The following is a 72,089-nucleotide window of genomic DNA, read 5'->3' as shown; positions in this document are numbered from 1 at the left end:
CTAACTGCGAGGCCGCCGTGGGAAAGCTAGTATGGCTGGTGCCCAGGAGGAAGAGGAAGTGAGCGTGGTAAACATCCAGGGCCTTTGCCGCAGCTTCTTGTCAATATTAGACGACTGGTGTCGATGCACAAGGTGCCCCTTGTCAAGCAACAGAATTTGGAGTTTTAGATAGGTGGGTGGCTATGTGTCTGTCTGTGGGGGGCTTGGTGATATGACATTTCTGCTCAATTTTTTGAAATATTAAAAAGAGTTGGGGACTTATTTTCTCATTCCCCTAGATCCTTAGGTTTTCCCTTCTTGCCAAAGCACGGGGAAGCTCCATACCCTGTTGCTGGTGCCTGGTACCAAGGACCCAAAGACCCTACGCTACTTTCTGGGCTCTAGGGACCCGGAAGGGAAGACTTGAGCCCCCCCTAGAGGCCAGCAAGGTCCCTTCCATTTCTGATATTCTGACATTCTGGCATTCTCTTGCGGTTGGCTTCTGCACAGCACCTAATCCCAGTTGATATGAGGCTTAAAGACAGTGGTCCCTTCCCCACCTCAAGAGCTAAAGCATTTCTCTCTGGCCAAGAGGAGTGCTGTGCATCTTCCCAGTTCTCGTGCGCGTTTCTGCCAGATTTTCTTCACCGTTGTTGATTTTTTTCTCTTATGATTACTGTTTTGTTAATTTTCTTTCACAGCACATCTAATTTTTAGAAGACAATGAGTATTTTAGGGGCATCTGGGTGGCTCAGTCGGTTAAGCGTACGACTCTCAGTTTCAGCTCAGGTCATGATCTCACAGCCCGCGAGTTCGAGCCCTGCATCGGGCTCTGTGCCGACAGCTCGGAGCCTGGAGCCTGCTTCAGATTCTGTGTCTCCTTCTCTCTCTCTGCCCCTCCCTCACTCATGCACTGCCTCTCTCTCTCTCTCTCTCTCTCTCTCTCTCTCTCCAACATAAACATTTAAAATTTTTTAAATAAAATAAAATAAAAATCCTATTGTATATAAAAAGAAAACAGTGAGTATTTCAAAATCAAAAATAATACACGAATTTCTCAAGATTCCTATCAATTGCAAAGGAAAACCTAGGTACCAAGACAATAATATCACATGCAAATGTGTTCACCATTTTTAGGGTAAAGAATTTTTATAAAAGTTAAAGGAAAATGGTAGAAGACTGAAGCTTCTTTCATATTTGGAATATTTTCCTTTTTTTCCTATAACTTTCACAGTACAGAGTTTTGAGGGCCTCGGAAGCAGCGTACTATAGGGAATTGGGATCCCCTCGTGGGGACACCCGCATTCTGCTCTGGGCCCCCATGTTCTTATGCATAAAATGACAACAGTAGCACTTGGTTACAGATTCTGCATGGACTTTTTTTTTGAAGGTCAGGTGAAGGAAATTATAAAGCATTTTGCGAAAGCATCTGGCACATGGTAGTTGCCTCCTCCAGGATGGCTTCCTCGCCCTTCTTATGTGGTAGGGGGAATTGCAAAGCCCAAACCGGCTGCTCCTCTGCCTTCAAAGGTTCTTCAGTCTCCAGTAGAGGACCCAGAGGCAGGAACCTCAGTCCCATTGGGCAGTGTTCTCAGTCATATTAATGAAGTACCATTTGCCCAACTCACGTGCTTTTGAAAAGAGTGGTCAGAAAGCATTCACTGAGTATCTTCTATATGCAGATGCCTTCCCTGCTTGCTCTGCCAAAATAGAAAATAAATTGAGGACATGGTACCTGACCTTCAGAGGCTTGAAGGGCATTGACAGGTGAAGAGTGTTTGAGAAAATTCCCAGGTAATTTACAAATTGAACTTGAAGAGCTGGATGGGGCTAGGAGACGTGGGCAGAGCAGGTGGTGATGCCCGCATGGGATAAACCTCCCTGGATGGAACGAGACTCGCTCCAGGCTCGGAGGGTGAGAGATGTCAATTAGTGACACCGAAAGAAAGCTGTTAGGAAAATTGCTCATGCTACCTTTCAGCAAAGCGGTTTGGCAGTGTGTGTCTAGGGACTTTATTACTTTTCTTTTAATGTTTATTCATTTTTGAACTAGAAAGGGCGTGAGTGGGGAGGGGCAGAGAGAGAGACTGAAGGTCTGAAGCGGGCTCTGTACTGACAGCAGAGAGCCCGATGTGGGGCTCAAACTCACGAACCACAAGATCGTGACCTGAGCCGGTCAGACGCTTAACTGACTGAGCCACTCAGGAGCCCCTGTCTAGAGTCTTTAAAGTGGAAATCTCCTGTGAGAGGAATCCTAAAAATGGAAAAAACTCCACTGCTGGTGGGATTATAAAATGGGCCAGGGGCAGCTGGGTGGCTCAGTCAGTTAAGCACCCAACTCTTGATTTCAGCTCAGGTCGTGATCTCACGGTTCGTGAGATCGAGCCCCATATCAGACTCTGTGCTGACAGTGCGGAGCCTGTTTGGGATTCTCTCTCTCTCCCTCTTTCTCTGCCCCTCCCCTGCTTGCACACTTCCTCTCCCTCTCAGAATATAAATAAATAAACTTAAAAAAAATAAGAGCAAAGATTTGTTTTAAAAAAATAGAAAATAGAATGGGCCAGCCACTTTAGAACATACTTTGACGGTCCCTCAAAATGTTGGCTGTGTTGTGATCGTGTAGCCCAGCCTTTCCACTCACAGACGTACTCGGAAGTAAAGGGAAACATGCCCACGCCGAAATTTGTGCACAAAGGTCCATACTGGCATTATTCACAATAGCCCCAAAATGGAAGCACGTGGCTGTTTCCATCAGTTGATGAATGGATACATCACGCGTGGTATTTGCATATGGTGGAATATTATTTGACCATAAAAAGGAATGGAGTACTCTAACATGGACAACCTTGAAAACACCGTTAAGTAAAAGAAGCCGGTCACAAAAGATCACATGGTATAGGATTCCATTCATATCAGATGTCCACAGAGACAGAAAATAGATGAGTGTCTGCTCGCGGGTGAGGGAATGGGCGGGGGGATGGAGAGTGTCTGCTAATGGGGAAGGGGTTTCTCTGGGGGATGATAAAAATGTTTCCAAATTTGATAGTGGTGATTGTCAGACAACTCTGTGACTGTACTGAAAACCTCTGAATTGTATACTTTACAAGGGTGAATTTTATGGTATGTGAATTATACTGTTATAAAAACAAAGAGGAAGTTTTATGCACAAAGACAAAATCGTGCCCTTTTTTCCCCCTAAGAATAAAAAATTGGAAGCAATCTAAATGTCAGCCACAAGTGAAAGAAGAAAATGATGTGGCCCCGGGACGGACTCTTAGCCATCCATTTAAACAATTTTTAACTCAATGCAAGAGTCCCTTCCGGCTTTAGTGCTGGAGACAGTCCCCTTCACAGTGACCCCATCTCTTTCTGAGCACCTCTCCAGTCGCTCACTTGGACGCTTCTTGGGTTTTGCTTTGTTTGGTTTGTTTTGACTCTGGTTTCCCTCCCTTGGTGCCTGAGACCAAGGTTCAGGTTCAGTGGGCTGGGCCTTCCATAACCATAACCATTCCATCTATGGGAGAAGAGATACCTATGTAATATTGGCCCCCCAAAATAACCTAGAACCTTCCCTTAATTCTCCAGTATGGTCTATTCGTTTTCTGGGGCTGCTGGGACAATTGGAGCTTAAACAACAGGAATTTCTTGTGTCACAGTCTGGAGGCTGGAAGTCCAAGATCAAAGTAGGGCAGGGAGGGTTTCTTGAGGCCTCTGTCCTTGGCTTGTGGGTGGCCATCTTCTCCCTGTGTCCTTGTTCCCACATGTCTTTCCTCTGTGTGTCTCCGTGTCCTCTCTTTACAAAGACACTACTCATGGTAGGTCCGGGCTTTCCCTAATGACCTCGTTTTGCCTTAATCACCTCTTTAAAGACCCCGACTCCAAATACAGTCTCTTGTACTAGGGGTGACATCTCCAATGTGTGAATTTTGGGAGAACGCCATTCAGCCCATAACCAGCGGAGGCAGAAATCATGCTTTAAAAAAAGATAATTTATTAAGATAGAGAGGAAATGGGAAGAAAGTACTATAAAAAATATGATTTGTCCCTCCCACCCTGGGCCACACCAGTCCTAGTTGGTTTAGGCTACAGCTCCTGCCTGACTTCTGTTTTGCCTTCATGAGGGTTTATCTGGGGTGGGGTGGGGGGTGGGGGTGGTGGTTGGGGAGGTGTGGAGCGTGTACAGTTATCTCTAAGGTGTTCAGATCTTTCCGTGCTTGAGAATAAAGCCCCAACTGACTCCCAGAACCCAAGAGAGAAAGAAGGGTTTCCCCCATCTTCCTAGCCCAGAATCTGCCACTTGAGTCTTCCTCTTCTGCACGAGGACTGACCTCTAAGGAAGACAACCTAGAAGAGATGGTCTCCTCCCCTCCCCCGCCACAAGGGCATGGCTGCCGCCATTTCATTTCCCCCTTGTAGGTTCCTTGATGCCCTTGGAGGCCAATAGACCAGAGAAACACCACACGAGCTTCATCTAGCCCCCTTTCAGGCATTTTCATCAAGGGCTCAACAGTTTGAGGTTAGCCCCACCCACCGTCATATTTGATAATGAGCAAGTATTAACACAAGGTAATGTTACTGAATTAATGTGAAACAAAATAAGCGATCACATATCAACAGCAGAAATGAACTAATCTGTAGAGGGGGGAATGTCTGAATTAAAAACAAAGGCTGTCAGATAATACCTTTTTTTTTTTTTTTTTTTTGTCTTGCATTGTTTTTCTCATGAGTAGGTCCTGGGTGGGAGCCTCTTTAAGGTTCATTTTGAGGGGAGAGCGGGGGTAGGGGGGAAGGTGGATGGGATATGTTGGAGGAGAGCGGGAGACTCATTGACTCTCAGGAGTTGTTCTTTCTCCTAAAGTGGAAAGTGGGTGCAGGAGAGAGAAGAAACACAGAGGACAATGTCAATGAATCTCGGGACTGTTCTGGGCTGAAGGGCCAGTGTATTTTCCCATTAACATGATTGTTAGTGTCTGTGGAGCCAGCGAGGCCCGGAGAGCCCCTGAGTCCCAACTGCTTGGGAAACTAATTGCACAGAGCTCTGACCTTTTGCTTTAAATCATCTGCAAGTCCCAGGAAATCGTTTCAGGCATCCAGTGGTCCTTGGCCTCTTTCATTTCCAAATCCACGTTGAGAACTCGGTTTGCAGAAACTCTTCTCTGAATATCTTTAATTTAGGGATGCCCTTTTCCTGGCAGTCGGCAAGAATGCTCTGTTACGGTGCCATATAAATCACCCACGGACGTGCCAGAGCAAATGGCTATAGAATGGATTGGTGTAATCAGTATAATAAGTCAAGCAGATAATCCACTCAGCAAACATTTGTCAAGTACCTACTAAGTGTGAGGCCACGGGAATGTGAAGATGAGTACCACGCCCCCGGCTTCCTACCACCGTCCTGGTTGCTCACGAATCGTGGGAGACCACACACTGTTTAGGGTCCGTGAGACCATCAGCGATGAGGCCCGGAAGCCTGGATGAGAACCCAGCCATTCATATACGAGGCTGTGGGAATAGATTCTGCCTCAATGAGTTGTTGTTGTTGTTTCTCCCCCAATTTATAAAGTTGGATCTCGAGCTCATTAATTTTTGGCCTTTCTTCTTTTCTAACACGCAACGTTAGGGCTCTACGTTTCTTTCTTTTTTTTTTAATTTTTTTTTTTAACATTTATTTATTTTTGAGACAGAGAGAGACAGAGCATGAACGGGGGGAGGGGCAGAGAGAGAGGGAGACACAGAATCGGAAGCAGGCTCCAGGCTCTGAGCCATCAGCCCAGAGCCCGACGCGGGGCTCGAACTCCCGGACCGCGAGATCGTGACCTGGCTGAAGTCGGACGCTCAACCGACTGAGCCACCCAGGCGCCCTGCTACGTTTCTTTCTTTAGCAGCCTCCACATTTTTAAAAAAATAATATTTTGGCAGCTTGATTGAGAGGGAATTCACATACCATACAGTGAACCCATTTGAAGCAGACAATCCGGTGGTGGGCAGGTGTATTCACAGAGTGGTGCAGCCATCCCCACACTCAATATAACACCTGCCTCAAAGGGTCCTTTTGAGGACCAACTGAAATACTGTATATAAAGCACCAGACTTCCGTGGGGGACACCTCGTAGACATTTTTCTGCCGGCCGTTATTCTTGCTGCTGCGTTGGGGGCTGGGGGCAGGGTAGATGGAGCCACACTCGAGGGGACCTAAGGAGCACAGGGGCCCTGCTGCCTGGGTATCCTTACCAGATGGCAGTGACAGACTGTCCTCCTTCACAGCGAGGTGGGTGATTTTCCGGCCCCAATTTCAAGCCAAGTAACATGACTTGACAGGAGCCATTTGGGACTGATTTGGGTGGGTTAAACTCAAAACGGCATATTATTAGGCCTGGCCATTTCGCAACAACATGTTAACAAACCAACAAGCAATAACACACATCTGAGAGGAGCGATCGTTAAGCTAAATTTAGCTCCTCTTAGCCCTTATGGCTGGAGCCCACGAGAGAGGCCAGACATCCCTCTGGATGCTTCTCATTTGCTAAAGCACTCCAGCTGGCCCACGAGGGTGACGGCCAAGTGCACCAGGCGCCTTTCCTACTGCATGGATGCTCCCAACTACTGCGATCCTAGAGGGGAAAGGATAGGGGATCTGGACTCTTCCAATTTCCGTGTTGTTGTTAGAGTGTTTGTGTGCGTCTGAATCCCCAGGACAAACACCGCCCTGGTGTTCGTTACCCTGGGCACAGCAACAATGTATAATCAAGGCTGGCCATTGTCTTTCCAATGGCCAACGAGCTCTTGACACCATTGCTCCTGTGTGCAGCCAGGTAGGTGAGGGCTCTGGGATTCTGGTGGCTTTCGTGTTGGATGAAAACTTTGGCTGTGATTTCATAGATTCTCTTGGAATTTCAAATTAATGATTCTCCTTTTCCCAGCGCTAAATTGCCGTACTCTGTGTTCTCCAATTGAAAAAAAAAATTGGGTGGGGGGTGCCTAGGTGGCTCAGGCGGTTGAGCATCCGACTTGGGCTCAGGTCATGATCTCACAGTCCGTGAGTTTGAGCCTGCGTTGGGCTCTGTGCTGACAGCTCAGAGTCTAGAGCCTGTCTTCGGATTCTGTGTCTCCCTCTCTTTCTCTGTCCCTCCCATGCTCCCTCTCTCTCTCTTTCTCAAAAATAAATAAAACATAAACAAAATTGAAAAAAAATTTTTTTAACGAAGCCAAAACCTCCCTATTTTCAGTAAATCATGCTTTTGTTTCCCGCTTCAATACAGCAATCGATCATATGCTTTAATGGACAAAGACAAGCAGAGATAATACCTTGTCTCTAGTTTTGGCAACATAGCAATTTTTAATCACTCTTGCTTCCCGTCCCACCACCCAGAAGTCTTTGAGGAGGCTGGGTCACATGGTGTCATTTTCTCTGTGTCCTTGCTGCCAGCTCTGTGAGCACCCAGAGCTCGGGAACCTGAAGTCTGAAAAGGGAGCTAGGGAATTTGCATTGAGGATTCTTTTCCTGGTGGTGAGTGTAAGTCGGGGGGGGGGGGGGGGGCGCGGTTCTGTAGACCACTTGAGGGTGTTTTTGCCCCCTACAGGATATTTGCCTGGAGGTGGGTGGGCGTTACAGGCACCTGGTGGGTGGAGGGCAGGGGTGTGGCCAATCATGGTTCACACCAGCAGCGCCCCTCGCCCTCCAACAAAAAATTCGCGGGCCCCAGATGTCGCAGGTGCTTGAGGCTGAGGCTGGAGGGGACAGTGGTGGAGATCTGGGCCAGCTTGCCGTCCTGTGTGTCGGAGCCTCACCCGATGAGACTCAGACTTACAGACAGGCAGCATGGCCCCCGGTCAGCGTGTGAGCTGCAGACGGGAGAGGCCTGAGCCCGAGAGCAAGAGGCAAGGCTTGGATCCTAGTAATCTCTTCGCACAAACTGAATCAGCACAGAAAGGAAATGAGGGCTGGGGAGACAGGAAATGTCCGGGCAAGGACAGCCCCCGGGGAACCTGGGACCTCCGGTGCCCATGGGGGCACCTCTGTGGTTAGACAAGGGGGCCCGTGCTTCCCCGTGAGTGCACACACCCTCCCGATAGACGCGGTCGGCACAGGGTGCACGGGATAGAGGCAGGACGCCGGCCCTACCCTCTGATTTCACCTGGCAGGCCAACACGAGGGGGCCCTGCCTGGTTTTTCTTTCTACTCCTCGTGGGGACGCAGGAGGGGTGATGACGGTCCGCCCGAGATGAGACCTCTACTCCCCGAGACCCCACTGCCACTGCCAGGGCTCGCTTCATCGGCACCCACAAACGTCCCTCTCTGGGGTCTCAGAATTCTCTCCGGGTCACGTTCTGCTGTGTCCGTCCATGCCTAGACCGGGCTACGGGATCTCCTTTGACTGGAGCCAGCTTTGTGGGGTTCAGGGACGCTCCCTTTCTGTTGACTGAGGAGCAGGCTGGCGCTGGGCTACCACGGACCCACACTTCACGAGTCCACGTCCCTGTTCCACCAAGACCGAGGGTATGACCTACAGAAATAAAAAAAAAAAAACCTTGTAACTTCTCTGAGCCTTCACCGTCTCGTCTGTAAAGCAGGGATCACAGTGGCACCTTCCTCATCGAGTGGGTGGGGAAGTTGGGTGAAATCATAAACGTCAGGGGTTTAGCCAGGGTCCCGGCTGGGTGGAGGAGGCTTCAAAAGACACAGCGCGAGGGCCTGTCAAAGTCTCCATCTGGTTGACGCCCCGGCAACCCCGGGCCGCGTGGTCTCTTGTCCCCCTCATTTGGCACCTGCAGAAAGCAACGCCCAGAGAGGTCACTGGTCTAGGAAGTGAAGAACCGGGACCAGAGCCCAAGCTTCCGGTTTCCGTCACACTGTGGCCTCTGCTATGCAGCCTGGCCGTGTCTACACAGGTGCAAATGCCGTATGACCCAGCACTCCCACCCCTGGGCATACATCCAAAAGACTTGAAATCAGGAGCTCGAAGAGACATCCGCACTCCCATCTTCCTTACCGTATTATTTACAATAGCGAAGGTACAGTAACAACCTGTGTGCATCACCAGATGAACGGATACAGAAAGCACGGTGCATACATATGATGGGATGTTATTCTGCCTTAAGAAGAAGGAAATCCCGCCATTTGAGACAACATGGATGATCCTGAAGGACGTTATGCTAAAGTGAAATAAGCGAAGCACAGAAGGGCAAACCCTGTGTAACTTCACCTATAGGAGGTATCCTAAAATAGCCACACTTGCACAAGCAGAGAACCCAACGGTGGTTGCCAGGGGCTGGGAGAGGAGGAAATGGGGAGTTTGGTTCCATGAATATGAAGTCTCAGTTATACAAGGTAACTAAGTTCTAGAGCTCAGCTGTGCAACACAGAGCCTAGGGTGGACAGCTATATAGCGCACTTCAGAATTTAAGAGGGTAGACCTCACGTTAAGTGTTCTTGCCACAAAACAACAACAACAACAGAACAAAGCAAAAAGCTAAAAGGGACGCAAGAAAGCTCTGGGAGGTGTTGGATAGGTCTCTTACCTTGACTGTGATGGTGGCATCATGGGTGTCTGCATACTCATGGACTCACGGGTGCCCAGACTCATCACGTGTGCACGTGAAATATGTACAGCTCTTTGTGTATCAGTCATGCCTCAGTAAAGCTGCTAAAAATAGAGTGATGAGGTGGCTACCCCCTACCCTTGGCCTCAAGGGCACCGGGAGCCCTGGCTGCCTCCCCAGCCTCTCTCAGCAGCGAGAATCTCTCCTGCTGGCCCTGAAAAGTCCATGTCGTCTCTTCTGGGTTGTACCGCGGAAGGCAGCCCGTAAATGCACATTGTATCCGGAAGACAGGAGCCGATGCAGATTACTAGGAGGGGCGCCTGGGTGGCCCAGTCGGTTAAGCATCTGACTCTTGATTTTGGCCCAAGTCACATTCTAACGGAGAGTTTGAGTCCCGCGTGGGGCTCCATGGTGCAGGTGCGGAAACTGCTTGGGATTCTCTCTCTCTCCCTCTCTCTCAAAATAACTCAATAAACTGAAAAGAACTAATAATAAATGTTGTTGTGAAAAGTGGTTAGCCCTCATTTCTTCACCGAGTAGTTCTTGCCTGTCTGCTGTGAGCCAGCGTCTGGGCTCCCCCTTCCAGTGCTCCGACTCAAGGAATCCTTCCTCCCCGTGTGTGTGCATATGTGTGTGTTTGGGGGTGGGTGGGGTGGGAATGGGCATCCTTCCCATTCTACAGATGAAGAAAGAGAGGCTCAGACACAGACTTGGTCAAGGTCGTAGTGGATGGGGGAGGTGCTCTAGAAGCAGGAAGGGAGTCAAGTGGGCCGTGAGAGAAACTTTGAACTCCCGGCAAGAGTCAGAAGACAGAAGAACTTGCTTTTCCTAACACCTGTCTTTGAGAGGGAGTCCAACTTTTTGAAAGCATCGCATGATATCGCTTTTATTATCTATCTCCTCCTGTCCCCCCTGCCTCCAAAGTGCACAGACCTTCCTGACCTGTAGATGATGGTTGCGATTCTTACACGGAGCAGCTGCTGGGAGGCCCCGAGATCGTTTGCACAAGTCATTTGTCTAATTGGACTCTGCCCTGTTTTCTGACCTGTTGCTGCCCGAAATACCATCTTAACGAGGCTTTCCAGAAAGGGTGGCCTGCATCCACGTTTTCCTTTGGCCACAAACACTCGGATTTTCCCTGAAGATACGTCACAGGCCTACACTTAAAATTTATCATAAGTAGTAGGGAAGGAAACGAATCCAAAGAGTGTAAGCTTTCCAACCAAGAAGAGAATCACACAGATGAACAGATCGTGTCTCAGTGTATAGGGGCCAGTTGTGAAAAATGGTTAATGGATGGAAAATACACGGAAACCACCACGTGAAGCAAGAGAGCGAAGTCAGGTTGTCCGAAGCTTGCTTTCTTGTAAGAAAGAACTTCCACGAGAACTGCCTTCCAGCATATGTGATCACCATTTTCAAGGAAGGAGTAAAAAAAAAAAAAAAAAAAAAAAAAAAACTGAAAATAATTATGTATTTATTCGAACAACAAATATTTACCGAGTGCTCACTTTGTGCCAGCTGGGATTAGAGCGCTGAACAAAGTAGACAAAGTCCCTGCTCTTGTGGGGCTTGTATTTGGGTGGGGAAATGAGGGAACAGAAGGCTAGAAACTAAAGCATGCTATTTCAAGGGCGATTGGAGCTAAGAGCACAAACTAGCAACGGGCAGGGCTGTGTGTGATGGAGACCAGGTACAGGGGAAGCGCAGAGCTGGCTTGAACTTTGAGCTCGTGCTAGCTCACGTTGTCCCCAGCCCCCGCTGTCTCTGATTTCTGGAACCAGCTTCCTCTGGCATCTCACACCACACATCCTTTCTCTACCAGAACCTGCCCGGCGTAGAACACAAGCCCTCTCTCTCCATCTCCCAAAACAAATACGCAAAAAACCAACCCCACAAACAAAGAAGCCAAATAAAACGGGAAGAATGCCTCACCTAAGACATTTGTATATGGCAGACATTTCTGAGGCGCTCAAGTGACAATGGAGATCCCTTGACAGCAGCAGGGGGTCCACAGCCCCACGGTGGACATCAGTCACGAGTCCTACCAGCACCCGCCCCCCACCCTGTGGACCTCCTGCCTCATTGCTCAGAACACGCCCTTCCCAGGCGCCCCACCCCCATTGCCACCATACACACACCCTGTGTTTTGTTTTCTGTCTGGTTCTCCTTTGTTTGAAACTGTATCTCTTCTTGACCTCTCTCCAGAAATTCAGCCCCATTGCCTTTTTTTTTTTTTTTTGAGAGCAAACTCCTCCTTTCCTCTCGCTTCACCTGCACACAGCTGAAGCGTCAGTAAGGTGCTCGGCTGACCTTCGGATGCCTGAGCAAGCCCTGCCCCTTCCCACAGGCAGAAGGTAAATTTTCCTTCATGTATCTTTCCCTCCAGTCTCTGGGAGGAGGAGGAGGAGGAGAAGAGAATGGAGTGATTCGTTGTAACACCGACAAAAAACAAACACACAAAAAAAACAACTTATACTCCATTGAGATCACAATGGCAGCTCCTCTGGGTTCTGGTCCCACATGGCTCTGCTCCTTGACACAGTAGCTCTCCGGATGAAGTTGGGAGAGAAGGAAGCCTCTAGTGCTGTGCTGGGAATTTGCACGTAGTCAACATACTGTATTGTGCGCTTCGAAATTTGTTAGGAGGACTACCCTACGACCCAGCCATTGCACTACTAGGCATTTATCCAAGGGATCCAGGTGTGCTGTTTTGAAGGGACACGTGTACCTCAATGTTTATAGCAGCACTATCGACAATAGCCAAAGGATGGAAAGAGCCCAAATGTCCATCGATGGACGAATGGATAAAGAAGACCTGGTATATATACACAACGGAGTATTACTCGGCAATCAAAAAGAATGAAATCCTGCCATTTGCAACTACGTGGATGGAAATGGAGGCTATTATGCTAAGTGAAATTAGTCAGCCAGAGAAAGACAGAAATCGTATGACTTCACTCACATGAGGACTTTAAGAGACACAACAGATGAACATAAGGGAAGGGAAACAAAAAGAATACGAAAACAGGGAGGGAGACAAAACAGAAGAGACTCATAAATATGGAGAACAAACTGAGGGTTCCTGGAGGGGTTGTGGGAAGGGGGATGTGCTAAATGGGAAGGGGCATTAAGGAATCTACTCCTGAAATCATTGTTGCCCTATATGCTAATTTGGATATAAATTTTAAAAAATAAAAAATAAAATTTAAAAAAAATTAAAAAGAAGAAATTTGTTAGGAGGGTAGATCTCATGTTACCTGTTCTTACAACAATAAGGATAAACAAAGAAATAAATGAAAGAATTGGCCAGCTCTCCGGGCCGGTTTGTAAAGGGGAGTCTGCACTTGTCCCTAGGGTCAACCCTACTTATCTCTGTGCAAACTTAAGATAAGGTCTGAGCTCCTCGAGAAGGGAAAGGAGTCCCCAGTGTCCGTCTGGGAAGAATGGGGAAAACCGTGTAAATGGGCATGTTCTGCGCCACGTCGGATGCGGAGCCCTGACGTCCCGATGTGACAGAAGGCAGATGCGGCTAGCCCGTGATCACGAACCCGCATGGCCACACACTGCCCAGGAGTCAGTCCGAGATGGACGTGTGGAGTCACGCGTCCCAGATTTGCCCAGTCAGTCCGTGCTCGTTGTTAAAATAATGCGAACGGTCATTAAACAGAGAAAAAGTATGATAAGAACTCCCCTGTGATGTGGCCGCTGTAAGAAACAGTATAACCTCCTGGGGGTGTGCACCCTCCTTTCATTCCTTGGGCACTTCCTCTGGCCTTGAGACACTTGAGCTGCCTGTTCCCTCTGCCTGGAACGTCTTTCCTCTGGGTCTGTGGGTACCCGGCTTCTGCCCCTCATTCAGGCCTTGCTCGAGTGATGCTTCATCAGGAAAGCCACCTCTGGCCAACTTCTTTTAAAGAAGCAACCCGCCTGCCTGGCCCCACAGGGACTCTAATCTATTCGGTTTACTTCATTGTACATCTCCCTGTCTGAAATTACGTTCTTCAGCGACTTACTCATGCAGATAACTTTTTGTTGAAGGCTTATTATGTGCCAGGCACTATTTATTCTAGGTTCTGGCGATACAGCGGGGAACAAAACAGACCAAATGCCTGTCTTCATGGAACTGACATTCTCATGGGAGGTGGCAGACAGTAAGGAAAGTGACTGGGTTCTATGGCATATAGAGAGGGTGAGAGGTGCGTGGGGGAAAGGGAAGCCAGACAGGGAGGAGGGAGCGCTGGTGTGGAGTGGTTGCAGCTTTAAGCAGGGAGATCAGGGGAGGTCTCACTGAAAAGGCAGGTTGGGGCTAGGAAGAGCATTCAAGGCAGAGAGCAGAGCGAATGCAAAGGCCCTGAGGCAGGAGTATAAGAAAATCAAGAAGCCGGAGTGCCTGGGGCAGGGTGAGCAGGTAGGGAGGGGGTGATGTCAGATAAGCAGGGGGAGAAGAGGGTGAGTGCAGATGAGGTAAAGCCTTGTAAGGCATTGGAGATCTTGACGTTTATTTTGAGCGAGAAGGGGGCCATTGGAGCCTTTGAACAGAGGTGTAAGTTGATCAGCCAGAATCTGTGTTTCTGGCTGCTGTGTTGAGAATGGGCTGTGAGAAGGCAAGGAAGGGCTGGAGAATGTTGAGGAGGCTCTGGCCTATACCCGGGCAGGAGTATACGTGTCCACATTCACATGCACATACATGCATACTTTTGCAATAGCACAAACCTGTGTGCATATAACCTGTTATTTTTTTTTTTAGATTTTTTTTTAATGTTTATTTATTTTTGAGAGAAAGGGAGACAGAACGTGAGTGGGGGAGGGGCAGAGAGAGAGGGAGACACAGAATCTGAAACAGGCTCCAGGCTCCCAGCCATGAGCACAGAGCCCAGCGCGGGGCTCGAACCCACGAACCGCGAGATCGTGACCTGAGCCGAAGTCGGACGTTGAACCGACTGAGCCACCCAGGCGCCCCTCATTCACCTGTTCTATTACAGTGCCCCTTACTTAATATGTCATCCACATCTTTCCGTATCAATGAATGTGGAGCTGTATAAAATTTCAGTGTGTCCGTAGTACCCCCTTGCACGGACATACCATAATTTACCTAGCCAGTTTTGAGTTAAACACCTTGGCATTCCACATTTTTCACTGTGAAAAGCAGTCCTGCAGGGAACGTTCTTGAACACACATCCCTGAGCACTCATTTATCCAAGGATTTCTCCGAGATGGAGTCCTAGAAATAATTGTCAGGTCAAAGGCTGTAAGTAGTTGAAGGCTTTGGACGCACGTTCCCAGATTGCCTGGAAGAAAAGGTATGTACCAGGCAAGGCGCATTCCCTCCAGCTGTGTCTCCCAGCCCGGTCCAAGTTTAGTGTTATCCTGTTTTTATTCTTTGCTAATCCGGTAGATCACACTGCGGTATTTCTGTTGTTATTTATTACCATTTCGTGGCTTTGCCCCTATATTATTTGGGCTGTTGGTCTTTTCTAAAATTAACATTAAGAGCATTTCATATCTTAAAGGCATTGTCAAAAATGTTGCAGAGTTTTAAGGATTTTTTTCATATAACCTTTTACTTTTTTTAGAAATTATAAAATATTGGAGCACCTGGGTGGCTCAGTCGGTTGGGCCTCCGACTTCGGCTCAGATCATGATCTCAGGGTTCGTGGGTTCGAGCCCCACATCGGGCTGTGTGCTGACAGCTCGGAGCCTGGAGCCTGCTTGGGATTCAATGTCTCCCTCTCTCTCCGCCCCTCCCCCGCTCACGCTCTGTCTCTCTCTGTCTCTCTCTCTAATATAAACATTAAAAAAATTAAAGAAATTATTAAATATGGTATACTTATAAAATACGTGACACACTTATGAAAAGTATAAAGAATAAAATAAAGCAAACTCTTGTGTCCCCATCGCCCAGTTTAAGGAATGGAACTTTTCTGGTCCCATGTTTGCACCCCCCCTCCCTCCCGCAAGCCAAACTAATCCCTCTCCCGAATTTGATGTTGTTGATTCTCTGGCCATTCCTTATAGTTTTAGCAAACGCATAGGACCTGCTAAACAATGCAGTTTGATTTTTGCCAGGTTGTGTGCTTTGTGTAAATAAAATCATATGGCGTGCATCATTGATGCCCTGTTATTTTCAACCACTGTTATGTGTGAGTTTCCTCCATACTGAAGCTGAACTGTGGTTCACCTGTCCTCCTGGTACGAAAAGGATCAGTCACGCCCTTGACCTGTGTATCCTTTTGCTGCCGTACTTGGGGGCCGCTGCTCTAAGTATCGTTGCTTAGCCTTCCCAGTGCACCTGTGCAGAAGTTTCTCTAGATGTGGGATTTCTAAGTCCCAAGGAATGCATATCTGAAAATATATTAGCTTAGGCTGAATCTTTTTCCAGAGTGTTTTGGTTTTTTTTTACAAATATTTATTTTGGTAGGCAGTGTATGAGATTCCTGATTTGTCCACATCCTTGCCAAGATAGACTTATTTTTCCCTAATCTAGTGCACATGAAATGGGAAAAGACAAGGAACATTTTTTATTTAAAAAAAAAAAATACACACTCTTAGAAGAGGTAGCCAGATAAAGAAAATCTTGTGGATTTAAAAAAATATTGATTTGTTTGTTTGTTGTAATGTTCTCGGAATACTAAGAAAGCAAGCTAACAACACTTCCTTTTCATTAAGCTGAAAATGATCAGAACTTTTGTTAGAAATGGAGGTAATTTTAAGGCCAGAAAAAACAAGCTATCTAGGAGACAATTTGCAGGAAGAGATGGTTACGCTGTTAATAAGCTGAATACTCTCCTCTTTGGAGTTGTGGATAAGATCGGTGTTAAAAGGCGCTACCAGAAAGGTAAAAGAAATCCCCAAACTAATTTCTTCTGGACCTGTTTTAAAAACATTCAATTTGCCTTGGTACAAAAAGGGAATGGGTAGATCAATAGGTAAAGGAATTGTGTTATCTCGTGCTCTAGGAAGTACTTGCTGATAAATACCTATGAAATGGAACCATGTGAGGGGCGCCTGGCTGGCTCAGTTGGTTGAGCGTCCGACTTCAGCTCAGGTCATGATCTCACAGTTTGTGAGTTCGAGCTCCGTGTCGGGCTCTGTGCTGACAGCTCAGAGCCTGGAGCCTGCTTCATGTTCTGTGTCTCCCTCTCTCTCTCTCTCTGCCCCTCCCCTGCTCTCTCTCTCTCTCTCTCTCTCTCTCTCTCTCAAAAATAAATAAATAAACATGAAAAAAAAGAAACGGAGCCACGTGAGTACTGTGTACCGTCTAGATTTAGTTTAGATTCTTCGTATGCGGATTTCTTTGTAGCACAGTTTTACTTTGCACGTGTGACAGGGTCATGAAAAGTGAAAATCGTTCAGAATGTTCTAAGGCATTTCAGCACAACCGCTCACCTTTCTGTTTGTTTTGTTTTTTGTTTTTTGTTTTTTCCTGGCGATAACTCTTCTGCCTATTGGCCTGCCAAACATCTGGCCCACGTGTGCGGGGCACCAGCGTGCTTGTAACACACATTTCAGCTGGGAGGTACAGGGCCTGCTGGCAAAATGCATAAGCTAATTAGGCTTGAACTCCAACGCAATCGGTTCTTGTTTCTGCAAATGTAAAATGCCACTCTCAATCTATTGTGTTTTCTTCCCAGGTCGAAAAGCGTTCACGGATTAGTGGGTCTCGAAAGCCAGTGATTGCACTGGCAGAGGTTGACCGCACCCATCCTCCCGGGCTCATGGCTGCCATACGCAACCCTTTCTGATCGCCCTTGGGACTTTATGTTGGGAGCAACATGTTGGCATAGGGAGAGTAACATGGGAGTTGTGGACAGAAGACATGGGTTCTAGACTCTTACAAATGAGTTGCATGACTCTGAACGGTCTCCTTCTCTTTCTAGGCTGGTGTTTTCTCATTTGTAAAGTGAGGGTGCTGGGCATTTTCACTGAATACATTTTTTAGCATCTTCTATGTGACAGGAGCCAAAGTAAAAATGGATAATAATGATAATAATAATAGTAATGATGATAATAAAAAACAAATAAAAGAAAGCATGGTCTGTGCTCATTAGGACGTCTGCGATTTGGAAACAAACGACGAAGATGAATGAGGCAGTTGCAACGTGGCGAGATGACCAGAGGGTGTGAATACGGCAGAGCAACACGAGGCCCAGCCCAGTTCAGAAGAAGTCGGGGAATGCTTCTTCAGGGGGTAGCATGTTACAGAACCTTGCAGAATAAAGAAAAAGTCAACTGGAAAGACTAGGACGGGGGGAGAATATCACCTGACCGGAGAATATCTGCCAAGACTGGAAGCGTGAGAAAAAATTGCTACATGCATGGTACCCTTACAACATGGCGCCCGATGCTTTGACACTGTCCCTTCCCGTGAATCTGGGAAGGCATATACATGTGGTGTAAGCAGTGCTATATGAAGCTAGATCATGATTATTCTATCTTGTTCACTGGGACATCTGCTCTTGGAGCCTTGAGGACGTGTGAGAAATCCAGCTAGCCCAAGGCCTTCATGCTGTGAAGAAGCCCAAGCTAGCCATACAGAGAGGCCATCGGTAGGCATTCTGTTCGGAAGTCCCAGCTGAGCCCAGCTTTTGTGTGCATAGTGCCTAGGCACTAGACGTATATAAGCAAAGAAATCTGTACAGGACTCCAACCTCACATGAGTCACGCCTTGCCTGTGGAAGCCTACGAAATCACGAAGTACCGACAAACCACCCCACACTGTGATGTCTCTGAACTCCTAACCCACAACATCCATGAGCGTCCAATAGTTGTTGCTTTACGTCGTTAGGTTTTGGGGTGGTTTGCTATGCAGAGAGAACAGGAACAGCTCTAAATAGCTCTAAAGTTGCGTTATTCTGTAAAACCCAAATATATCCTCCTGTTCTTCAAAAAGTAAGCTCTAAATACGCAGACCTTTGGTTTGAAGAAAAATGGTTGTAGCAGCATTGAGAAAGATGCTAAATTGGTTTAATCACAAAAATAATCTATGGGTTTGCACAATGGGGAAGGTCAAGGTATGGATCCAGCACCCAAGGACCCAGGTTCTCAGGTGATGATTGGAATCTAATTCTCCCCGATTCTGCATCCTGCTTTGTTCTGTGTGGTCCTCATTTCCAGGCAGGTACTCCCCAGGTAAGGGTGTGATGGCCGTGACCAGCCCCTACCCACAAAAAGAGACCATCTCTTCCCCGGGCATTTCAGCCCATCTCTCAAGGTTGACTGATACTCACTGGCCTTGACTGGACCCCAGCTCAGATTCTATACCTGCCTTTCACCCATGACTACGGCCATGAGAAAGCAGTACCCTGGTTGGCCCTGGGCCACATTCCTACCTTTGGAGCCAGAAGATGTTTATGACTTCCTAACAGGGGAAGAAATGAAGTTGCTACTTCTTGTATTCTCAGAAGGAGAAATAGATACTCAGAAAACAGAGATCCCCCGAGGGAGACATTTCTTGTTCCCTTTTGGGATGACCTGACATGACTCGGGCTTCTTAGACCTCATCCCTGTTACAGGTTTTGTAAACACCAAAGTAACAGTTATGCCTCCAAGTCCTAGACTTACTCAGTGTTGGGGATTCTTGACCCCCATTCCTTTTGTTACTCTCTTTTTAGTCATTGTTAATTAACAAACATTCCTGAATCTTAATGATGGGTTCTTTGATGCATGCTTTTATTCAGCACTAAAAATTGAAACGCCACGTCCAAATTTCCTTCCAGAAAATAGTCTGTTATTAAAGAGAAAATATTTCGTTTCCAAATAAACTATCCCGACCATTCTGTTTTACTCAAACAATGCAACATAAAGCCCCAGGCTCTGTATACATGGGCCTTTTCCACATGTTCTTTTCCTGGCAGAGTCTCCATGTTCAAGCTTATCATCAACTTCAGGATTCCAGAACATGTGTGCATAAGATCTAGGACTTTTCCTTGGGGCCAATCAATAAAGTGGAACAAAAAAGCCACCTGGTGTCAACAAGGCATTCAAAAGATACCTTATACATAATGGATAAAAGATGCAGAAGAAACACAGAGATCTAAGGAGGGAAAGAGACAGCTCACATCATGGAAAGCATAGCGTGAGAATTAGAAGCAAATAAAAGCACGTCTTCCCTTCTAGCATGCTCCATGCCGCATCATGAACGTAAGATAGCAAGCGAGGAAGCTCCTGGCCCTGGTATTAAATCTCATCTACGTGAGCTATGTCTGTGTGATTCCTCGGCACATAAATCTGGTATCTTCCTCACTGCAGAGATCCCAGGATTTTACCAACAGAAGTCACAACACTGGCAGGGCTCCTGGGGGGGCTCCGTTGGTCAAGCGGCCGGCTCTTGACCTCAGCTCAGATCCTGGTCTCGCGGTTCGTGGGGTCGAGCTCCGCGTTGGGTCCTGTGCTGACAGCACAGAGGAGCCTGCTTGGGATTCTGTCTCTCCCTCTCTCTGCGCCTCGCCCCCCTTCAAAATAAATAAATAAACTTAAAAAAATAAAAAAGCAAGAAGTCCCACAACGCTGGCATTACTGTTGATCTGTTGTGACCGCCGTCACTTGTGTCCCATGGAGCAGAGACTCGGGCTCTCGTTTTAGATGATAAGCCTGATTGAGATAAAAGTACCTCAATCTTAGAAAGCTCTCAGGCGTTCTCCTCCCCCGGGATCACCTTATTCTTGCCATCGCCTCCGGGCAGGCAGTGTATCTTCCCTCTCTCGTTGGGTGGTCCCTTCTCTGTCCTGTTGGAAAGAGGGAGAGGGTCAGAAGCTGCCGTCAGGTTGGCTCAGACTCCATATCCGACATTCTGGCAGGGAGGGAAGGGAGTCTGCTCTGCCTTTCTAGGAATCCTCTTCAGCCGGGTCTGGGAAGACTCAGAAGGCCAGCTTGACCTTGGGGTGCGTCCAGGGACATCCAGGCCCAGCCTGGATTTCTAGGGCTCTCACGAAGGGGAAGTTCCAGTTACTCCAACGGCTAGACAGCCTCCAGGAAGGGAGGATAGCCCAGCTTGGCCAGAGGAGCCAGGACCTCCACACAGGGGCGGTGGTGAGAGGGAATTGAGCGGCCCCTTCCTTGTGTTTATATTGTATGTTTGTATCTGTGTTGCCCAGTATGATTTTATCTAAAAATGTGTTTTTCAAGCTAGGAACTATTTTCTAAGGCTCCAGATGGTCCTAAGGGGTGTCTGCTCCGTCTGGTTTCCATCTCAGTCGCAGAGGTGGACACGGTAGCCCTCATGTTATTTGCAGATCTCTTACCTCAATAGTAACAAGCTGATGGGTAAATGTGGAGTTCATGCTGCCAATATGGTTTGTCTACAACCGAATCTCATTACCTTGGCCTTAATTACAGGCCAAAATGTGAGTGACGGTGCAGTTTTCCTGCATCTTTTTTTCAGAAAAACAAGTAACAAGGAACTTTAACTTCTACCACTGCCCTCTTAATTACACTGACCTCCTGTCTGTTTCTCAGACACGCCAAAGCCTTTCCGACCCCAGGGCCTTTGCTCACATTGTTCGCTCCACCTGGAACACGCCTTTCCCTGGGGAACTCATGCTCACCCTTCAAGCGTTAGTTCAAGGGTCACCTACTCTGTCTGGTCTGTCTGTCGGTGTAAGCCCCAACCCATCCCACTTATTCTCGCTCACATGCTCCGTGTATCTTCTTCGTAACATGCAACAGGTAGTGTAACTATCTTGTTGGTTGGTTTGCTTGATATCTGCCCATCCCCCAGGGCCTGTGGGAAGGTCAGGTCTGGGAGAGCAGGTGCGTTCCCTCTCTGGTTCAGCACCGGGTCTGTCCCTTGTGCCTGGGACAGTGCCTGGTGCACGGTGTGTGCTCGGTGAATCTGCATTAAGTACACGAGCACCTGAGAAAAGGGCCAAGGCAAGGTCCCATGAGGAAAGCGTCTGGCTAGTGGCACTGGTTTCGAGCCCTCTGGCATTGCTAGGGGCCGCGTGAGCTGGTGGCTGCTCTCCGGTGGGTTCAGTTAGGGCCACGTTGTGTGCAAGCTAGGACCCGCGAGCACAGGGGACAGTGGGTCTCCAACCAGTTCTTCATGCTCCTCTTTCATCAAAAACGACCTCTCACCAGGCAGGAAGGGAATAGATGCTCGTTCAGCACCCACATTGTGCCATGAACACTCACCTTGTTAATTCTCACAGCCCGCCAGTGAGGGGACGTGTCCCCATCCCCACTCTGCAGGTGACGGCCCAAAAGCTTGCAGAAGCCAGATGTCTTGGCAGGGGGCACACCGTCGGGGTGTGAATGGCACCCGTTGGCTCAGAATTGGCACCCACTTCCGTCCGTTACTGAAGGCCGTACCCCCTGCTCTGTAACGTCATGCCCGAGTCTCCCATCGGGAAACGTGTGAGGCTTATAAATACAAACTTTGTCATCTCTAGTGGAACCAGGTTCCCCCCTGGTTTCACCGCGATGCTTTCTTCTTCCCCTTTGTGTGTACCCAGAGCTTCCATTGCTCTCTAGCTGGGTGGTCCTGGGCAGGTTACTTAACCTCTCTGAGCTTTAGTTTCCTTGCCTATAAAATGGGGATGATAATAGTTCCTATTTCGTACGACTAGTGCCAGGACGAACATACTTAGACACGTACCTGGTGGGTGTTAGCTACAATAATAGTGAGTTAGAATAAGTCATGTTAACTGCTTCACCAACTACACGTCGGAATGTCAAGGCTTCAACACAACAGAAGTCTGTGTCCCCCGCCTCTCGCAATCCAGGGTGGGTCAGTGGAGAGGGGCTTGGCCCCGCACAGACACGGGGGCTCCGGGCTCCTTCCGTCGGGCGCTTCGTCATCTCCCGCGGTCTCAGCATCCTACCCTGAGTTATGAGTTGGCATGCAGCTGGTAGTCGGGCGAGGGGAGCAGAGAACCCTGAAGAAGTTTCAGAGGCTGGCGGGCAAATAGTGGAACCGCGTCTTCCCGCGGGCCCCACCCGGCCACCTGGGGCAGGGGCGTGTGGACTGGCCGCACCCCAAGACCAGCAGGACGGTGGCGTTGGCGAGCGCTGAGGGTTTCTGCCACGTGATTACAGTGCTCGTAGCTTCCAAGCTCCTCACCCCAGGTTGGCAACCCACCTGGGCGTGTCTTCCCCGCAAGGTACCCCCATCCCTCCAAGCTCCCCACCTGCCCGTGGGTACTTATCTGCCGAGGGTCCTATTTCTTCAGAACCATTTCACAGAGAAGTTGTTCCCCACATCAGAAAACAGTTTTAAATGTTGTTGTTGTTGTTTTCTTTATTTTTGAGAGATAGAAAGAGAGAGAGAGAGCGCGCGCAGGGGAGGGACGGAGAGAGAGGAGGACAGAGGATCCAAAGCAGGCTGTGTGCTGACAGCCTTGAGTCGGATGCGGGGCTCGAACTCACGAACCCTGAGAATGTGACCTGAAGTCGGATGCTTTACCATCTGAGCCGCCCAGGTGCTCCAGAAAACAGTTAAAAAAAAAAAAGCCATTTGATCTGAGCGAATGGCTTAGTAACGGCTTAATGTATAGCACTATTTGCATTTTAAAATAAACACATATGGGGCGCCTGGGTGGCTCGGTCGGTTAAGCGTCTGACTTCGGTTCAGGTCATGATCTCACGGTCCAGGGATTCAAGCCCCGCGTCGGGCTCTGTGCTGACAGCTCAGAGCCTGGAGCCTGTTTCGGATTCTGTATCTCCCTCTCTCTCTGCCCCTCTCCTGTTCATGCTCTGTCTCTCTCTGTCTCAAAAATAAATAAACGTTAAAAAAAATTTTTTTGGGGGCGCCTGGGTGGCGCAGTAGGTTAAGCGTCCGACTTCAGCCAGGTCACGATCTCGCGGTCCGGGAGTTCGAGCCCCGCGTCGGGCTCTGGGCTGATGGCTCAGAGCCTGGAGCCTGCTTCCGATTCTGTGTCTCCCTCTCTCTCTGCCCCTCTCCCGTTCATGCTCTGTCTCTCTCTGTCCCAAAAATAAATAAAAAACGTTGAAAAAAAATTTTTTCAAAAAAAAAATTTTTTTTAATAAAACACATAGAGGAAGAGAGAAACTGGGTTAGTTGGGGGAGGTATTCGGGCTGGGGGCAAGGGGTGACCTTGTCCTTTCAGATGCAGTCCAACTGGAGGCCTCCCTGGACGGCTGTTTTTGCTCCTGCCCCATACAGGTGTGGGGAAGGCCTCTTCCCCGCCCCCCCCATGTCACACGGGCTTTCTCCTGCCCCCCCTGCAGCTTCTCGCATTCTCCCCTCTCCAGGCTGCAGGGAGAGAGCTCTCCAGCATACAAAGTAGGATTCAGGCCTCCTTATCAGCGTGCTTTTCTTTCATTTCCCGAGTCCTCACTGACCAAGATATTCGTGTTGCAGATGTGGGAGTTCCTACAGCCGTTATCAATCAGCACACTCTCAACAGGATATTTAATGGGTGGTTTCTGTGATCGGGAGAGTCATTCAAGTTCTTCAATGGAGGTGGGGGGGGGCATGTATTTTTGGTTGAGGCTATTTCGTTTTTGGAGTTTATAAAATGTCTTAACGGGCAAGTCACCCAGAAAAAAATTCTCTCCCTAAAACGCACAAAATCTGTTCTCCTATCTGATCTGCCTGTACACGTTTCTCTGAGCTTCTGGTTTTCTAATTAGGGGGGAAAAGGAGGAAGTTTTATTCCCGCGCCTATTATAGCATATGTGACCGCGTTTCAATTATATTTTCCTTTTGGCTGGATAAGGGTAATGAATAGATCTTTATCAAATAATTTGATAGACTTTGTTGTATCCAGCAACTTGTGCTAATAAGATGTGCTCAGAATCTCGCCTGTGTTTGAAGTTGGCACTGACATCTGCAGAAAGTCACGGGGGCTGCTGGAGATCGACCCTGGTGTCTGTGACCTTCATCACCACGCCCTTCTTCACGTTGTGGCTTAGAAGTCAAAAAGATGCAGGAAACCATTCCGTTTGTTGGCAACTCAAGTCAAGCCAGTGGTCCCCAATGGTCCGCTCGATGAGAGACCGGTAACAGCCACAAGCAGCGGGGCGAAGTTCAGAAATCAGTGAATAAGATCAAATAAATTTGGGAATGGCCAAAATACAGTTCCTTACACTGCCCACACAGTCTGTTGCCTCCGCCACCCCCGGAATCGGAACAGATCGCTCTCTTATGGCTGAGCATTGAGGGAAAGGGTAGGGGACCCGTTTCACAAAATTTTATATCTTGTTTTTATATACACACATGCATATAGTCCAATGTAGTCAGCCTAGCAAGATGGAAACTTGGGAACTGAGAGCCACGAAGGGGGGGTGTATTCGTTGGTGCCATCCTGGGCTGGGCTCGGGCACATCGGGTAGAGTGGCACACTTACCTGCACCAACCAGAGCGATCCATCCATCTGTGTCGTATATATACTGTTGAAGTCACCCGAGTACATGATGTACAGTATGCCTCCCACACCGATCATTTATTGAGTCCTTACAGTGCGCCTGATGGGGCACATGGGGCTAAACCCTTTACAAGTGTGATACCATTTTATCTTCTGAGAACCCACTGGATTAGATAGTTTTATAGATGAGGACGTTGACTCACTGAGAAGTTAAATCATTTGCTCAAACAAATAGCGAGCAAATTAATTGGACCCACGGTCTGACCGCCTCCGACGTGTGTGCTACTCTCCCGCACCACCTTGTGAGTCGTGACCCATAACCTCAGTCAGGAGAGAAAATAATTGGAATCGCGGGAAGCCTAGAAAAGAAGCTTGATTTTTCTTTTCTTGTGTAAATTAGAGCCTCCCCTGTGCCAGCCTCTCTCATCCCTAAGTGTCTACACTCGGCACGTCTAAATAAGATGCTTTTTACTCCTTAGATTCTGGTCCTGGAGTTTCTCTTTCCCTGATATCAAAACCTCTTCATTCTCTCCAGCATCCCTCTCTGCCTGCCCCTCGGGAAGGATGCGGCCTCCTTGTAACCCTGTAGCTTGCGAACTACTGGCTGGTCAAGTTGCTGAGACTTTTGCCACACACGTAATCACAGCTCACCTTGGTGTTCCTCGTATCCTCAAAGGTGAGCCAAGTGGCTTTGGCCACGGTTAGTACTTAATATGCACACGGGTATCAGAAGATAGATACTCTGTCTCACCTACCGTCCCCACTTGTGCATGGTGAAGAAATGGTCTTTCCCTGAATATAAAAGGAAGGAAAGAAGGAAGGAAGGGAGGAGCCAAGGAAGAAGAAAGGGAAGGAGAAAGGGAGAGGGGATGAGGAGGCGGGAGGAAGGAAGGGGAATAGGAGAGCCCCGTGTTGCCCACCTGCCCCCTGAAATCTTCCTTCAGGTCACGTGAGAACAAAATGGCAGAGAAAGTTGCACTGGCTTTCGAGTCGGGTCTTCTGGGAGCAGATCCCTTCTTAGCCATACTTCCCTGAGTCTTGACTTTGTCTTCTTAACGCGGCGTGAGGATAATGGCATGTGCCTCAAAGCGTCGTTGGGAGAATCCAATGGGATAGAATCCATATGCAATGGATGTGGCAGTGTGGGTGCTCCCTGAATTTAGTTGTTTTCCTCAGCAAGGGCTTTGAGCCTTTCCTCCTTGTGAATCCTTCATTGAATTGCAAGATCTAAATGGCATCGATGTGCCTTCCCGTTTCTTTAGCTACTCTTCCTCTCCCCACCTGCTGCCCCAAATGGTATAATTGGAGTCCTTGCTACATTCCCACAACGCGATAAATCAGCGCATGTGACCGATTTTCTGTTCACGGGCTGTGTCAATGGTTAATTACTCTTTCAATCAGAAAGTTTATTCTTATCTTTTCAGGCTCTTCTGCATAACTTACTTGTATTCTTGCTTGTTCAGCCCTGAATGTAGTATATGTCTTTATTTTTCAAGGCAGCATTGTTAAGAAGGGGAAAGGGTAAGAAGGGGGGAAAACAGTAGGCCATTTGATGGAAGTCTAGATGTTTCTGTGAAGTGTCAGATACTGACAAGATGAATGGAGAAGAAAAGGAAGGGGAAACTGAGAGCTCCACTTGAGCGTCCCAAAATTATGCTTTGAGGAACGTTTCAAGATTACTACTTTCTTTCTTTCTTTCTGTAAGACAGAGGTCAACTGTCATTCTGGGAGAGGGATTTCTTTTGCCATTTGTGTAACCGAGAGTCTCTACCAGCGAGAGCCAAAGGGGTTGGCTGGTTGGGTTGCTTTGATTCTGCATATTCAATTCATTTCTCAGTTGTTTGATTTCATGGCAGCTGGCCGGTGTGTTGTGAGACCAGGCCGGGTCTGAGGCTGTGAAACCTCATGCAAGTTGCTTTTGCTCTTAGACATGGAATGCAGGAATGTGTGGGGATTAGGTGATTGAGGAGAAGTAAGAGAATCTGACATTTCTGTCTCCGTGGTAGATGTTCAACAAATGTCTTCTTGCATCGGAGTTTAGATTTTGATGACAAAAGTCAGAGTGGCTTCGCGTTTGGGGGTGGGGGACGGGTGATACTGGGGTTGGTGGAAAGTAGGGAGACTCAAGTTCTCAAGGGTTATTGACACACGAGGATGAACCACAGAACAAATGAATGGCAGGCATGCCTTCAGCTCAGAGTTGAAGTCACAAGAGCAAACGTGTCTGCTCGGAGGGTCCACGGGGTACTTGCACGGCTCCGGGCAGGACGGCGTGTTCCAGATGCACACAGCTGCGAGCCTCTGAGGGCCAGGGGCCCAGGCTTTCTGTACGAGCTGCATTGTGCTCTCTCCCTTCCTGACTGGAGTCGATGTAGGCCAGCACAGGCTTTCACTGTGCAGAGCTGGGACAGCAGCCACGGCACAGAGGAAGGCACATGATGTCCCCAGGAGCCCCGGCCACTGGTGCCAAGACCCCCTTTTCAACTGTCCAGCCCTCTGTGGGATGCCTCTCCCTTTCAGCCTTGGGAACATTACAGCTCCTCTCCCCGAGTGTCCTGGCAGGACCTCCATCCATCACGTTGACCTGGCTCTGGTTCAGGAACCATCTGGAAGAAGCACATTAATTGCGTTACTCTGGGGTTTATCAGCCTTCCCAGAGGAGATGTTAGAAACTCCGGACATGCGACAGGCATTGGTCCCTTTAATGCTCCCTCCTCTCAGATTACGAAACTGCAGAGGTGTGAAAGGAATCTTCGCTGCAAGGCTAGACAGTGGCTTCCAGGCCTCAAGAAAGCTTTGGGAGAATAGGAGGTCCTCTCTGAGCTCTGGAAATTTCTCCGTGACTCAGTCCCTCTCTTTGTAACAGTGACTTTGGGTGACCTCGAGCCTTTTGACTGAGTCTAGGAAATACGAGAGCCGCTGAAGTGTTCCCTCTCCCCTTGAACACATAAATGTGCTTTTACCAAATTGTGAGGTTTTACAGGGGCACAAAGCAGATGGGTCTTTCTTTTGAAAATGGAATGATACTGACAACTCTTTTTTCTTTCTTTCTATTTTCTGAGTCGGCTGTTAACCACTGTTTCTGATTTCTGTGCTCCCGAGGTCGATCTCTACACAACATCGCCTCCTTTCTTTGCTTCCTCCACTTCTCTGTCCATTCCAGAAATGTTTATCAAGGTCCCGTGATGTGCCAAACACTTTTGCAGACACTGAGGATACAGCGTTGGGCAAAGGAGACAAAGATCCCCGCCCTCGCGGAGCTGATATTCTAGGGTAGGAGGCAGACGATAAGCAAGAGACACAAGTGAAAATACATAGCATGGCATACGGGATAAGTGTACAGAGACCGTGAAGAATTACAAGGGAGAGAGCGTGGTCTGGATGTTTGTGGGAAGTGTGAAGAGGTGAGAGAGCCATCCACGGACGTACCCCGGGGCAGACAGAACAGCAAGTACAAAGGCCCTGAGGTAGCAGCATCAGGTGTGCGTGTCAGCCAGATAGCCAGTTTGGCTGGAGCCGAGCAAGCCGTGCGAGCAGAAGAGAGAGATCAGAGAGGTTGTGGGGAGACAGATCACGTGGGGCTGGGGCAAAGGATATGGGTTGACCTTGTGGGACATGGGAGCCAGAGGAGAGTTTTGAGCAAAGGAGGGGCATGATCTGACTTGTTAAAATGCTCCCTCTGGCTGCTGTTTTGAGAATATGGTATAGAAGAGTAAGGCTGGCAGCAGAACAGTCAGGAAGCTCCTGTAGTACAGAGGGGATGGGGGCGGGGGGAGTGCAGGGAGTGAGGGGTGGGGAGAGAAGAGGGGGCTGGGGCCCATGGAGATGGTGAGAAATGTTCAGAAATCAGAATGATATTCGGGAGGTAAAATGGACAGGGTTTGAGGGATGAGGGAGGGCTGCAGAATCATGTCTGAGTTTCCTGCTGGATGGAGGTGTCATTTACCACCACCCCTCGCCCCTGACGAGGGGCTGACCCTGGGGATAGCTCTGATCTTTGCAGGCTGCCAGGGCTCAGGCTGCTTGGCTGTGCTCACCCACAGGGGATCCTCTCCAGCAGTTACTACTGGCCGGCACTGTTTCTGCACGCTGCACACAGTAGCTATCTAACGATTGTCCCATTTTGCAGACGGGGATGCTAAAGCTGAAAGAGGTGAAGTCATCGCTCAGGGGTCACAAAGCATTGAAAGGCACTGGAATTCAAAGCAGGCAGGACCGCGTGCAGGCTGCGTGCACCTGCCTGTTGAGTGATACCGCCTCCGTGTCGGCCTGATGATGATATAATACTACGTGCTTCTTGTATGTGAGCACCCTGCGTGGTGTGCAGGAGGACGTGACTTCTATTATTTAACTTTAGCGACACACCCTGGGAAGGAGGAGAGTAAGACAGTGACTAATGCAGGAATCCATAGAACTTACGTGAGACCGTGGGTCGGACCAGTTCTAAAGCTGTTTTTCTTAGTCCGTGTGGGCAGTTTTAACAAAGTCACCGTAGACTGGTGGCTTAAACACAGTGATTTCTAATAGGTCTGGAGGCTGGGAGGTCCAGGATCAAGGCACGGGCAGATTCGATGCCTGGGGAGGGCCTACTTCTTAAGTTCGTAGGTGTCTATGTCTTGCTGTGTCCTCACATGCTGAGAAGGAGCAAGGGAGCTCTCCGGGGTCTCTTTTAATGTTTATTTATTTTTGAGAGACAGAGAGACAGAGACAGAGCATGAGCAGGGAAGGGGTAGAGACAGGGAGACACAGAATCTGAAACAGGCTCCAGGCTCTGAGCTGTCAGCACAGAGCCCGACGTGGGGCTCAAACTCACGAACTGTGAGATCATGACCTGAGCCGAAGTTAGACACTCAACTGACTGAGCCACCCAGGTGCCCCTAGGGTCTCTTTTATAAGGGCGCCAATCCCATGACCTCAGCCCCTCCCAGAGTCCCCCCCTCCTGACGCCTTCACATTCGGAATTAGGTTTCAACGTATGAATATTGATGGGATGCAGACATTCAGTCTGTAGTGGTGTTTAAGTAGGTAGAGCAGGCATTACGCTTCTGGTTTCAAATCCTGGGTCTGCTGCCTACAGTTCTGTCCCCTCACACAAGTGACCTCGCCATCTTGAGACTCACATCCCACAGCTGCAAGATGGTATTCTGGGTTGAATTGTGTCCCCCACAGATGTATATATTGAAGACCTAAATCCCTGGACCTCAGAATGTGACCTTCTTTGGAAGTGGGGTTGTTGCGGGTATATTAAAGGGACCGTGAGGTCATCCTGCAGTTGGGTGAGGTCCTAATCCCATATAACTGGGATCCTTAGAAAAAGGGGAAGGTTGGACATAGACACGCACACGCACACACACACACACACACACACACACACACACAGAATGCCAGTGAGGATGAAGGCCGAGATCGGGGTGATGTGTCTACACCGCAAGGGGTGACAAGGATTGCCAGCAAACCCCAGAAACTGGGGGAGAGGCACGGAACAGGTCCTTCCTCCCAGCCCTCGGCAGGAACCAACCCGGCAACATCTTGATCGCACATGTCCAGCCTCCAGAACATGAGACAATGCATTCCTGTCATTTAAGCCCCCCAGTTGGTGGTACTTTGTCCCAGCAGCCCCAGCTGCTCTCCAAATGGAGAGAACAAGGGTGGGTGCCTTGTGAAGAGGTTTGTTGTTTTTTTTTTAATGTTTATTTATTTTAGAGAGAGAGACCAGAGTGTGAGTGGGGGAAGGGCAGAGAGAGAGGGAGACACAGAATCCGAAGCCGGCTCCAGGCTCCGAGCTGTCAGCACAGAGCCCAACGCAGGGCTCGAACCCACGAACTATGAGATCATGAGCCGAGCTGAAGTCGGATGCTTAACCAACTGAGCCACTCAAGCGCCCCTGTGAGGATGTTTTACGGTGAAATAAGATGATGTATTTCCAAGTCCCATCACCTAGTGATAAATCAGTACACTTCAGGTCTGAGCGTCCCCCCCAGCTTGTTATTGCTATAATCTAAAGTTCCCGTTTCCCTGCCTGGTGCTGTCTGCGCCAGGCTTCAGTGGCCAGGACTCGGGTCAAGGTGGGCTGGGTGCTCAGGACAGAACCGGGCGGTTCCCACAGGCCTGACCAGATACTGTCATGGCTGTTGATTGGCCGAGTGGCCTTCTGTCAAGTTGCTTCCCCTTTCTTAGTGCTCATTGTCTCCTTGTGAGGCCCCAGGCCCTTCCAGAAGGATGTGAGGAGGCAGAATAATCTTTTCTACAATCTCAGATGTTTTAGGGAGGGTGCTGTGTCACCGTGAGGCAGGACATCCTTCCAGTCACTTTCCAGGTCTCTTGGTACCCCTTCCAAAGGTCACCCTCTGGGTTTGAGAGTTTTCTGTGACTTTGGAGCTACAGCTTAAGCAGATGGTTCCAGAAGTTTCCTCTTGTGCCCAGAAGCCACCTGGGTCCCCCCCCCCCCCCCACCGCAGCTGAGAAGCTCTGGAATGTAGTTGGAGAAACCACAAGGGCTCCAACTGAACTCCTGCAGCTCAGCTACAGGGAGTCACTGGAAACTCACTTTACCCAAATGCCACGGTCCCCAAATGGTGACAGGCAGGTAAACACTGCACAGGTGAGGTTTCAGGGCACACGTGGAGGGACACCAAAATTTGAACAGCCGTATGTTTAGTTAATGTAGATCAGAAAAAATAAAACCAGCACATCAGGCCAATGATGCAGAGTTCTAAAATTAAATTAGTAGGGGCTCCTGGGTGGCTCAGTCAGTTAAGCGTCCCACTTCGGCTCAGGTCATAAATTTACAGCTTGTGGGTTCGAGCCCCACGTCGGGCTTTGTGCTGACGGCTCGGAGCCCGGAGCCTGCTTCGGATTCTGTGTCTCCTTCTCTCTCTCTCTGCCCTTCCCCTGCTCGCACTCTGTTTGTCTCTTGAAAAAAAAAATTTTTTTTTCGTTAAATTTATATAAGAAAAAGAAAAAGAAAGTGAGCTACTTTGAAACAATATTAAGTATTTAACCCACCTGGGTGGTTCAGTCGGTTAAGTGTCCCACTTCCGCTCAGGTCATAATCGCACGATTCGTGAGTTCAAGCCCCATGTCAGGCTCTGTATGGACAGTTTAGAGCCTGGAGCCTGCTTCCGATTCTGTGTCTGTCGCTCTCTGCCCCTCCCCCACTCGTGCTCTGTCTCTCTCTCTCTCTCTCTGTCTCCCTCTCTCTCTTTCTCTCTCAAAAATAAATAAACATTTTAAAGCTGGGTGACCCACGTGGGCCCGATAAGTACATAGAAGTACGGCATTGACAACTGCAGCTTTTTAAAGGTTAGATTTTCTATGCTTTGCGACTCTCTCCAGCCCCTTTGCCCTGCTTGTCCGGCTCCCTGAATTCTACGCCAGAGGGTCATTCGCACACCCACAGTCGACACTGCGGAGCTCAGCCACGCAAGATGGGCCGCCTGCCTTGGACACTGTCCAGTGTCATTTAATGTTTATTTTTGAGAGAGAGAGAGAGAGAGAGACGGAGTGTGAGCGGGGGAGGAACAGAGAGAGAAGGAGACACAGAATCCGAAGCAGGCTCCAGGCTCTGAGCTGTTAGCACAGAGCCCCATGCGGAGCTCGAACTCACGGACCGTGAGATCATGACCCTTGCTGGATTCAGACCGAGCCACCCAGGTCCCCCTGTCCCGTGTCATTTAAAGGACCCCCACGACAAAACCACTTTAGATCTCTGCTCAAAAACCTTGTTAAGCCTTCTGTTCAAATGTATTGTTTGAAACCGTTCTGCACTGAGACGTCCAGGCCTCTCTGAGAGCCGATTCTCAAGCTGTGTCTTACAAGGTGCCTGTGTGAGCTGTGCATCAGTCGGTTGTTGCTACGAGAAGCCATCGTGAGATCTCCAGAAACACCGGACCTGTAGCGCTCAAGAATGGCACTGGAGAGGGTGGGGGGTTTATTCTTCTCTAAAACCAGAGGGGAAGCTGACCGCCTTCTGCACAACCTCTGCCCCGGGCCGTGTGACCTACCACCCTTCCCACTGTGCAGTCCCTGGGTTTGGCTCCAAGTCAGACCACGGAGTGTGCACATGTGCCCGTGAGTTTTCAACTCCATGAGCTGATTCAGGCACCACCAATGACTATCTACAAACTCTTCTCTGAGGTTTTAGGGGAAACCCAAAGTAAGTGCCCCTATGCATTCGAGAAAGTTCTCTGAAGAAGCTTGGAGCTCCACTTTACTGCCCAGCGTTATTAACTTGCTTTACCCTCCAGGCATATTTTGTGTGGAGCGGAGAAGGGTAATTGATGTAACAGCAGCAGCAGCTAATTACGAAAAATCAGTTCCTGTAACGGCTCGGAAGAGGGTCTGGGTCTCAATGAGGAGCGAGAGCTGGGTTGTGTGCTCCTCATTTTTAGATGGCAAACAGAAATGTCATAGGGTGTGTTCCCAGCTGTCAGCTTCTAATCTAATTAGACAGGATAATTGGGGAGGCTGAGCTTGCTGACGGCTGACAAACACATTGGTCTGATTTCATTCACTCTTAATAGGATGCTGGCAACACCCAGCTTCTCTTGTAACCACGTCAGCCCCGGCTGGCCCGGCGGCAGAGAGGAGAAACCTTCTCACCTCAAAGACAGAACTCTAGTTTGATCTACAGATGGTTCCTGGGGGTAGAGATCGTCGCTAAGGGGGCTGGGGAAATGCATTATTGTGGGGCTCCGTCCAAACTGCAAACGCAGACTGACAGGAAAAGTTTTTTGAAGTTTATTTATTTATTTTGAGAGCAAGGGCAAGCACGAGCAGGGGAGGGGCAGAGAGAGGAGAGAGCAAGAATCCCAAGCAGGATCCGTGCCACCAGCCCGGAGCCCACTGAGGGGCTCGAACTCACGAACACAAACCATGGGACGATGGCCTGGGCCAAAGTCAGATGCTTAACCGACTAGCCACCCAGGTGCCCCAGAAGGGACAAATTTTGACTGGATGAGGTGGGAAGCTCAACCAAATTGCTAGAGATACTAAGAAATATCCTTTTTATTACTTTTGTGGACATGCCACGAACAGAGCCTAAGCTTAAATAGTGCTGCCCAGAGACCCTTGTCGAGTGCAGTTGTCGTGAAGAGCTAAATAGCTGAGAGTAATTCATCACCACCTTTTCCCTCCTTCATCTGCAAGACTGACATTCGAGCAGGATCAGCCTTCCGGCCATTCATCAGTTCCTGGCCATATTGGCCATATGAGAAATAGATGCTCCCATCGTATTAATTTTCTATTGCTGCTGTCACAAGCCACCACAAATTTATTGGCTTAAAACAATGCACATTGATGATCTCACGCTCCTTTGGGTCAGAAGTGTGGGTATGGCGTGGCTCAGTGTAGTCCTTGGCTTTAAGGAGATCAGAGCTAAATGGACAGCAGGGCCATGTTCCTTTCTGGAAGTTCTAGACGCAAACTTACTTCCATGAACCTGCTTCTAAGCTCACTCAGGTTGTTGGTCAAATTCAGTTCCTTGTGGTTGGACTGAAGTCTCCCATTTCTTTGCTGGCTGTTAGCTGGGGATCTTGAAAGGGCGGGCCTACGCCAGCCGACTCCATCTTGTTCTGTGTCCTTCACCTAGACCACGCCTCCTCCCTTTGAGTGACCTCCCGCTCACCCATTCAAGCTTCCTGATCAAAACACGCCACTTCCCCAGCCAATCGGCTGCGCCTAGACCCCTATAAAACCTTTGTGCTTTTGAAACTCGCTCTCTTTCCATGGTATCTCACCGCTGCCGTCGGTGCAGGTAGGGGATTGAGCTCGAGCTAGCTCGAATAAAGGCTCTTTGCTTTTGCATCGGACTTGGCTCCCTAGTGGTCTTTGGGGATCACGAATTCTGGGCATAACAATCTCTCTTTGCTCCTAGAGGCTGTCTGCATCCTTCTTGTGGTTTCTATGCATCCTTCTCCCAGTACTGGGAGGTCAGGTCTCTTTCATGCTCTACATCTCTCTCCAGTTTCTTCTTCCGCCTCTTGTCTCTGACTCCAGCGGAAGAAAGTTCTCTGCATTTAAGAATTCTTATGGGGCGCCTGGGTGGCTCAGTTGGTTGAGCATCTGACTTCAGCTCAGGTCATGATCTCACAGTTCATGAGTTAGAGCCTTGCGTCAAGTTCTGTTTTGACAGCTCAGAGCCCGGAGCCTGCTTCACATTGTGTCTCCCTCTCTCTCTGCCCCTCTCCCACTCGCACACTGTCTCTGTCTCTCTCTGTCTCTCTCTCTCTCTCCCAGAAACGAATAAACATTAAAAAATTTTTTAAAGAAAAAAAAAGAATTCTTACAATTAGGGGCACCTGGGTGGTGGCTCACTCAGTTGAGTGTCTGACTCTTGACTTGGCTCAGGTCGTGATCCCAGGGTTGTGGGATTGAGCCCCGCGTCAGGCTCCATGCTGAATGTGGAGCCTGCTTGAGATTCTTCATCTCTCTCCCTCTGCTCCTCTTCCCTACTCGTTCTCTCTCTCTCTCTCAAATAAAAAACATTTTTTAAAAAAGAATTTTTGTAATTAGACTGGGATAGTCCCAATAATGCAGGCTCTGCAAAGTCCTTGTTGCCCTGTAACATAACATCTTCCCAGGATCCAGGCATTAGGGCATGGACATCTCTGGGGAGAGGAAATAAATTGAGTGACTTCTGTGTGATTATATATACATGAAAATATTTTATCTTCATATAGTTTAAATGTCCCCTGGATCTCATCCACCTGAATAATTTTAATTTGCCGAATGCTTCCTTTTCCATAGAGAGCACAAAGTTAGATTGTGGCCCAGGCAGTATCCCGTCTACCATTTATTATTCCAAATTAGTGGGATTCAAAGTAATGAAGGCTCACAAAGTCAAAGAGGAGGTCTAATGTTGCTGTGGATAAGGGATTTGTCTGGCCTCCTTGAGAACTCACAGTCTTTAGGCCCAGAGATGCTGACATTTTGGTTTAAGTGATTAAACATGATCAGTTGGTTATATGGAAAATGGCCACAAAGCTTGATGGTGGGGGGGCATCCCAGGCTGCTGGCTGCATGGTGATACACACAACAGTAATGCAAGTAATGGCCCCGAGCAGGCACCTCTGGGCTCACTCAGGTGACCACAAGGATCGTGCGGTGTGATAAGCAAGTTGCTTACATCTCTGCTCACCCCAGGCTTGACCCCAACAGTTTGGAGAGGCAGCCGTCTCTTCCCTACCCTCTGTGAGAAAACCAGAAATCTGATCCTCCGTGTGGAAGAAGTTTTCAGCCTTTTCCTCAAATACTCCAGTTTTGTTTTTACATGCCCCTGCGGCCTCCTTGAGATTCAGAAAGGAACAGATGTAGATGGTGATTAAGTAATTCATCAAAAGATGACACCATGGCAAAATGCAACCAGGACTAGGGACTCCTGATTGTGGCCAGTGGGGTGTGCTCTCCAGTGAGGCTCACCAAGCAGGTGGTGATCTGCCCTTTTCCTTAATTTGTACTTCCATCTCTTAGTGAATCAATTGGAAATTAACTCGTACATGACTCTGAAAAGAGCAGAGGTGCTAAGCGTTTCAGGTTGAGATTTACCTGGATTGGCCACTCCCGAAGGGGTTGCTTCTTTTAAACCAAAGATGACGAGAATTTGAATCTTGCCTCCACTTGATGTGAGCAGCTTCCTTTTTCTTGTGGCCAATGTCTGGCACTGTAGATGGAGGGATGGGTGAATGGATGGATGGGTGGATGATAGATGGGTGGGTAGATGGGTTAATGGATGATGAACGAATGGATGGATGGGTGGGTGGATGGATGGATGGACAGACAGATGGATCTAATGGATGATTATAATTGGTGTGCCTTTACCTATGTCTGGTTGGGGTGTTAAACTTAATCATGCAGCCAAGATGTAACGACATCAAAATTAATGGTACTGCTATGGTACTGTAAAGACATGGGTTAAAATAACAGGATTGTTGCTTTAAGAAGAAATAGAACCAAAGAATACAAAAGATATATATATATATATAATCATGATTAAAAGAACACAAGAAGCTATACCCAGAGAAACTACAGTGTATGCACTGCCTTAATTGTTCCTGGCAGATAAACCATGTTTGTGTTCCTGGAACCACTTATCTCTTCCCATGGAATGAGATTCCTGAATGTACCACACTGTTAGACGTTACTCATCAGATTAGTGCCAGAGGGTAATTAATAATTACTATTTTTCTCGACCTTCTTTGCCAACCCACGCAAACATATGCAAATACAGCAGTGGCCCTTGGGACAGTGCTGTTTGATGTCTTTCCATGCCACAAGGGGTCTGACCCTTTGCAAAGACACCACAATTACTATCTCTGATCATCACAACAAGTAGAAGTTACCATCCCCGTTGTTTACATGGAGAAATGAAGTCCAAGATCACAAGGAAGTTAGAAGTCGGCTCAAATGCCACAGACTTGGTGATGCCCTCCATTGTTGGGTCACTTGCTCATTTCCTGGTGATGTCTCAACAACCCGTGCACTTCTCCACGAGGGCGCCGGAACGATTGCGTGAAATCTGTCACCGCATCTGAAGCATCCTTTTTATCTGTACACACAGAGAGGTGGTGCTTTGCACATACTAGCCCGGCAGTACCTTTTTGCTGGGTGAACGGTTGGAACTCACAAAGAGCATGCGCCTGTATTTAAAGACGGATAAAAGGGAGAAGAAGAAAAGGAGAAAAATTCCTCCCAAGGCAGGAAATACCTCCATCTTTTTTTCCTGCTGCTCCCTCCCATCCCACGCATATTTTTCATCAGTTCTCTTAAAAATAATATTTCTGTTTTATATTATAGACTTGGATGCATTTTAATACCCACCAAAACCCCTCAGAGATGGCAGCACATTTTAAAAATAGCCTATGTTAATTTTGTGACAGTGATCGAAATGAAACTAAAAGTAGCACTTGTGTATTTCTAGCCACATTAGCGTTGGCTTAATTAACAAAGACCCAAGCTTGCTAGAAAATTTGGACGCTCTTGGTCAAAAATCAGTAAAGGATTAAGAATTTGGAGATCATGACTGTGGAGCCTTAAACCAAGCATGAGACTCTACTAAGAATGAGGGCCTGTCAGTGATGCAGGTCACTTGCCCATGAAGCCAGCCCCGTGTGAAAGAGACAAGTATTAACATGTACACAAATCCATAACCACGGTTGTGATGAGTACAGGTGCTAGGAGAGATCAGTTATAAGCCCTTGAGTCCCCCGCTGTGACTACATTATATCTTTCACAGGGTAGATGCTCAAAAATGTTTAGTTAATTGACAGCTTGAAGTGTCCGGATATTACAGGAAGGATTTCCAAGGACCGCCATGGAGAACATGATGGATTATTATACTAATAATAGCTAAACGTATTGACTGTGGTTGATGGCCTGATCAATGCCAAGCACTGCATTAAGCCCTTCTTATGTTTGTGTCATTGAATCACTACATGCTCCTATATGTTAGAAGTGATATGATCCCCGTTTTTCTGATGAAGACACAAGCCTTAAGAGATTGGAGAACTTTCCCAAGGGTCGCCCAGCTGATGGGTGGTGGAACCGGTAAGTTAAGCCAGCCACTGTTTGCCTGACTTCTAATCCTGTGCCGTTAAATACCACACTACGTGTCTCTTAGAGGCTAAAAGCAAATATTTAACGTCTCTTCGTTGTGTTCCATACCGCCCCAGTTTTTGAAAGGTTCTTAAACTCATTTTGCTTCCAATTAAATTGGATCAGCCAACATTTATTGAACCTAGCCCTTGCTCTGTGTAAGGCCCAGAGAACCTTCCAGGTACTGCAGTCAAGCTAAGTCAGTGCAACTGGTTCTGTTACATAATTAACAGCCAGAGGTTGATGGCTAGGTTCGCTTTGTTGTAGGAGGTTTCCAGGTCTAAAGAAGTTTAACATACGTAAAGAGGTTTGCATAGTGCCTGATCCCTGGGGCTCTGTAAGTGGTATTGATGTCATTCTCCGTGTATCCAGAGATCCACTGTGGTTCCTAGCACATACTCTCCATGCATAATCTCAAACAAATGGATGGAAGTTAGAAAGGTGGAAGAAAGCCCCAGGAGTTATTATAAAATAATATTTGAAACCCAGAGGACCTTTTGTGTGGGATGAGAAGGATGGCGGTACAGTCACAGAGCTGTAGAAAAGGATGAAGAAATTAAATAACACCTTGAGAAGAAAGAGTTAATCAAGAGAGGCAGGATGGGGAGGAGAAGGAGAAAAGCTTACTTACACTCGCTTTCACCTCTGTGTTCAAAGGTGACGCATTACCTGTGGGTGATTATTTTCCTCTCCTGTTGACTTGCAACTTGAAGTTTAATAGGATGATGATATATATGTATATATAAGGCCATGAAACCAGAGTTTGACCTGCTAGGTTAATAAACACTAGCAGTTACTGTAACTCACAAATTATAGGTCCCAATTTTCACAGCCGGGTTGCAGGCATTAATTAAAACTGGTGTTGCAAATCACAGCACTTTGGAATGCCTTCAATGTTTAAATTATCAATGGTGTTGCTACCTTAATTTAAAAAAGCAACTTCCATCATTTTTCAAAGACGAGCACCCTAAGCCAGAATAAGTCTATCTCTCACACTCACGGAGTCATTAATGCGCTAGAAGCAAATGAAAGTTTTTAATGTCTTTCAATATGTTTGAGTACAAATTATCAGACTTGCTACTGTGGCCATCTTTGCATATTACACAGTGCAGGATAATTAAGGAGATGTTACTATGAATAACAGTGGTTTGGTTGGCTTATCTCAACCTCTCTCTCTCTCAGATTTTTAGTGGAATTTGAGGGGCAAGATTTAAGGGGCAAGATTGCCCCTTAAAAGGGTAAAAATTGGTTCTTATCGGGGAAACTCAGATATTACAATTTCATGCCCCCCCCCCCACAAGGCTATCGTGTGTAAACAGATATCCAGCATCTATGGTGCTAATATTTTATGGAGTGGGATGGTGAACAGGAAAAATGTCTAAAAAGTCTCCTTTGGGAGATGATGATGATAAAAAAAAATAGGGTTTGAGAAACTCAGCTCAAGCCTTCTGTATACATGATCTTGATCCATCTACCCACTTTGTGATAGAGAATATATCTTAATGTTTTTCAGATGGCAGTTTAACAGGCTGAATGTTTGTGCCCCTCCTCCTATAAACTACTCTGAGGGCTGCAGTGGGGTGGGGCCTTTGGGCAGTGATTTGGTGTTGAGAGTGGAGCCTCATCAATGGGGCTAGTACCCTTGTAAAAGGGACCCCCAGACCTCACTTGCCATCCTTCAGCCGTGTGAGGACACAGGGAGAAGGCAGCCACGTGTGACCCGAGAGAGGGCCTCACTGGACTCTGACCGTGCCGGCACCTTGATCTGGGACTTTCAGCTCCCCGAACCATGAGAAGTAAGTCTCTGTTGTTTCTAAGACACTGGGTCCATAGTACTTCGTTATAGCTCAGACAGATGGGCATTATACAGGGAAAATAGAGCAGTAGACTTTAACAGCAGAAATAAAAAGTGTCTGTTGTGGGTGTGAACTGGGAGGAAGTAGGGGGCAGAGACGAATAAATGGCAACCGGAACCTAGAACTGGACGACGACGGTAGAACCACATGGGTCAGACAAAGCGATAGGATGACAGGGAATGCCACGAAGACCCTCGACCGCCGTGCCGTGGGGAGCACTGTGTGGTGACGGTGAGGGAAACACCATGTCAGAGTGGGCGGTGGCCAGGAGAAGTTAATGAACTAGCGGGTAAGATTATGGGGCTGATCGAAGGCAAGGCTGGAACAGGGCATTTCCATACGTGCCCTTTAGGGAAGGTGGCACGGGTGATGGGGCAGATACCAGCTCTGAAGTCTCTGGTTCCTCCAAAGTGTGAGTTATACCTCTGATCAGATCAGCTTGGGTCACGGGCCCGTTCCTGACCAATCACTTGGGAATGCCCAGCCCTCGGTCAGTGGCAGTGGGGCCAGCCCTATTCGAACTGTGTGGAGGAAGCAGTGGAGGAAGGGCTTATCTCCAAGGAAATCTAGGTCACGTTATTGCCAAAAGTACAGAGAAGGGATGTGGGGGAGTGAGGCACGACTGACTGACGTTGACCACAGTGTCACACAGAGCTGCTTTCCAACCCGGCTCGGGTACCTTGGGCGCTTTGGGCCGAATATGTCATGTCTCTCACCCTCAGCTACATCCCTTAGAGTGGCTGCTGGCAATAACAGAGCCGACTATACAGGGTTATTGTGAGGTCTGCCTGTAAAATGGAGGTAAGCGATGTGCCTGGCACCTTGTCAGTCCTCGGTTAATGCGACTCTTTTTCCTCCTTACTGAGGAATTCTATCCTACCAAAGAAATGAGGTTTATGTTGATTAATGTGTGTCCACAATAAGCAATTGAATGAGGAGAATCAGTGCCGAAATTCATAATTCATTAACTGTGTGCTTTCAATGAGCTGATTAACTCACTAATTCTCCACGGGGTTATTTCTCGTCTCCTCTTTCAATATACCTCTTTTTCCTAGACCTTCTAAGACACTAATGTGCTCCCATCTTCCTTTCAATGCTTTGCCTTTGCTCTGATTTTGAGATCTCCCCTGCCATCCTCACTTGAATAGTGCCTGGTAATGACACAGGTTGCCAATAAATGGGGTACGTCCCCCGAGAAGGGAAAGGATCCTCATGGGATGCAGTGAGAAAGGGTCTGCCACTGCATTGGTTTTCTCGGCTGCCATAACAAAGCATCACAGACAGGGAGCTGAAACAATTCGGGAAGCTGGAAGTCTGAGGTCAGGGTATTAGCAGGGTTGGTTTCTTCTGAGGACACTCTCCTTGGTTTGTGAATGCTTGTCTTATTCCCGTGTCTTCACCTGGTGTTCCCTCTGTGCATCTCCTCTTATGAGGACATCCGCCATATTGGATTACGGCCCACCGTAATGACTTCCCGAGTCCTTAAAGACTCCCGTCTCCAGTACAGTCACAACCTGAGGTACTGGGGGTTAGTACTTCAACATATGCATTTGGGGGTGCACAGCCCAGCCCGTGACAACCACTTACGAGCTGTGAGCCTGTGAATAAGTCTCTTGACCACTCAGTTGTGATGAAAACTCTTTTCGAGGCAAGGAACGAAAACCCACTCAAGCCAGTACAAGTAAAAGTTGAGTTTACTGAAGAGCTGCAAGGTGTAATCTCCTGAGACAACTGACATCCAGCCATCCTCTTTCCGTCTCTCAGGACTAGCAACATGGCTCTCATCTCTGCTTTATTGTATCCTCTCTCTTTCTTCTTCCCCTCACCCTTGCTCCTTCCCTCCCTCCCTCCCCTTCTTGTTCTCTACTGACACATCCAGCAAGGCAATTAAACCAAGTTAATAAAATCTTTTACCACCGAATAGTTTTAGGCTCTAAATATTAATTCAGAGTCTTAAGAGAGAAAATCTGATGGGTCATTGGCCAACCTGACTGGTTGATCTTGAGTCAGGTGCCCATTGCTGGTCCAGTCAGCTGGGTCCCAGCCACAGGGGAGCAGGGCAATGTAATACAGACGTTTCCCAGGCCAGTCCATTCAGCAAGTGCTAAAGCAGGGGAGTCCCCACGTAGAGAGGCCGAGGCATGGACACACATCGCACACTATGTCTATAACCTAAAATAAACCTCAGCATTCCCCTTTGTAAAGGAGACATGACCGTATATACGTCACAGAGTCATTCTAAAGAAGGAATGAGATCATGAGTTGCAGACTTCTTTGGCGACCCTGAAGCATGTGAAGTTTTTGAAGAGTTCAATAGGAGCTTACTAATTATATTGCTGCATTGCTATGTCCCTGTATCAGTTAGCTCTTGACACAGAACTGCTGTGTAACAAAACTCAGTGACGTAAAGCAACCATCAGCTTTTCTCATGGATCTGTGGGTTATCTGATGTTGGCTCACTAGGCTGGCCTCAGATTGGGGTGGCTGTGCCACAGATGTCTTTCACCTCCTTCTGGGACGAGCAGACTAACCAGGATATATCCTTCTCATGGTGATAAGAGAGGTTCAAGAATGCAAGCAGAAGCAGACAGGCTTCTTAATGCCTAGGAATCTGTCTTTACTCTTTTCTCGTTAAATGTGATACATCCTAGGATGAAGCCACCTGGGTTACAGCTTAATAAGTGTTACTTACATGCGTGGCAAATCAATCATTCATACTTCCATGGCCAAAACTAAAATATAGTCAGGACTCATGCTTCAAGTTCATGTTAATGCATGATTTTCACAAACATTTGTTAATCCAAGAAGCATGGCACACAAAACTCAGCATGCTTGGTTTTTGATTGCCTTGATGGTTTCTGGTTCTTTTCAACCAAATTTTACTGATTTAATGATATTTTCATTGAATTCTTTATTTAAACTAGAGAAGCTGAAAAACGTTAGCGCTCTAAGACTTGGGAGACATTTCCCTTTTGTCTTACAAGTAGAGATACTACAGCTTAGAGATGTAAAATGACTTGTCCAAGGCCTCAAAACAAATCCCAAATATATATATATCTCTCTCGTTGGGCTAAGTGAAACCTGGATCAAACTGAATCTGGAAATTCCAATGCTGCCAGGGAAGTGCAGATTAACTTTAATATATCTGGGATTTTTGTTTTTGTTTTGGATCAAATCTAACTTGATTTAGCCAAGGTGTTATTCACTGCTTCTCAGACCCTATCTGAAAATCTGAAGATTAAACAGAAAGCTATGAGTTGTCAAGTGGGAGAGAATTTGCAGTTGACTCACCAAATTGAGAGATAATTTTCTACCTGCTCCCCAAATTTTTCACTAGCCTCCTGGCTCTAAAACTCCTTATGAAATAAGTCTTAATGGTATATATATATATATATATATATATATATATATATATAGACCTCTAGTTTTTGAATTGCTTATTTTATGTCTCTCCACTGTGGGGATTTGATTATTAACCATGACAAAATTATTGGTAGGGGAACTAGAGATTTAGAAAATGCTAGACAATCATCTGGTTTCAAAAAAAAAAAGTATACAGCTTATATTCAAAGCTCAGCATTGAACTAAGGACAAGAAAAATTCTAGTAAATACACAGAAAAAAAACCAAAAATAAAGTCTGATGTTCTCTGCCTCTCAGAACAGCCACGTAGAGCCTTCTGGAACTACATGAAAGATACTAGACAGTCTTCCTTTCTTTGAGTCATTTCGATGGTTGTGCCCTGTTCCCCATCTTCTCTTGATCTCAACCCTTCTGTTCTAAAAGCACAATCTTTCTCAAATTCTGAAAGGTGGGGAAAGCATTTTTTATTATTCTCTTGGGCCTTAGTGAAAAAGATCTTCCAAGTAAAAGCACTTGGGTAAAATGTAACAGATTCAAAATATGCAAATTATGAAACACTCATCCTGCAGTCATGTGGAAGCCAGACTCCTACTACTGTCAGATGAAATTCTCCCATCTGGGAGGGATGCAGGATTGCTTTTCCTATGTGTATATTCCTTTCCAAGGTACCCTGTGCTAGGGCACACAAAGGCTGCATCACCCAGGACGATTCTGATGCCTTTGTCGTCTGCTTTTGAACATTAAAAAAGGGTGTGAGTTGTGAGCTACAAACATTGCCTTGGGGTTAATATTTTTGTAAATAAAAAGTGTGATGAGCTGGATATTTGCACATCTCTATTACAATCCTTTTAAACAGAAACACTTTGTTGTATGGGATGGAGAACCTAGCTCCCTTGCTGACGTCACCACTGTCTTGAAGTTTTATATCTCCAGCCTCCTGGCTTCTCTTGTTGGGCGTATTTTGCGCCCCACCTCCCCTTCCCACCCGGACCTCACACCCACCTCCCGTGTGCACAATTGTTTTTAATGTACTGGTCGTCGTTTCAGAGGCATCCACAGTGAAGCTGTCCAAGGTTCATATGAGTTCTGATGTCCACCATCATCTGGAAAAATGTTGGTCCTGATTATGACTTCATTTATACATAAGCATCCTTCAAAGAGCTTAATAAAATCAAATGGCGAGGGTCACGTGCATCAAGTCTGATATGGTTGGCTGACTTGAAGCTTGGACATCTGATTTGTAAAATGCTTTATGCAACTTGGATGTAGGTGACCAGTGGACAAGACCTTGTGGGACACTGGTGTGGTCACTGAGAGTGGGCTCTCAGCCACCCACCGTGGGTTTGAATTCTAGCTCCATCTTGGAATAACTGTGATTTTGTGAGCAAGTTGTTTACTCCTCACTTTGTTCCCCAATTTCCTCGTCTGCAAAATAGGGTGGTATTGTACACACTGCAGCACCGTCTTAAGTGATGAGTTCCTGGTATCTAGATGGAGCTCAACTAATGTTCCCTTTTTGGGGAGGGGTTCTGTCTTTAAAATTTCTGAAGACTAGCCCAGTTGTCCATGACTCATTTCTTATTCAAGAGTATGACTCAACAGAGAGGGGGAAAAGGTTAGCATGAAATGCGAGAGTTGTATGTGACCAGTTTATTTTTTGCGTGTTGATTTGCTTACATTTAAAAATTATGATATAGACTGTATTTACAAAAGTGTGACTATAATGCATATGTATATTTTAAGGAATATCTTTTGAAAGACCACCTTGCAAAGCAGTCAAGCACCCATCACCCCGCTTAATAAATTGGACACGACTAATATTATTGAAATCTCCTATGTGTACTTTCCTAATCACATCTCCCTACCCCATCAAGGCAACCGCTATTCGGTATTTAGTATTTGTCATCCCCATGTATTTCCTTATAGCAGTGTTTCTTAGAGTGTAATCCCTGGTCCAGAAGTATAAACATCCCTGGGAAATTTGCTACAAACACAAACCCTCAGGTTCCACTCCCAGACTTTCTGAGTTAGAAACTTGGGGGGAGAGATCCAAGAATGTGGGTTATAAAAAGACTTCCAGGAGGGGCACCTGGGGGGCTCAGTCAGTTAAGCATCCGGCTCTTGATCTCAGTTCAGGTCATGATCTCATGGTTCATGAGATCGAGCCCCATGTTGGCATCTGTGCTGACAGCTCGGAGCCTGCTTGGGATTCTCCCTCCCTCTCTCTCTGCCCCTCCCCTGCTTGTGCTCTGTCTCTATCTCTGTCTCTGTCTCTCTCTCTCAAAATAAATAAACATGATAAAAATGACTTCAGCGGATTCGGATGCTCAGTGAAAACCACAGCTTTGTAGTAGGTAAATGCTGTGTGTGCCTACATGTGTGTTAGTGTGCCCTTAAGCAATAAATTCTTTACTTTTATCTGATTTTGACCTTTATGTCAGTGAGATCATACTTTATGTATTCTTTTCTCCTTGATAGTTTTATCTACCTTATGTTTTTAAGATTCATACATATTCATATGTATATCATAAGGTCATTATTTACAGCCATATAGTATCCATTGTTGAATATGACAATTTATTTAAACATTTTAGAGCCAGTAGACATTTAGATTTTCCCTCATGTTCTTCTATTTGGATCAATGCTGGCACGAACATTCTTGAATATTTAATTGATGCACCTATACAAAAGGGTGTCTCTAGGGAGGTGCTTCCCGGGTGTTTTCACGTCACAGTGAATATAGAAAATGATAATATTTGTAAACAGAGGTAAACGGGCTTCTCAGGGCCTATAGCAAATTTGTAGGCTTGATTCTCAGAACTCCCATCCAACCATCCTTTCATATAGAGAGGTTGGAAATGCACAAAACACCAACAGTAACAACAAAACCCCCCCGGAAAACTTGGACTGGCTTGTGGCTGGGTTTCTAGAGGCAGATGAGATTTTCCCAATTAGATGTACTCACGCAAGATGGAGAAGACCTTACAGGGGCCAAAGCAGTCCTCCCTGGTGCTTCTGGCCACTGTTGCTAGCAAGTTCCTGGAATAGCCTCCCTGTGTCCTTCTTCATATATTTGAATGACAAGGAACAATGGCAGGGGAAATGCAAATCAAAACCACAATGAAATGTCACTTCTCATGCACAAGGAGGGCTATAATCAAACAGACAGTGGCAAATGTTGGCAAGGATGTGGACCAGTTGGAATGCTTGTACCTATCTCATGGGAATGGAAAATGGTACAGCAGCTTTGGAAAAGTCTTCTGGTTCCTCAAGAGGCTAAGCATAGCTACCAGGCGACCTGGCAGTTTCACTCCTAGGTACACACCCAAGAGAAATAAAAGCACGCGTCCACACAAAAACTTGCACACAGATGTTCATAGCATTATTCATTTGTAGCCACAAAGTGGAAGCAGCCCAAATGTCCACCACACTGATGAATATAAAACCCAAATGTGGCATATCCATACAATGGCTTATTATTCAGCCATAAAAAGGAATCGAGTACTGGTGCAGGGGAGAAAGAATGAGGTACTACATACAACATAGATGAACCTTAGAAAAATATGCTAAGTGGATGAAGCCAGCGACTACAGACTACATATTGTATGATTTCATTTATTTGGAATGTTCACAACAGGCAAAACCATAGGGACCAAAAGTAGATGTGTGGTTGCCAGGACAACATGGGGGGTGAACAGGGAGTGACTGCTAATGGGTTTCTTTTGAAGGAAATGGAAATGTTCTAGAGTTAGATGATAATGATCACACAACCTTGTGATCGTATAAAAAAATCTCTGAGTTGTGTACTTTGAAAGCATGAATTTTATGGTATGTGAGTTATATCTTGGAAGGAAGGGAGGAAGGAAGGGAGAAAATAGACAGTGGGAAAGGCCACCTTCCAGGCTTGGCTTTCCTAATCCGGGGATACAGGCTTCACATGCCCCTTTCCAGCTTCCTTTGTGTGGCAGGTAGTTGCAGAGAAAGCAAGGATAAATGCCTCCTACATAGCTCCAGGGACTGTCTCAGGGGTAGTAGGTCCAAAAAGGACTCCATTCTGTATATTCCTGGGGAGTCATGGTAGCAAGAATGCTCCCTCAACCCCTCCAACAATTTTGTAAGTGCCTAATTCTCAATAGTAAATCACTCTCCATTTTAAATGCATAGAATGGTTTTTGTCTTGAGCATTAAACCCTGACTAATTGATGGCCACAGACAACCACCCAGGAATTCTATCCATCCCTAAGTAAGTATCCATACCTCCCTCAGGGGTGAGGCTTTGGACTTTGGCCAAGGTATGAAATGGTATAAAATGTATGAAATGATATCTTATTGTAATTTTGATGGGCATTTCTTTGATTACTAATGAAGATGGCATATTTTAATAAGTTTATTATACATTTTTGTTTCCTTTTCTATGAAATGCCTATTCATGTGTGTTGCCCATTTTTTAAATGTTTGCAATTTTCATGTTGATTCTCGGGAGCTCTTTGCTCATCCTGGATAATACTCCTTTGTTCATTGTTATCAATGGCAAATATCTTCACCTTTTTTGTGACTTGCCTATTTATTCTTTAAAGTTTTAATTTAATTGAGTTTTGTGTCTTATTTAAGAAATCCTTCCTTAGCCTGAGATAATGAAGATATTCTCCTATATTGTTTTCTAGAAGTTGAAAAATTCTGCTTTTTGCTGTTAGTTGTGGGGCCATTTGATGTTTCCCTCAGGTGTGATAGAATACAGTTTCATATCTTTCCCTTATGGATAACCGATCTTTCAAGTACCCCACAGATTTATAATGTGATGTCTGTCATATTCCAGGCTTCTCTGTATGCATTGGTCTGTCTCTAGACTTCTATTCTGTTCCATAGTCCTGTTGTATATCCCTTGATGAAGATTATATTTTATTTTATGCAGTAGCTTTATAATTCTCAGTAGTGACTAGGGCACATTTTCCTACTTGGCTTTTTTTTTTAATGTCTTGGCTGTTTTGTGAGGTGTTTTGTTCTTCCATGTTGAATTTTAAATCAGCTCATTGAGTCCTATGAAAATTCTTTTCGTATTTTTTTGGAATTGCATTGGACTTCAGATCATTCATATCTTTATAACATTGTGTTCATATCCATGGGCATGGTATGTCTCTTTATGAAGACATCTTTAATGTCTTTAAATTAATAAAGTTTTATAATTTTCTACATCTAAGTCTTGTACATCTTTAGTTACATTTATTCTTATTCACTTAATTAATTTATGCTAAGGTAAATTGTGTTTTTAAATTACATGTTCTATTGCTGGTATAGAGAATTCATTGCTTTTTACATATCAGGAAGCTTGTTAAATTATTTTATTCATTCTAATAATTTGTCTATAAATTATTTTGGATTTTCTGTGTTGAAAATTATATGTGAAAAAGTGGCTGTTTTATTTTTCTAATCATTATTCTCTTTCTGTCATAAAAAGTATATATATATATATATATATATCTTATTGTGCTAGGCCTCCAGTATAATATTGAACAGAAGTTGTAATAGTGGGTGTATTCTTGTGCTGTTACTGATTTTAAAGAGAAACTTAAGTTTCACTATTTAGCATACTGTGTGCTGTAAGTTTTTTGCAGTTTTTCCTTAACTTGTCCTTTCAAGTTAAGGAAATTGACTTTATTCCTTGTTGCTAAGAATTATGCTGCTGTCCCCTCCTAGTCCTCCTCTTCCTCCTTCTTGTTCTTCATGAATGGCAGCTTAATTTTATGAATTCCTTATTCAGTATTTATTGAAGTGGCCATATGTTTTTCTCTCCTGTATTAATATGCTGGATTGCATTGTACTTGTTTCCTGGCATTACCATAATAAAGAACTATAGACTGGGTGGCCTATACAGCAGAAATGTATTGTCCCTTGGGGCACCTGGGTGGCTCAGTTGGTTAAGTGTGTGACTCTTGGTTTCTTCTCAGGTCATGATCTTATGGTTTGTGAATTCAAGCCCCGCATTGGTCTCTGTGCTGACAGTGTGGAGCCTACTTGGGATTCTCTCTCTTCCTCTCTCTCTGCCCGCCCCTGCTCTCTCTCTCTCAAAATGAACAAACAAATACACTTTAAAAAAAAAACCCAAAGTGTACTGTCTCTCAGATTTCGAGGTGGGAAGTCTGAGATCAAGGTTTCCGCAAGGTGGGTTCCTTCTGAAGGCTTTGACTCTTTTTTCCTAACTTCTGGTAGCTTCAGGCATTCTTTGGCTTAAAGGTGGTGTTGTATTTCTTCACATCGTCTTCTCTGTTTCTGTCCTTTTGTCCAAATTTTCTCGTTTTTATAAGGGCACCGTCATATTGGATTAGGGTCTACCTTAATGACCCCATTGTGATCATTGGCAAAGACTATTTCCGAATAAACTCACATTCCCAGGTACTGGGATTAGGACTTCAACAGCTTTTGGAGGGACACAAAGTCAACCCATAACATATGTGAATAATTTCCCAATGTTGAATCAACCTTGCATTCCTTTATCATGCTATTTTTTTAATTTAAAAAAAATTTTTAATGTTTATTTATTTTTTGAGAGAGAGAGAGGGAGAGAGAGCAAGCAGGGGAGGGGCAGAGAGAGACAGAGACAGAGACACAGAATCTGAAGTAGGCTCCAGGCTCTAAGCTGTCAGCGCCGAGCCCGATGTGGGGCTTGAACCGAGCCATGACCCGAGCCAAATTCGGACACTCAACTGACTGAGCCACCCAGGTGCCCCCATGCTGTTTTGTTTTATACATACATTGTTGGGTTTAGTTTCTTTTTTTTATTATTTTTTTTAATATTTATTTTTGAGAGAGAGACAGAGTGTGAGCAGGGGAGGAGCAGAGAGAGAGGGAGACACAGAGTCCAAAGCAGGCTCCAGGCCCTGAGCTGTCAGCACAGAGCCTGACACGAGGCTTGAACCCACGAACCGTGAATCATGACCTGAGCCAAAGTTGGGCACTCAACCGACTGAGCCACCCAGGTGCCCCTGGGTTTAGTTTCTTAATCTTGTACTTAAATTTAACTTCGGACTTCTGCCTATATATTCACCTATGAGATTGGCTTGTAATATTCATTATTGAACTTTGTCTGGCTTGGATATCCAAATCATAGGAACCTCAGAAAATAGGTTTTAGGAAGTAGTTCCTTCTTTTTTTTTCTGTTTTTATAATTTTTTAATGAAAAGTTTCCAAACATGTAAAGGTAGAGAAAATAATATAAAGAGCTCCTATGTGCTCACTACTCAGCTTCAAAAATTGACAATATACAGCCAATTGTATTTTACCCATTACACACGGTGCCAGTCAGCTTGGGCCACCAAAACAAATTACTGTAGATGGGTGATTTATTTTTTTTAATTTTTTTTTTTAATTTTTTTAACGTTTATTTATTTTTGAGACAGAGAGAGACAGAGCATGAACGGGGGAGGGACAGAGAGAGAGGGAGACACAGAATCGGAAGCAGGCTCCCGGCTCTGAGCCGTCAGCACAGAGCCCGACACGGGGCTCGAACTCACGGACCGCGAGATCATGACCTGAGCCGAAGTCGGCCGCTTAACCGACTGAGCCACCCAGGCGCCCCTGTAGATGGGTGATTTAAACAACAAACACGTATTTCTTACACTTGTGGAGACAGAGAAATACAAGGTGTAGGTGCTGGCCAATTTGGTTCCTGACAAGAATTCTTGGTCTGGCTTACAGAAGGTTGCCACAGTAGAGAGAAAGATCATCTCTCTTTGGTCTCCTTAAAAAGCTTTGTTTTAATGTTTTATTTATTTATTTTTTATTTTTGAGAGAGAGACAGAGCATGAGCGGGGGAGGGGCAGAGAGAGAAAGAGAGAGAGAGAGAGAGAGAGACATGGAATCTGAAGCAGGCTCCAGGCTCCAAGCTGTTAGCATAGAGCCTGAGGCAGGGCTCGAACTCATGAACTCTGAGATCATGACCTGAGCCCAACACTTAGCCCACTGCTTAAATGACCAAGCCACCCAGGCTCTCCTCTTGTGTCTTTTTTTATAAGAGCCCTAATCTCATTCATGAAGGCTCCAACCTCATGACTTAATTGCCTCCCAGAGGCCCCACCTACTGATACCACCACACTGGGGATTAGGGCTTCAACATGTGAATCTGGGGCGGGGGTGGGGGGACGCAGATACCCAAGCCATAGCGCACATGCCCAAACCTGGATTGTTTTTAAGCAAATTCCATACATTATATCGTTTCATCTACAAATATATCAGCATGTATCTCTAAAACGTAAGACATCTTTTCAAAAACACAACTGCAATGCCATCAACGATACCTAAGTTCCTTTTTAAGAGTATACAAAGTTTGGGGCGCCTGGGTGGCTCAGGAGGTTGTATCTGCCTATTTCGGCTCAGGTCATGATCTCATGGTTCGTGAGATCGAGCCCCATGTTGGGCTCTGTGCTGACAGCAAGGAGCCTGCCTGGGATTCTCTCTCCCCCTCTGTCCCTGCCCCTACCCCTACATGCTCGCTCTCTCTCCCTCTCTGTGTCTCTCAAAATAAATAAATAAATATAAAAATATACAAAGTTAGTGTGATGGACTTTCTCACGTGCCCATTTCTCTGCTTAGATAATTATCAACTCGTTTCACCCTGACCCCTCCAAATTACTTACTGTTAAGTTTATTTATTTGTTTTGAAAGAGAGAGTGTGCACATGTGTGCGCATGAGTGGAGCAGGGGCAGAGAGAGAGGGAGAGAGGGAATCCCAAGCAGGCTCTGTCTGCACTGTCAGCACAGAGCCAACGAGGGGCTCAATCTCGCAGACCGTGACGTCATGACCTGAGCCAAAATCAAGAGTCAGACGCTTAACCAACAGAGCCACCCAGGCGCCCCAAGTTGATCAGTTTCTTAAGCCCTTTGGCATCTCCCGCTGTCTTCTCTTTTTATGTGTCTCCTTCGGAGGTATTTACTTGTTGCAGAAACTAGATCACTTCCCCTATAAATTTCCCACATTCTGGATATTTTGTTATCCAGACATGGTGTCAGTTAACATTTTTTTTCCTCTCTCCTTTATTTTCTGTAAACTGGTGAGAGTTGGCCCCAGTGGCCTGATCAGAATCAGGGGTTTGTTTGTCAAGACTCTTCTCAGCACTAATAGTGTTGCACATTGTGTCGATCCGGAGGCCTGTCATGTCTGTTTTGTGAAATTATGAACCTTCTCACAGATTTTTTTTTTAAGTGGCTGTCTAATTTGTATTTGTCATCAGCTTAAGGAGTTTCAAAGGATGTACCTTTGGACCTATTATAAATATTGACCTAAAAATTGTCATATTGCTTGTTTGAATGTTTCCAATGTAACCTAAATACCAAAGCAATTTGATATCCCGCCCCCCACCTTCCCACCAAGACCCCCCTTGCCTGGCAGAGAACAGACCAGGCTAAATGTGCACACTGAGCATGCCCAGTCCCTTGTCCCAAACTCACCATGCAGAGAAGACGCTGAATTAGCCGTGGAGAGAAACTGGGGGTGTTTCCCGACTACTGTTCTTTCAGAGGAAAACATGAAATCGAAAGAGGAGAGATTCCTGCCCCCTCCACCCTCATATTTACATCGTTAAGGCTGTTGTTCCCAAATGGAACTGATTTTAGAATCACAGACAGGCATGTTAAAGACAGAGATGCCAGGAGATTCTTGCTAGGAGATTCGTGGAGAGGTCTGGGATCTGTTAGGCAGACGTACCTTGTGAGTTCAGTGCTGTCAGGGGTCTGGAGCATTCTAGAAAACCAGCACTTATACAGGTAGTACCTTCATGCAAAGACAGTAGTTTTGAGTATGAACAAATCATTTTCCTTATCATAAAACAGGATAATGATGCTTATCTCCTAGACGTGTCTGAGGGTTAAATGAAATGTCATGTTCATTCACTTAATAAATATTTATGGAGTGTCTGCTCTGTGAACAGCAGCGTTCTGGATGCTGGGATGGGCAGGGAGCGAGAAAGAGAAAGTTGCCTCGAGGCTGACCACCCTCTCTGCCTCCTTGCTGCAGGAAAAGAACTCACAAGTCTAAAAGGTGAACAGCTGTTATGGGTTGAATTATGGCTCCCCAAAATTCACATGTAGAAATCATAACACCCAGCGGCTCAGAATGTGACCTTATTTGGAAACAGGGTCGTTGTCGATGTACTTAGTTAAGATGAGATCATACTGGTGTGGGGCGGGGGGTCCTAATCCAGTATAACCGGCATCCTCACAAAAAGGGGAAAGGCAGACACAGAGACATGCACACACGTGGAGATGAAGGCAGAGATCAGGGTGATGCTTCCACAAACCAAGGAATACCAACGATGATGGCCAGTGAGCCACCAAAAGCTAGGAGGGAGGCGTGGAGCACATTCTCCCTCATGGCCTCAGAAGGAACCATCCCTGCAGACACCTTGATCTTGGACTTTTGGCCTCCAGGCTGTGAGGTAAGAAATTCCTGTTGTTTAAACCCTCCTTGCCCCAGTTTCCATTCCTCTGTTATGGCAGCTGCAGCAAACCCAAACGTTCATTTGGCGAAATGACAAGAACCCGTCTTTCCTGGGAGCACATGCATCCGTGCCCATATGTTAAATGCTTCTCCTCAACGATGCGTCATAACGCACTAGGAAGTAGGTACTCTGATACTACAATGCTAGTAACCTACTACCATCGGCCCATTTTACAGAGGATGGAACAGGCACAGAGGGTTAAGCAGCCAGCCCATCTCACAGGCAGTAAGGAGCCGGGATTCAAACCCAGCACATCTAAAATGTGTCCACTGTAATTTGGAGTCCACACTTGAACTTGGAGCATTGAATGTTTGTCCAGAGGCACTTGAAACGAAGTCACTGGATATTTCTGGAATGATTCCGGACCGTTCTCATGGCACATTGTCGTGTCCGGAGGCCACAGATTTCTCTTGGCTTCCTTTCGGCTAGTCAGAACAGAAATCCAGGACTCACTCCAGTTGGGGTTCCCTGAAAGAGCTGTGTGTTCCTCCAAGTCTGCAAATCCCCCAGCCCTGTATTTCTACCAGATTTGAAGGGCGAAGGCAGTTGAGATGCACACATATATTTTATTGGCAGCAGCAGCTTCTTATCTGGGCAGGATAATGCTTCTGCACGCATTAAGTGAATCAGTGGGAAGGTGTCTTGCAGCCATCTGACTTTGAAGGAACTTTGGTACCACCGGCAGGCTGGGAATCCTAGGACTGCCATTGCCTGACATGACCCAGGACCCGGGAGACCGTCCCTGTATCCCTGAGTATGGCCCCTGTGAGCAGCCTGGGCCTCCTCTCTGGCCTCCCCTCCTCAGGCCTCGCCGGGCTGTTTTCTCCCCTTGAACTGCACGCTTTGATTTGGAGCCGTGTGGAGCTGGCCTGGCCCACCCTTCAGGGTTTTGCAGCTGCCTGAATGTGGGATTTTATTCTGATGCAGCCCTCCTCCAAAGCCAGAAGTGGTGGAGTGTCTCCAAGCCCTGGGGTGGAGGGCTGGGTGGGCAGGAAGGGCACATGTTGCTAAACAGGATCCTGGCCAGCAACCCTGGCAGGCATCAGGCACTTGGAGCCAAGTCAGCTTGCTGAAAGAGTGGTGATCTGAGGCATATGGGGAAGGCGGTAATGAAAGGTGGAGCCCTGCTGGGGTCCCTTTGGGACCTACAGAAGTGCAATGTCAAGGGTGTAGAAGCAGACAGGCCTGCGTTACCCTGTCAGCTCCCATGCCAACCTCTCTTACCTATCTCCACATCATATCTCATGGGTTTTCCAAGGTAATGCATATGCAGTATCCGGCCCAGGGTCTGGAACATTCTAGAAGCCTGATAGATGTACTTCTCCTGCCCCCTTTTCTTCCTGACATTTCCTCTATGATAGTGATATTTAAAGTGTGTTCTGGGGGTCCTATGCCATTTCTATCAGAGCAACATTTCTTAAGCACTTCCATAAGTGAAGGACAGATATGACAATATGGACCACTTTCTGCAGCCCTGGAGGTTCCCATGGGAAGCCACAGGGGACTGACTGGTCCAGTGAGCAGGTTTCCACTAGGGTGATCAAGCATTTTAGTTTGCGCAGGACGGAGGGGTTTCAGTGAAGCAGGGCTTTAATTAACGTTCTTGCAAGAGCAGGTGTCTGATGGACAGGCACACTCTGGGAGGTTACAGCAGACAATTTATCTCCTAGCGTGCAAGTCCCTCCCCTGGTTCCTCATTGGCTGAGTACTACAGGGGCAAGTCCCTCCCCTGGTTCCTCATTGGCTGAGTACTACAGGAGAAGTCCCTCCCCTGGTTCCTCATTGGCTGAGTACTACAGAGGCAAGTTCCTCCCCTGATTCCTCATTGGCCGAGCACTACAGAGGTTACAGCCTTACCCGGAAGTCGCCTATGCCCATGTAAGGCCAAAAGTAATCTGATTGGAACAAATGTACATTCCCTGAGGTGACGCGGGGACTTCGGTTCTTTGGAGCATGCTCATTGCAAAGGCTGTGAAAAATAAGCCTGTGAAATGGAGAGGGGAGGAAGAACCAGGAAGTGAAGCATCTAAGGGTTTGGAACCCTCTTGTTGGATGGGGGAGTTTGTACATATTTTCAATAGGTTGTAAACCTGTTGTTAACTAGACAGCACGGCTTTTATTTGGTATTTCTGAAAATGAATCTTCTTACTTCTCGCACTGGTTGCCTTCATTCCAACACCCTAGCTCCCCAACCCTCCCCCACGTACATTTTGAGCAATCCACATGGATTCGCTTAATTCTGCTTTTATCACATATAGGGTGAATTTTCAAGAAAGATTTTGTCTGACAAAAATTTTTGTTGCCCGAAAAAAAGCCCTTGTTGACACCTTCACCTGCATGCTCTACCCTGTGGGCTGCGCCTTCTGCGAACGTTTCGCTCTATCATGTACCAGATGTGATTCAACGGCTGGACAGAACACGTGTGCAGAGCTTCCCTCAGTCCCTGCAATGGGGTGATCGGTGCTCGCTTGGAATTCCCACAGAGGGAACAGCTTAACGATTTGAACTTGAAAATTACCCCCGTGAATACAACTCCAACCTGAAAGTCCCCTCGACTTACCTGTGTGCTTGGATGATTCCTTATTCCTTATTACTGAAGCAAACCTTACTCCTGAGAATACAGCAGCCACAGTCTACCTTGGAGACCCCTTGTGCCTGACTGTATTCACGCATCCTGCTCTGCAAGGGTATGACTGAGCATCTCTGTGGTCCTGGGGATTCAGGCCTGTGATTCTCATTAAAGGGTGCTTTAATTCCTCCCAAGACACCGACACCCCTCTCAGCAGAGGCACAGAGGCACTGGGGTTCTGAGCATTTTTGCCTCTGCCTGGAGAGTCTTACCAACAACGCAGAACCTCTGCGTGGTGCACACCTCCAGCTCCTGGGACTTCCTTCACCGCACAAGTCGAGACAGCTTTTCTCCATCCCCAGAATCTTTCTAACGGGTTTCCTTTCTGCCTCCTCTAGGAGCTCATGCTTCTTTAAAGTTGGCGAGGTTTCCTTGACACTGGCATTGCCCAGAGATACTGAGCTCCCTTTAGGGAAGAATTCAGCCAGGAAGATAATAGATGCTAATGTCAGAAGGGGAGCCCTTGGGGGGAAGAATCGGGAGAGAATCACCTTGCAAGTAGTGGAGTGCTGTTTCTGTCATTTCTCCCTGGAATGTCGACCTGCCCTTGCTAGAGAATGAGGTCAGACAAATGAGTTTATTTATTCTCTAGGGTGGCTAACAGAATGGAAGGGTCACACAGCACAGGAGGATTTCGGGAGCAAACCACAATTAACAGTATCACCCAGAACCTGGCACTTCCAAGATTTTTTTATTTTTTTATTTTATGGGTTTTGTGGAGGTTTTTTTGTTTTTTTTTGCTTTCACAGAATATTAATTGGGCTGCAGTTTTTTTCAGACAAAACAATTCCCTGAAGCCTGAGTTCTTCCCTTCTGGATCTACAGACTCTATCGAGGCATTTTTTTTCAAGTCCCCGGATTTTAAATTATTTTTTGAGGCTGAACTCAACGCCTGTCATGGCAGAAACGTGCTCTTCATTCTAAGAGGGGGGAGGAAAACATTTTCTAGGGTTATTCTTAAGGAGGTTGTTGTCAGTGGAGGCAGCTGACTTCAAGAGGAAATAGCTCCCCCCAATTAGAAAATGGGCAAAGGATCTGAAGAGACATTTCTCCAAAGAAAATATACAAAGGGTCCATAAACATACGAAAAGATGGTTAACATCGTCAGCCATCAGGGAAATGCAAAACCACAATGAGATATGCTTCACATCTCCTAGGGTGGCTATAATCAAAAAGTGAGATAGGAAGAATCAGTGGAGGGTATGGAAAGACTGGAACCCTCACACGTTGCTGGTGGGCATGGAGGCTGGGGCAGCCTCTTGGGGAAACAATCTGGCAATTGCTCAGAAGGTTAAACAGCGTTACCGTGTGGTGAAATTCCACTCCTAGGTGTTTATCCGAGAGAATAGGAAACGCACGTGCACATGAGCGCTTGCGTATAAATGTCCACAGCAGCATTACTCATGATAGCCAACAAATGGAAATGACTCCAATGTCCATCAGCTGATGAATGGATATATAACATGTAGCGTATCCACAGAGTGCCGTGTTATTTGGCAACAGAAAGGAGCGAATACTGATACAAGTGACAGCAAGGGTAGGGGCGCCTGGGTGGCTCAGGCCGTTGAGTGCCCGACTCTTGGTTTCAGCTCAGGGCGTGATCTCACGGTGCGTGAGTTCGAGCCCCTCGTCGGGCTCTGCAATGACAGTGCAGAACCTGCTGGAGATTCTCTGTCTCCCTCTCTCTCTGCCGCAACCCCACTTATTCTCTCCTCTCTGTCAAAGTAAATAAATAAACTTAAAAATGTTAAAACAAAATAAGTGACCGCATGGGCAAAACTTGAAAGCAAGATGCTCCGTGAGAGAAGTCGGTCACAAAAGAGCACGTATTGTATGATTCCATGTATGTGGAATCCTCTAGAAGAGGTAAATCCATAGAGACAGAAAGTAGATGAGTGGTTGCCTGGGGTGGGGTGTAGGGAAAGAGGAGGAAGGGGGAAGTGACTTTTACGGGGTGAGGGATTTATTTCGGGGATGATAAGAATATTCTAAAATTACCGATTGCGATGATGGATGTGGATGCACAGTTTTGTGAATGTACCAAAAATCTCTGAGTTGTACACTTTGAGTACTTATCTGGCATTTGAATTATATCTCTGTAAAGTTGCTGAGGACTACGTAAAAGTCACCCAGGTGAAAGAAGAAGGGCAGAGCCTCCCAGCAGCAGGAACAGCCTGTGCAAAGGCCCTGTGGTTGGAGAGAGCATGACAACTTCAAGGCTCTGAAAACCCCACTGCCAATAGAGAGCAGGGAGGGGGAGGTGGATGGACAGCAGGGAGTGGCAAAATCCTAGAGGACTTTGCAGGCCAGGGAAAGGGGGTTTTGCCTTTATCCTCAGAGCATGGAAAGCTGTTACAGGAAACGACCATCAGATTTACTTTATGAAAAGACGGGCTGAGCTGCAGTGTGGAGAATGGATTGGAAAGAAGGTGGAGAGGAGAGCAAAGAACCTGTGGCCATTCCTGGAACAGTTTAGGCAGCAATGACAAACAGCATCCAGAAGTTTCTGATCATCACAGGTACCTTGAGGAATAAACACATCAGCGATCATCCTGTCCGTTGGACACGTTGAGAAGTTAAGGTGTTCAGTGTTTGTGCGTGAGGTCATTTTGTAGATCACAACAGAGATGGTTTCTCCATTTAACCCTTGATGGAAATAGAAAGCCCTACTCCTCACTCCCCCCGCCAAGATCTCCTCTCTTGGCTCTCGTCCAGGACCACGCTGGCATTGGTTTGGCTTCCTCTTCCTCGAAGCACGCCGATTTACTTTTCTCCTCCTGGGTTTGCTGAAAGGAAATCTAACAAGGCCAGATACTCAAGCCTGCACCCCGGAGACACAAGTCCCTCTCGAGATCCCAGACCCGCTTCTGATTAACTAGGGCGTGGGGCTTAACCTCTCTGTGCGTCAGGTTCCTGTTCGGTAAGATGTGTAGTTCGGGGAACTGCTGAGAGAATTAAGTAAAACATTCCACATAAATGGCTTACAACAGAGCCTGCTATATGCCAAGTGCCCAATAAAAGTTGGCCATTATTATCATTTTCCTAATTGTTATGGCTTTGAACGAAACGCGGATGTAGAACAGCAGACATGCCCCGTGCATCCCGGCATCTGGAGGCTTCAGCACTTTACCGGTGCCTCTCTAAAGCAAAACTCTCTTCTTCCCACCTTCTGTGCAGCAAGCCAGCCGTCCAGCCTCTGGTCCTGACGGTTGACTGAGACAGAAGCCCGAGAGGCCGGTGCTGTGGTGGAGAGGCGCCACGTGAATCCGCAGTTCCTGTTCCAGCCCCATCTATTCCCTTTGTGTCTGTCGCATTGTCCCGTTTGCATTCATGTGGGAGTGGAAGACTCTCTCTCAGATTGCCCACGGACCTCTTCTTTCAAGCCCATGTGCGAGACCAGGGCCAGCTTCCCAGGCGTGAGACCTGTGTCGTTACCCAGGGTGCCGTGCCGAGAAGGGCCCCCTCCTGGGTTCAGTGCTCTGCTCTTGCTGTCGTGAAACTCTTACTAATTTTTGAACAAGGGGCCCTCTCTGACTTTTCCTTTTGCGCTGGACCCTGCAAATGATACCATGAGCCTTATAGTGTGGCTCCTCCAGCTACTAGTGAGCACAGGGAGTGGGGGTGCACACACACACACACACACACACACACGCACTGTTCAGTGCCCCAGTATCTCTTTAGGCTAAGAACTAGGACTATATCTTTATTAGTGTCCTGGGGCTGCTATAGCAAAGTGACACTGCCTGGGGGGCTTACGCAACAGAGATTGATCTCACACTTCTGGAAGTCCAGGGTCAAGGTGTTGGCAAAGGTGGGTTTCCTTGAGGCCTCTCACCTTGACTTGTAAACCCTGGTCTTCTCTCTGTGCCTACATCCTCCCTCTGTGTGCACCTGTGTGCCTATCTCCTCTTCTTAATAAGGACACCAGTCATATTGGATTAGAACCCACCCTAATGACCTCATTTTAACTTAATTACATCTTTGAAGACCCAATTTCCAAATAAGGTCACATTCCGAGGTACAGAGGGTTAAGACTTCCACATCTGAATTTGGGGGTGCAATGGCCAATTTTATGTGTCAGCTTGATCGCCTCATGCAGCACACAGATATTTGGCTAAACGTCATTTCTAGTTGGGCCTGTGAGAGTATTTCTGGATGAAATTAGCATTTGAATCAGTGGACTCGGCACATTGGTTTGCCCTCCCCTGGGTGGGTGGGCATCATCCAGTCTGTTGAGGGCCAAAGGAGAAGAAAAGGGCAGAGGAAGGGAGAATTTGGCGTTTCCTGCCTGCCTGCCTGATCGATGGGACATCCATGCTGCTGCCCTCAGCACCCCTAATTCTCAGGCCTCCCACGCTCAGCCTGAGCAGCACCAGCCCTCCTGCATCTCTGGCCTGCAGACCTGGGATCATGGACTTCCGGCCTCCATGATTGCATGAGCCAATCCCTATAACAAACCTCTTCCTGTGCATGTACCTAGGAAGAACCTACTGGTTCTAGAGACCCCTGAGTCATACAGAGGAGGACACAGTTCAGCCTAGAGCAGTGTCCTGGGAGAAGTGGCCGCTTGGGAGGGCAGTGTGGGGACACACCGCCCCTAGCGCCTTGAGAAGGTGAATGCCATGTCTACATAATACGGAGAGGCGAGAGCCTTTCTAAATTAGATAACCCTTGTGAAGCACTGAGCACAGTAGCGCATAATAAACCATTCATTACTAATTACTGTGTGTAGCTCTCACATACTACTGGTAGACGTAGTTATTCAGTCTTGAAATTACGGGTGAATAATCCCTCAAAAGCTAGGCAGCTTCTGGGGACGAGTCTTAAGCCTACTTTGTGGATCCACCAGGGCCCCTAGATTAACATTCCTGGACAGCCCAGATCCTTAGTTTAGCGTAGAATTTACCTGACCTTCTTGACGAGGCGCCTGGGACTATGACACTCATCGCTGGAACTTCCTTTATATTAATCTCGATGTTTAGTCTTCAAGTTTGTGGGCCTGTGGTTATTTTCACCATCTTGGCTGTTCCCATTTACCTGAACGGTGCTAAAGGATCTGAACTGTTTTTGGGTACGTGGGGGGAGAGGAAATTTCCCCTCCTAAGGAACCATTTATGAGTTGAGGGAAAATTTAATCTGACAAGGGGGGAGAGTAATTGGAATACAGTTGAGCTTTGTATATGTTAATGTTTTTATTAGTGTTTGCAAATCCAGTTAATGAGTTAGGTGAAGGAGAGTTTCATGCTCTCCAGGTGAGCCTCTGAGAACAGGAGCTATGGGGGAAGGGGGATCCACTGACTCCTGGAACTTTCAGGGACGTTTTTGGTTCCACCCCCTTGACACAGGCTTTACCTGGGGTCTTTGACAGACATCTGGGGCGTGCATACGCCCTACATCCATTGCCATTTCTGACTCCTTCGCACCTGACTTTTCCCAAGCTTTTTTCTCCAACCTCCTTTGCCGCTGGAGGAAGTCACGTGGCATCACTCTGACCAGTGAGGCCCAAAAGCGGCCTTGTGGGGTGCCGGCTTCCAGATAACATTTCCATTTCTGAATAAAAGGCACACGATGCCGGCACCAGCATCTCGCCTCTCTTCACCCTCACCTGTTATCCTCAAACACAGATACCACGTCTGGGGCCGCAGCAGCCATCTTGGGGCCATAAGGCCACAGGCTGAAGTGTGGGAAGACAGTAGACCAACCCTGAACTCTGTGCAGCGTGAGAAACACACACCCCGACCTACATAAGCCACCGCTCGCGGGTGTTCTGATGCCTGCAGTCACGTCTGTTCCCACAGCAGACATTCCCAATGCCTTAAGGAGTACTTTGGGGGAATGTTTTTAAAAATACAATCCATGGGGCACCTGGGTTGCTCAGTTGGTTAAGCGTCCAACTTCGGCTCAGGTCATGATCTCACAGTTCCTGGGTTCGAGCTCCAGGTTGGGCTCTGTGCGGACAGCTGGGACCCTGGAACCTGCTTCGGATTCTGTGTCTTCCTCTCTCTCCTTCTCTGCCCTCTCCCTCTCACGCTCTGTTTCTCTCTCTCTGTCTCTCTTAAAAATGAATAAATATTAAAAAAAATTTTAATATAATCCAGAAGGACCCCCAAGCTAGGGTCTGCATGAGCTCAAGGGGAAGGGCATGGGAGTTTAGCTAAATGGGCACAGCCCAAACAGAAGCAGTCCCTGGGAGAAGGCAACAGGGAAAAGCCAGGGCTGGGGATGGAGATGGGGGTGGGGGAGATAGGAGGTGCAAAACTGACTGCAAAAGTATCATCCTTCTGTCCCGAGACTCTGCTGCTCCGGGCACAGAGCAGGGTGCGTCATTTCTGCCTGTGCATTCCCAGCTGCTGGCCTCCCTCCCTGCTGTCACGTTGCAGGACCAATAAAAATAAGCAATGTGTGCCCTTCCCTCTGCAGTTTGCGCAGCATTTTAGCGCTTCTTCTGTCTTCTGATCAGTCCAGCTGCTTCGCATTCTGGCAGTGTTAGGGGCAGAGGACACAGGGAGGCGTTGGATGGGCTGGGGTGCCGGGGAGCACCCCAAGGAGGGGCGTCTGGAAAAGTCGTCCAACTGACTGAGGACCTCTCTGCCCACGGGCCCTTCTGGGGCTTTGGTTCGGTAATCATGCAGGCTGGGAGGAGAAGGAGCTGGGAGGCGAGGGGGCAGGCAGGCTCCTCCGAGGTCCTGTCTTGGCAAGGAATGATCAATGCGCAGCGAGGAAAGGCAGGGGGAGAGCTGCTGTGTGGGCTCCCTGTGGGCATCCGACTTTCCAGAAGCTGCCTGCCAGGCGGGCGTGGCCTCACCTCCCCTGCAGAGTTCCAGTGGTGACGCTGGCAGGCTCTGGGTAATGAATGGGCTCCTGCCTCCCCAACTTTGCTTTCTCTCTTCGTGTGTCGTGCCTGGGGAGGGGTGGCATTCCTCCTGTCATCCACAGGCTTACCTTGATGAATGAGCCGGAATGCTGCCTCCTCCGTGCACCTGTTTTCTCCAACTGCCCTCCCCCCTTGCCATGGGGGACACAGCGGCCCCAGCTTTCGCTCTGGTAAATGTGAAGATTCTGGGTGGGACTGAGGGCAGCTTAGCCAGGTCAGAAGAACACCATGGGGTGTGCAGCTAAATACTTTAGGCAGACTAAACGGGTCCTGGTGGCCACTCAGCAAGGCTGGGGCAGCGGGAATGGGGAGGTCAAGGCTGGGCTGATGTATATGAGACCATGAGCTACACGCAGTCTGTAACCTGGTTATCTGTAAGTCTCACAGGACCCTGGAAACTTCCTCCTCTTCCTCATCATCATCTCCTTCTTCCTTTAGGGAAATTCACGTTCCAGTCAATTAAGTTGGAATCCCTTCCTGAAAGTGTTGGCTGGGGTCTCTCCACACTGCTCTGCGGGCTCGTGAAACCATTTGGAAGATGTAGACATTGTCCCTTTCCCTTGTCTTTGTCAAGCTTATCCTTCGTGTTGCTCACACTATGCTCTCCTGCCCCCACCCCCGACATTTGATTTTCATGAGCACATTGAATGTGTCCAGGAGACATCACAGGTGCACAGAATAAAACGGTCCTGGGTTAAACGGGACTCTGTGTGTTGGGGTTACCAAGCTCATGGGTTAACATCTTCTTGCAGTCTCCAAATAGCTGGTGTTGGCTGGCCCTTCTCTGAGCGCAGCATCTTGCTTCTCCATACACAGCCTCAGTTTCCCTAGCATGATGGGCCTTTGGGAAGTGTGTGTATGTGTATATGTGTGCGTGTGTGTGCGTGTATGCATGGGGGGGGGCATGCTGCACTATGTTAGAATTATCCAGCGGCAGAGGCCCTGTGGCTTAATCATACATCAATTAGCAATGATGACAACCGCAGGAAATAGAAAATCTGACCGTTGGACTCAAATAGAAACTCTTGCTTTTTCTCCCCCGCAACAAGTCGGGAGGTGGGCAGTTGTCACCAGGGTTCCGTGTCTCCTCCTTGCCAGAAACACCATGCTGTGGTCTTCTAAGTCTTCCCTGGGGTCGTTCCTTCTGTGAAAAGGCAAGTGCCTGTTATGATGGCAGACGTCGTGTTTACATCAAGCTAGGAAAACGGGGAAAGGGTGGCATGGGGGTCTGCCGTCTCTTGTCAACAAAAAAGCAAATAGATTTCCACTGGTGTCTCACTGGCCAGAAGCGTATCGCTCAGGAGAACAGTTGGGGAGTGTTGCCTACAGTGCTGTGGGCCCGGGTGGCTCCCACCCCCCACAGTGGTCCTTGTATCCCTGCCCCCAGCAGTGACCCTGGTAACAGATGTTCTCTCACATCACCGCCCTGGGCAGGACCGCTGTCCTCATTCCTGTAACTCCGTCTCCCTTCTTTGGCTCATACTGGTCACAAAATAAACAAAGAGGAATGGCCTTGAATGGGCCTAAATTCGCATAAAAACTGAAGTCTTTTACAACCCGAAGCCTTCACCATCAGTAAGGAATTATCAGAAACACCTCGGTGGATTGTGACGTTGTGGTTGAGAATTCCTGCCCTGGACAGCAGGTTGAAACGGCCATCCCACAGGAGAAGCCGATTTACAATAGATTAAATTGGTTCTGTCTTAAAGAAGGTCATTTTATTTATTTATTTATTTTTTAATCTTTATTTATTTTTGAGAGAGAGAGAGACAGAGACAGTGAGAGCAGGGGAGGAACAGAGAGAGGGAGACACAGATTCCGAAGCAGGTTCCAGGCTCTGAGGTGTCAGCACAGAGCCCAACGTGGGGCTCGAGCCCCTGAACCGTGATATCATGACCTGAGCCAAAGTCGGACACTTAACCGACTGAGCCACCCAGGCGCCCCGAGGGTCATTTTAAATGGACTTCCCTGTAAACTGTCCAAAAACGAGCCCCATGTCTGCCCACGCCATAGCACCTATGTCATTCCTCCCTGTCTTCTCCCCGATGAAACTCAGGATGTCTGCGTATAAAAACTCATTAGATCGTGTTGGAGATGGAAGCTATTCCTTTGATTTACATTCGAGGGAATGCAGTTCTTTTTCTTTATGAGTTTAGATTTATGAACTATCTCTCTGCCCTCCCCCAACGCACGCGCATTATTTTAATGTTCTTTTGACGTATATCTCTGTGCGTTCTTCGTTCCTCTTATTTTCATTTAATTACTGCGTGGATTATTTTTAGTGTGCAGACTAAAATTTTGGAAAGGAACGAAAACGCACCTAGAACAAGATCAGTGGCATCTGCCTGCTGCTGTTGCTTTGTAGGTATCTGCAAACCTTTGGAAAAGGGTCCAGGCAAGGGGTTGGATTCACCCGCTGCTTTGTTAACCTTGAATGGTGGTTCTCAACCACGGTAGGCAATACAGTGCACGTAACTGGTTGCTAATAAGAGAGTTTACAAATGATTGACTCTTTTCCTGTTGAAGAAGCTAGAGCAAAGTCAGGATTTTCCCTGCCAGTCTCGGGCACTGGCACTCCAGCCTGCTTTCTGCAGAGGGAGGGCAGGGGTGGCCTTCTGGCTGTGAGCAGGCCACTGAGCCTAAGCAAAAACAGGCTTTACCTGGGCCAAAAGGAGAGCAAGAGCTATTGTTGATGCAACCAGAGTAGTTGGGGTGGTTACAAAGTATCCATCCATTGGACAACTATTTATTGCGCTGTTTGTTAGGGAATGCAAGCAGGGAGATACAAACATGATTCCTCCTCTCATGGATCTTACAACCTGGTGGGGGAAATAGATATGAAATGAGACAAATCGAGAAAATTACCAGCCTGTGATAAAGCACTGCATTTAACCAGTCATCACTGAAATAACCCTGCGTAACAAACCATTCCAAGCCCAGGGGCTTACAACAGCAGGTATTTATTTCTCAGTTACAGCTTGCTTAGCTCAGCCGGGCTTGGCCTCAGGCTGCAGATCAGGTTGAAGCCTGCACCGTGAGCCTCTTCTCCTCCTTGGTCCGGGGGCACCTTCGATAAGTTCTTCTCACGGTGAATCGCAGGGGTTCAAGAGGGCAGACCCTGCCATCTGAACACATTTAAAACTTCTTCTCAGATCACATTTGCTAAAGCCCATTTGCCAACACAAGTCACATGGACGAGCCCAGTGTCAGCATGGTAGGAAATGTACCTAGAGGTGCAGATCTTCCCGGAGGAGGGCCAACGCTTACCAAACCATAATCAGGTCCATCGCAAGCATTAATTAAGGAAGTAACAGTGCTGAGGATGGGGAGGCTGTTTTATGGAACGCGGTTTCCAAAGGCTTCTTTGGAGGGAAATGAGGGACACTGGAACTTAGAAGAGATTCACCCTGAGAGGGGAGAATGGTGTGCTTGGCAGAGGAACCCACAAATGCGAAGTTCCTGAGGCAGGAAAGTGCTTGGTGTTCCGGTGTAACGACAGTACCAGTGTGCTTGAAGTGTGGTGGGCAAGGAGGAGAGTGGGATGTTGGAGACGTGGAGAAGTAGTATAGGACAGGATCCTACAGGTAGTAAGGATTTGGGTTTTATCTCAAGTTCAAAGGGCAGCCACTGAAGGATTTTAAGCAGCGGCGTGATGTTATCTGATTTATATTTTCAAAAGATCCCTGTAGTGACACTGAGGAACGTGAATTAGAGACGATGGCTTTGACCAAGATGGCGGCCCCATCGATGGAGAAGAGCAGACAGGTTGACCACGTACGTAAGAGGTTCAGTTGCCAGATATCGTAACACCTTTTCTTGAGAAACCAGGAAGGATTTCTGTTTCCACAAATTTGTTTAGCGTTTCATAAAATCTGAGCGCATCCCTGGGGTGTGTCCCACCTGTGCACACCATCTGTCACAAGAATCAGGGGGAGGGGAAGGTGGAGAGTCCTTGTATATCCTGGATGTGAAGGTATATACCCCACTGGAGACCTACCCTACATTCTGCAAGCTTGTGGCTTTCGGAGTCTCAGAAAAGAAATCACATCTATACCAATGTCAGCTCAGCCTTGGGGAGGGTTGATGAAATCCACATGTTAGCACAACGAAGCCTTTATTAAAAGAATCTATGGGAACATCTTGGACAGAAAGCTCAGCCCCACAGCTCAGGGAGCCCAGGGTATTATATACGCAGACCACAGATCATTCCCACAGTTGAATTTAGCGCTCCGCCCAGGAGACTGACAATGGCCAAGTACACGCTTCTCATAATTCACATGTCCCTGTTGCATTTGCTGCACCTGCTGAATGGGAAGTGATGAGAGTTCAAGCTTCCAGGCCGGCATTAATGGAGGAAGGTTTGATCCTGAGTGTTCCTCCTGGCCAATGGTTCTGTAGACTTGTGGCTCTCTCTCCTCCAAACCTACCGACTTCTTGCTCTTTATTCTAGACCAGTCAGCTTGGAAAAAACATCTGTAGGTGTTCACCATGGGATTGATTTGGGGCACTCTCCAAGTCAGGCGACTGGGATAGCATAGACACAGCTCTTCAGAGCGTGCCTGGGCCTGACCCTGCAGGGATCTAACTGCTCCTGTGATCCAGCTCAGGCTGTGAGCACCAGCTTCACTCTTTGACAAGGTGCTCTTCCTGGCGGGAAACGTAGCTTGATGTTCCACAGGTGAAGCAAGACGTATGCCAGCAGCATGCATTAAATAGAGAAACCCCTTCAGATCATGCTTGTCTGGGGCTTTCCTAGATAGGAAGCACTTGGCAGGTATTCACAGGAACCGGGTCCCAGACGGGAAGAATTCATCAAGTGCAAGGCAGTCCTTGCTTTCCCAGACTGGCCCCTCATCTGCTGGGTCTCAGTCCAGATGTCACCTCTGCCAGGAGGCCTTCCTTGATCACTCTATGAAAGCCAGGACCGTATGTCACATTTTCCCTACTATACCACCTCGTTTTCCCCTTTGTGGCACTTACAGTTATCTTGTTTACTCTTTTCGTATCTGTCTCTCCCAATTAGACGATACACCTTCTCAAGGACTGAGTCCTCCACTTTCCCTGTATCCTAGCACAGGATCTGGCATTTGGACATTTGATGGATAAACAAATGGAAAAAAATGGCACATGCGCAGGGGAAAACAGGGACCATTTGGGGGGAAATCTCTCTGCCTATTTCCAAACTGACAGGCTTCCCCGAAACTGTTCCAACTCAATGCTGTGGTTGTAATGGATGACAAATGAAGTCCCTTGAGTCACAGCACAGAGTTGGGACCAGCAGACAGGTCAATAATGAAGTTGTCTCTTATTCTCAAATCAGTGCAGACCATCATGTGGAAGCAGGTGTGGTGTGTCCCATCTTGTTCCAGGAAGGACTTGAGAAAGTGAGCCAAGGTCGGCAGCAAGTAGGAACCTCAGATGGAGGTTTGTGAGCATTTCCTCAGAATCCCAAAGAAGAGTCCAGAGAAATGACATTGAAACAGGCATATCGCCCTAGAGGTTGAATGGATGAAACTGTTAACACTGAGGGAACTGTATGAATAGAGGTTGGGGTCCTGGGTCCAACAAGAATGTCTTAGTTGACTATTCCCGCCGGACTCCATGAAATTATGTGCCAAATTGTATGTACAAGTGTCCGTATGCATCTGAGGAGAGGGATCATAGTTTTTTGAAAAGAGTCTATGATTTCCAAAAAAGGTTAAAGATTGCTACTCATATTTCCCTCAGAGGTAAGGTCATATAGATCATAAATCTATAGAAACTAAATGTAAGACTGTATCTTACTTCTTGGCCCCCACCAAGAATCACCCTGCCCTGGTCTTGCCAATCATGGCAAGCAGCGTGGAAAGAGGGTGGTTTAATTGGGGCTTGGTATCAGCTATGAACTGGTTGGTGTCATGTGAGTGGTGCTTGTGGTGTGGTAGGGGACAGGAAGAGCATGACACTAGCTCGTGGCACTTTTGTGAGTGTCTTTACCTGGGTACCTTGGCCCTCCATCTTGGTTTAGCTCTTGGGGGTACATTTCATTCCAAGTTACAGATTCAGGATTCTTAGGACCATATCGCTGCTTGGTTTGTTTGTTTGTTTGGTTGGTTGGTTTTTTGAGAAAGAGAGAGAGAGAGAGGGAGCATGAGTGGAGGAGGGCAGAGGGAGACAGAGGGACTCTTAAGCAGGCTCTTTGTCCTGCATGGATCGCATGGATCATGATGTGGGGCTCCATCTCATGACCCTGACACCATGACCTGAACTGAAATCAAGAGTCCAATGCTTAACCGACTGAGCCACCCAGGCACCCCCTGCTTGGTGTTTTCAATGATTAAACAAAGAAGCCAAAGGAAGTAGATGTCAGTGTTTTGCAAAATGTGGCCCAGGACTACCTACATCAGAATCATCTGGCTAAGTGGCTAGAAATTAAGATCTCCAGACTCAAGCCCTGACAGACTAAATAAGTCTATAAGAGTGGGGTGCAGGAATCTACATTTTTATTTATTTATTAATTTTAATTTTTTTTTACATTTATTTATTTTTGAGAGACAGAGAGAGACAGAGCACAAGCGGGGGAGGGGCAGAGAGAGAAGGAGACACAGAATCCGAAGCAGGCTGCAGGCTCTGAGCCATCAGCACAGAGCCCGACGCAGGGCCCGAACTCACAAGCCGTGAGACCGTGACCTGAGCTGAAGTCGGATGCTCAACAGACGGAGCCACCCAGGCGCCCCAGGAATCTACATTTTTAAAGAGGCTTCCCATGTCATTTGGATGCATAACAAAATTTGAACCTTAACCCTGGTAGGAACTCTCAGATGTTCTCCAGGTTGACCCCAGAGTGAACAAAGACTGCCTTTGCTTGTGTTCTTCTCCTTTCCTATTGATGCCCTCCAAATTCTATCTATCCTTTAAGCCTAACTCATCACCCATGGCATCCAAGAAGCCTTTTTCAGACCTCTCCAGCTTTCACTGATTTTTTTTTTTCATGAATCTGGTACCCAGAAGTCTTGCCTAATTCTCTTTTCCATTTATGTCACTTTGGTCTCCTTAAAACAGTCAGAAGCAATGAACTCCTCAAAGGCTGGTTTTCACTCTATCCACTGCCTCATTTATCTCTAGGGGTAAGGAGAATATTCAGCAAACAGGCTTTCTTCCAGAGTACCCCTGCTTCTGAAAGTTTTAGCAAGCCTGTTTTAAACTTTACTAAGTAGAGGGGCACCTGGGTGGCTCAGTCAGTTAAGTGTCCGACTTTGGCCCAGGTCATGTTCTCACAGTCCGTGAGTTCGAGCCCTGCGTTGGGCTCTGTGTTGACAGCTCAGAGCCTGGAGCCTTCTTTAGATTCTGTGGCTCCCTCTCTCTCTCTCTGCCCCTATCCCCCTCATGCTCTGTGTCTCTCTGTCTCTGAAAAATGAATAAACCTTTAAAAAATGTTTTTTTTAACCTTACTAAGTAGAAACCAAATAGTCTTAGCTTACCAACCTCAAGCATTGATGGCAGGCATGTCTTGCCACTTGGAAATCACAGTCTCTTCCTGCGTTTTCTTTTGGTTTTCGAAGGCTGCCCTTGCTATTTGTATTTCCTTTGGAAGTGGTAGGAAATAGGACCTGAAGAATTTGAATCCCATCCTTCGGTACAAAGAGCTGGTGCAGAAGACTTGCTGGCCACAGTCGTTTGCAAAATGCTCGAAGAGTTTCATCTACCGATGTTTGACTTTCATCCAACAGCTCAACAGGACACTTTCTTTGAGGTTCGAGACTTCAAGGAGAGGGTGTTAATCTCCATGTTTCTCTGAGGACATGGTCAGGGCCTTGAGAAAAAGATTGACTGGAGCTTGGGCCAAAAATGTGCATGAGATGGCTGTACATCTGTGTGCTTTTCACCCCTGATTTCCATCTCACGAGGCCTGGATATCTTTGATAAGCTTCAGTGAGCATCTGGAATTTTGGAAGTTTGCTAAAATCACTTTCCACTCTGCGGAAGTTTAGTTCATTTCCCAGCCTCACGTCAAACGTTGCTGTGTTTCTTTCAGAAATCATCCATATAAAACTGGACAATGAACTCACGTCAGTGCATTTCCAATGATCCAGTAAGCTTCTGAAACCAGTGGACTTTAAATATATTCCCAAGGGTATATCTGAGTTTTATAAAGCCATTCAAAATCTCTTTCAAGTGCATATGGCATTACCACACCACAGTCTTAATGAATGATGTAATTTACTTTTGTGTTTTCCCTTCATTCTTGAGTAGTTGGCCTTGTAGCTGCTCCTGGAACTCATAACAGAGATGTCAACTGTGGAAGTTGATGAAGCCCGAGGACTGCATTGTCTTTCATCAGACCATACGTTTTGGAAGCCTCAAGAAGCTCAGTTGCTGTACAGCCAGAGCTCGTTCTTTTTAAATACGAAGATAAATCTGTAAGCCTTTGAAAAAAAGGATTAGCGTTTTAAAAATTAATAAT

The sequence above is a fragment of the Prionailurus viverrinus genome, chromosome C1 (assembly GCF_022837055.1).
Source record: "Prionailurus viverrinus isolate Anna chromosome C1, UM_Priviv_1.0, whole genome shotgun sequence".
Classification (NCBI taxonomy): Eukaryota; Metazoa; Chordata; class Mammalia; order Carnivora; family Felidae; genus Prionailurus; species Prionailurus viverrinus.
This window is presented reverse-complemented; position numbering follows the sequence as displayed.